This window comes from Chiloscyllium plagiosum, unplaced genomic scaffold, assembly GCF_037043375.1.
Source record: "Chiloscyllium plagiosum isolate Xiang-an unplaced genomic scaffold, Cpla_swu_hap1 HiC_scaffold_20, whole genome shotgun sequence".
NCBI classification, from domain to species: Eukaryota; Metazoa; Chordata; class Chondrichthyes; order Orectolobiformes; family Hemiscylliidae; genus Chiloscyllium; species Chiloscyllium plagiosum.
Window position 1 is genome coordinate 70,992,351 of NW_028270158.1, and position 72,089 is coordinate 71,064,439.

Genomic DNA, 72,089 nt, shown 5'->3' on the forward strand with positions numbered 1-72,089 from the left:
GTTATTTCAAATACTGTGAAGGAAGCAATGTCTGCTAATCTTCGTTGAGACAGACTGTGGTGAAGTCAATTATGCAGCTTTAGCAGGGTTAAAGGCCATTTTACGCAGCTTTAAGCATAATTGTCAATTTGCAGTCCAGAAGCCATTTTGTTATATTATTTGCGTTAAGACGCCATTTTATTTCCACCTAATTTAGTAGCAATATGTATTAAGTGATTCTTCCTGACAACAACTAGCTACCTCAGCATGTATTCAGATTTCAGATCCTCATGTGGAGTGTATTAAATGAAGAGTAATAGTGAGCGGGCTAATTAGAAAGTAATAGGAAGAAAGTTGCATACAGAGTGAAGGTTCGTGATTTACATAGAGCGGGCGCAATGGAAAGTAATTGTGAGGCGCCTCAATGGAAATTATAGGAATACGGTTAAACAGAGAGTAATAGGGAGAGGGTTAAATACAAAGGAAGAGAGATGGGTAACACAAGGAAATAGAGAAGATCAAATAGAGCTAGCGATGGTCTTGAGTAAAAAATAATAGTGGAGGTTAAATACAGACGAATAGGGAGATGAGCAAATACAAGGTAGTGAATAGAGGGGATGGAATGCTGACAAGGGCTTAAATACAGAGAGAGAGAAATTGAAAGAAAATGAGTAATCGGGAGAGAATAAACACTACAGAAGAGAGTAAATGGTACACGGGATAATAGAGATGAGTACATACTGTGGAATAGAGAATGCATGAAATGCAGAATAATAGAGATAAATTCCAGTTTTAATCAGTGTTGGGACGAGAATAATTGCCTTCCGATAAGCTATTGCTGAATGATATCATCTCTCCAAATTTTCAAAAGTCAACATTGAGCCTTGTTCTTACTCTGGATCAGTGGTGCTGGAAGAGCACAGCAATTCAGGCAGCATCCGAGGACAGGCAAAATCTAAAAAATAAAAAGAAATATTTGGCCCAGCACCTCCATATCCTCGGCAGAGTGGGAGGGGGAGTTGAAATGTTGAGCCACTGGGCGATTTGGTTGATTGGTGCGGGTGTCTCGGAGATGTTCCCTAAAGCGCTCTGCTAGGAGGCGCCCAGTCTCCCCAATGTAGAGGAGACCGCATCGGGAGCAACGGATCCAATATATGATATTAATGGATGTGCAGGTAAAACTTTGATGGATGTGGAAAGCTCCTTTGGGGCCTTGGATGGAGGTGAGGGAGGAGGTGTGGGCGCAGGTTTTACAATTCCTTCGGTGGCAGAGGAAAGTGCCAGGATGGGAGGGTGGATTGTAGGGGGGCGTGGACCTGACCAGGTAGTCACGGAGGGAACGGTCTTTGCGGAAGGCGGAGAGGGGTGGGAGGGAAATATATCCCTGGTGGTGGGGTCTGTTTGGAGGTGGCGGAAATGTCGGCGGATGATTTGGTTTATGCGAAGGTTGGTAGGGTGGAAGGTGAGCACCAGGGGCGTTCTGTCCTTGTTGCAGTTGGAGGGGTTGGGTCTGAGGGTGGAGGTGCGGGATGTGGATGAGATGCGTTGGAGGGCATCTTTAACCACGTGGGAAGGGAAATTGCGGTCTCTAAAGAAGGAAGCCATCTGGTGTGTTCTATGGTGGAACCGCTCCTCCTGGGAGCAGATATGGCGGAGGCGGAGGAATTGGGAATACGGGATGGCATTTTTGCAAGAGGTAGGGTGGGAAGAGGTGTAATCCAGGTAGCTGTGGGAGTCGGTGGGTTTGTAGAAGATGTCAGTGTCAAGTCAGTCGTCACTGATGGAGATGGAGAGGTCCAGGAAGGGGAGGGAGGTGTCAGAGATGGTCCAGGTAAATTTAAGGTCAGGGTGGAATGTGTTGGTGAAGTTGATGAATTGCTCAACCTCCTCGCGGGAGCACGAGGTGGCGCCAATGCAGTCATCAATGTAGCGGAGGAAGAGGTGGGGCGTGGTGCCGGTGTAATTACGGAAGATCAACTGCTCTACGTAGTTCTTACTCTGTCCATTGACACCATTAGTTGCCTCCCCGTTGCATTACCTCCCAGGGTCATACATCATCATAAAGATCAAATTAAAAAATGTTGGGTTTCGACAGTAACTATATCACTTAACACGTAAGGATCTCCTGAAAGTCAAAAAGAAATGCTCTGTTAAGAACTATGTCCTTACATCTGTGAGGCACGGGAGGGAAGTGTTTGATCCTGAAGTCTAGGATTCTGAAGCACATCATCTTAAGAGATCCAGAATGTGATTCTGCTGTTTTTTCTCTTTCACTCAGAGATTGCTTACTTCTCGCGTCCACCTTCATTTCCCTTCTAACTAAGTTTGATCCCAGATTCCGAAACGTCTAACAGGTCTGATTAAATACTCCCCAAGAACAGGAACATGTCTCCACAGTTGAGTAGCAATCCCCATTCAATTAAAGCAAAGCAAAAGCAATGTATTCTGACCGCCGCAACCTGCAAAACATTTCTAATAATTGAGATCTCCAAAGCACTTCCTCCTGGAGCCAGTGTTGCCAGCCACAAGTTCTTCGGCCTAATGGGGACTCGGAGTCGCCCATTGGTCCGCATTTCAATTTGTTGCCCGATTTGCTTATATCTAATTTCAGAAACCCATTGCTTTTTTCTCACGGTAATGATTGCCACGAGTTCGGGAAGCTGGACGTTATTGGATATGAAATCCCTGATTGACCCAGATTAACAGACCCAATCAGGGATACCTGACTAATTCTAAAGGGTGAATGTCAGGGATATTGAGATGCTGAATATCTGACTCAGTGAAAGGCTACTGTCAAAGGCTATGCATTTGTAAATAACTGATTATTTATGACAGGATGCACGACTCGGAAAGGTTATTTCGCCAACAAACATTTTTGGTGCCAATGGGAGCCAGGACGTCGGGCTCGTCTCTTTTCACACTTTTCCACTCGCACCCTTTCCCACCCACAATCCACCCTTCTCCCTAAAATGTGCTGACGTTGTTCTGAAACGTCCTTGAGCCTGGGTACTGTTGAGGCAATTTCCTATTCTGGACTCTGTCATGTGAGGGCTGATGCTTCTGAAAGAGTCAGTCAGCAATTTTAGGTTTGTTCACCGTTGTCACGTGATGTTAACGCAGCAGTCGCTTGAATTTATAGAAAGGAAGCAACAACAAAAGAGTGGGCACAGGGAGTTCATGTCGATTTCAGTACAGCATCCATTGACCAGAATAATAGCTGGTGAGTCAGGTTTCAATGATGAGGGTCTGAAATGACATCAACACTGGTGTGTATTCCTGGAATTCAGAACGATCTGAGGGAAGTAAAGTTTTCAGGAGAATAATGGAAAGCGCGAGCATTGTGTGGACAGAAAGACATCTTGTTGCCTCGTTATTTAGGGCAAGGAAAAACATCGAGAAATTTATTGAGACCTGAAGTCTTTCCAAGGCTGAAGCTAAGGTGGATGCCTCACATTTCTCCATTATATGTTGCTCAGGCTACGTCTTCCTCAATCACACTGAACCTGCCCTTCCTCTTTTCAGCATTCCCATGTCTTCTTTCTCTTTTACTGGGTCACCTAATGTTATGTGTTATCCACAAACGTAATACTCGAACATAAAAATGAAATGTTGATCCCACTTCCTGTTTTTCCAACTTTACCAGTCCTCACACGAAGGCATATTTCCCCATCACTACAGGACTTAGTGATGATAATGACCAGCGTTCAAACATTTTAGGGAGTTGACAATTCGGCATCTTTCTGTGTTCAAGTCCCACCTGATCTCACCTCCACATCTCCCTTTAAACTATTCCATCATGTCATGAGTCAGTTATGCTAGGTTTCTTGACTGCACATGTGCAGTTCACTGCACGGAACAGTGAATGAATCATCCATGTCTGCTGCTGCACAGCTCCTGTATGCCTCAGAGTCAGCTCTGCAATATGTACAGTGCACTCTCATTCTGCTAAGTGGATCCGTATTGATTGGAGGTTATGTAACCGTTGAGGATCAAACTCAATTAGGGAGAAAATGAAGCTGGCTACTGGAAACAGAAAATCTGTGAGTCAAAGAGAAAAGCAACAGAAACGATTGGTACCTCCATAAAGATATTGTGCTTTAGAATCCTAGTCTTTAGGACCAAACACTTCTCTCACATGCCCCACAAATTCAGGGGCAGAGTTCGTTCAGGAGCTCGACGTTTTCATTTTTAGGAGATCCTTGATAATGGATGCATTCAGTGACACATTTAAAGTCGAAAGCTCACCCTTATTATTTATCATTTGTAACGATATGTGGGATATTTGGACAGAAATACCGCACTGAAACGATTAACTTATCGTATCTCTCAGCATTGAGTTTATACAAGAGCACAGATATAAGCATGTAGCGATTTAATAAGCTTTCTCCAAAACCTAAGGACACAATGAAATAGCATCATGTATCATTTAACAAACCTCGATTATCCCACATTCTATTAACCGAATATTGGATTATCCGTCAAGATTGCAAGGTCCAAATACTTCGTTAAACAGTGTTATCCAGCTTTCGATTATCTAAGAAAACAACGAACACAATGCAATAGCAAGATTTACCAATATATTTGTATTGGGGAAGTGCTCAAATTGTTTATTAAGATGGAGAATGAAGAAATTAAGTCTGAAACTCTGGTCCTGAATCTCAATAATGAATTAATGTACAATTGTGCAATAATAGGTTGATGGACCTTAGTAAAGAGATTCTCAGTGAATAGACAATGGCTAAAGAGGATGAAATGTATGAATACATTGCAACAATTATTCAGGTGCTTCCAGGTAAACAATAGAAAAGGAAAGGTGAGAGTAGGCAGCCCTGCCTGACTCCGGATTTGGTCGGGAAGCTTTCTGATTCCCAACCCTTCATTGAAGCTGCAGTAATGGCGTTTGTGTGGAGTAGTCAGATTGGTTAGCGTATTCCCCCGCCAAAGCCCATTTTGGAGTGAGCATTCCAAGTTAGCTAAGCGATATTATGTCAAAAGCCTCCTCCTAGTCCAGGCTGGTGAGACAGGCTTCTATCTCCCCTATCCTGCACATACATGATCGCATCTATGAGGCGTGTGAGGCTCTCAGGATTATCCTGCCTGGTACAGATATGATTAGTCAGTGTAATTCACTGATCTCCAAGCAGAGATTTGATCTGGTTGGCAATGACTTCGACAGGGTTTTTACAACTACGTTCAACGATGAAAGCGATCATCAGTCGTCTCACTCCCCTTTCTGATTGTAGATGAGGGGGATGATACCTTTCCTTGTGGAATCACGCAGACTACCTGTTAGAAGCAGACTTTCATACACCACCAACAGGTCCTGGCCAATCAAGTTCCACAGAGTGAACCCAACTCAGCCAATAAGCCATCACTTCGGGGAAATTTACTCTTATTTAAGGACTCGAGGGGTTTTGTCATCTTTTTCAGAGATAACGGTTGGTCCAGCCTCTCCCATGTGCAGTCGCCTGTGAAATCCGTGAGAGAGGATATTAATGACTGAGGGACCGCAATGTCGTGTACTTCATCCCATGCAGTCTGGTATAAATGGATTTGCAGATGCTCAGGCTCTCAGATTATGTAACGTTACCGATCCATTTTCTTTCTTCTGGCTGCTGAGCACACTGATCTCCCAGTGAATCTCCGAGAAGAAGAAACATGAGAACATTTCTCCCTTCTCCACAGTGCGGCGCTGAGCTGAGGGATTATCTTTGCAGCTTCTGGAGTAAAGAATGAAGTTTACTGGTTCTTCACCTCCGAAGATAATCCGTGACATCCACCCCAACTGTCTGCAAAAGGAGTAGGTCCTACTCAATTTTGTGGAGTATTCTCCGTATTTCTTTCACCTTTACAATACCCATGAATATAAAGATCCCCTTGATGTTCCCCTTGACAGATTCCACGTCTGATGGTAACTCAAAGGTGGTGGTAGGGGGAGGGGGGCTTCATGTTTGTTCAACTTGTACAATCCCTTTTTAGCTCCTCTATGTTTTCTGGAATTAACAGTTTCACCTTCAGGTGCCATGTTCCCTTGCAGGCCAGCAGGTGGCATTGGTGAGAGAAGAACACCGACTGGAATTCGGTGGATTGACTGAAACGAAATCCAATCTTTCTAGTCTCACTTTACAGGTGAAACACTCGGATCTTTGTCAATCGCCTTTGCCTCTTCGTCGTGATTGTTTTTTCTCTGATGGCGGTGGTGTTAAGTTATACAGAATTTAGGCGCACTTCTGATCACCAGACTGGCCATAGCTTCTTACTTTTCTATCACGTCGTTACCTTTATCTACTGATCCTTATGGCGGTGACGGTGAAGGAAGGTGGCATCAGTAGTGTCTGCAGCAGCAGCGTTGTGAACCTGGAAAAGCAATCACTGTGTTGGTAGTGGCACTGGTGTGGTAGGCCTACGTACACAATCCCATTATCTTGATTCATCACATTGAACCTGTATTAATAAAACAGTGGAACTGAGATATAAAACCAGGAAGCTTGCAGCATTCACAATGAAATTGACATCAAGCCAGACAGATATACAATCCCTCATCTTTAATATTCATTGAACGGCTTGTTGATGAGACTTTGTCGTAATGTTTGGTGTGGACCAAGGGCTGACTTTCAGTAGAACTATTTTTGAGGCAGGTAAATTAAAATTGGAAACTTAAAATATCAAACACTGTCTTACGTAACACACTTCCTGAGATACAAACTTAATTTAAGTTATGCTAATTACATTGTTATTTAATAAAACTGCTAAGCTACTGCAATCGAAAATCACCTGGATAAAGAGCTGAAAGAATGTCAGATATCACACGAAATCTTGTGGTTTAAATTAAGTTAGGCGATGACCTGGTGTCATCTGACGTCTGACCTTGTCCACTCAAGTCCAAACCAGCACCTCCACATCATTGCTTAAAGAAGCCAGTCAAATCAGAGAGATATCAAGCACATTCCAGAGAATACAGGAAAACAAAGTTGGAACCTTGGGAGTAGGAAGAACAGCTCCATCTCCAGTTCGATGAGCTGTAATCCAAGCCTACAACCTGGTTTGTGTCCATAGACATTTCAGAACTGGAATGTTACTCGGGAAATGAGAGGGAAAGACTGGTTTTGTGAAGTTGTATATTTATCCATCTCACATTTCAAAGATAATAAGCTGCATCTCACTATTAGTGTCAAGTTGAGGCCTACTAAGCAAGCACGTCGATCAGACCATATGGAAAAGAAGTTTACAGGGGATATTGTCAATGTCCACAGGGCAACAGTCAACACACTGGTTAATTATTTTACTTCAATACTTTCCAGGAGAAAAAAAATCAACAAGTAAAGTTTCACTCATGTCCTTTAGGGAAGGACACTGTCACCCTTACCTGTTATAAGCTATATGTGGTTGAATCTCAACTGCCCTCTGGAATGGGCTTTAATTACTAACCTAGTTAGTGAAGCTCTCATTCCATATAAAGTCACAGAGGTCTTGGTGCTGTTGTAGAAAATCTCTCTTAGATCTCACTTGAAGTACTATGAGCAAAATCAGGCACCACACTTTAGGAATGATATATTGGCCTTGGAGGGAGCACAGTGTGGATTTGCAAAAGTGATGGCTGGATGTTAAGGATTTATTTATGAGTTGGGACTGTACAAATAATGCCTTGTATATTTAGAAATTAGGAGACAGAGTAAATAAAGGTTTGTGCTTTGGGGTTCTCGAACAAAGGGGCATCGTCTGAGAATTCTGCTCAGTGTCCTCAGGAGAGATGTTCAGAAGCACTCCCACACGGAAAAGCTAGTGGAATTTTGTAACTCTCTTGCACAAATAGCATAGATTCTGGATCAATTTTAAATCTGAGGTAGATTTTTTCTTAAGCATAGGTATTAAGGGATAAGTCACAACCACGAGAGTATGATGTTAACTTACAGACCAGCCTTTGACTACCGGCTCAAGAGGTTGAATGGCCTGTTGTTATGTCGCTATGATTATTAATCTCCTCCCAGAGCCTATCCAAGGCGTTGACATCCTTTCTAACGTGTTGTGTTCTGAAGAGGGCAGAGCTCAGTTTTAATGCATTCAAAGTTATTCGCTTTTCAAGATTTAAAGTCCAGATCTCTTGCCCCCAACTACAGCTATAGCAGGGATTTATAAAGGTTTAGCAAAATCTCCCTTATCACTGTATTCTAGTTGGACATTTTATGGCTTTTACATGCCTCCCAACTGCCCAGTCACTTTCCAAAAATTCGAAGTATTTAACGTTTTGATTTTAACTCCAGAATTGGGCCACTTTGTGTATATTGTCGCTGTTTACTAACCATATTAAAGCTTTCTCATGCCAACATTGTCTGCCATTTGCCAGCCCCTTTCACTGGTTAACTGTATACAATGCACCCATAAATATCCCATTGAAAAGGAATAGCTGCAATATTCAGAATACTGCAAGCAGCCCTTATTGAAAATACTGTTCAACAGGTGAACAAATAGCGAGAGACTTGAACAGTTCACTGGCAGATTTGGTTTTTAATTCAATGGACAAAGCATTGCTTAGTTTTCAATACTTGAGTGGCCTGTTGGCATAGACGTACCAACGTGTGTTCCGCCCCAAATTAACCAGAGACCAGGTGTCCCAGCCGAATAATTCCCTCACTGCTAACACGTTCTCCTCGTGTCTGTGTGGGTCTCCCCCGGTTGTTCCGGTTTACTCCCACTGTCCAAAAACGTGCAACTTAGGTGAATTGGACATACTAAATTGCCTGAAGTCTTAGGTGAAGAATAAATGTTGGGGAATGGGTCTGGGTGGGTTGCGCATCGGCGGGTCGGTGTGGACTAGTTGGGCCGACGGGCCTTATTTCCACCCTGTCAGTAATCTAAATCATGCCCCTTTCTGCATCAGTGATACTGAAGTGGAGATGGCTTAAAGTGCCATGCCCATTGGAGTAAATATCATCAACAATCCATGCGGGTCCAGCCACGTCAATGTTACAGTCAAGGAAGCACTACACATAAATTGCTAACGAAATTCGGCATATCCACAATACCTCTGACCATTTTTTACAGATGCACTATATAATGCATTCTGTTTGGATGCATCATAGATTTGTGAGTCAACTGTGCACAAGACCGAAATTCCAGGGAGTTGTGAACACAGCCCAGACCATCACCCAAACCAACCTTCCATCCATTGACTCTGCCTATATTTCCCATTGCTTCACGAAAGCAGTGAGCAAAATCAAAGCGTCCTTCCTGATTATCCTCCACCCTCCACCCTGTTCCATCGGAAAAAGACACAAAAGTTTGAAAACTCGTACCAACAAATTCAAGAACAGCTTCTTCCTCGCTGTTATCAGAATTATGAATAGACCTCTCACTCAGTAATTTTAGTCTTTTTCTGCACCTCTCTGTAGCTGTAACACTATATTCTGCATTATGTTCTACTACCATGATATATGGACATAAGGTATGATTTGTCTGGTTAGCATGCAAAACAATACTTTCTACTGCATCTCGGCACATGTGCAATAGATTCGCCGAGACATTAAGACATACAGCACGGAAACAGACCCTTCAGTCCAACTCGTACATGCCGAGCAAATATCCCAAACCAATCTTGTCCGACCTGACAGCACCCAGACCATATCCCTCCAAACCAACCTTCCATCCATTGACTCTGCCTATATTTTCCATTGCTTCACGAAAGCAGTGAACAAAATCAAAGCGTCCTCCCTGATTATCCTCCACCCTCCACCCTCTTGCATAGGAAAACGACACAAAAATCTGAAAACCCGTACCAATAAATTCAAGAACAGCTTCTTCCTCGCTGTTATCAGAATTATGATTAGACCTCTCACTCAGTAATTTTGGTCTTTCTCTGCACCTCTCTGTAGCTGTAACACTATATTCTGCATTATGTTCTCCTAACCTGATGCATGGACATAAGGTATGATTGGTCTGGTTAGCATGCAAAAAAATACTTTCCACTGCATATCGGCACATGTGGCAATAGATTCGTCAAGACATTGAGACATATAGCACGGAAACAGACCCTTCAGTCCAACTCGTACATGCTGAGCAGATATCCCAAACCAATCGTGTCCGATCTGACAGCACCCAGCCCATATCCCTCCAAACCCTTCCTGTTCAAATACCGGTCCAGATACCCTTTGAATGTTGCAATTGCAACAATCTCCACCACTTCCTCTGGCAGCTCATTCCACACACGCACCACCCTCTGCATGGAAAAAATGCCCCTTAGGTCTCTTTTATATCTTTCCCCCCTCAACATAAACCTATGCCCTCCAGGTATGAACTCCCCACCCAAGAGAAAATACCTTGTCTATTTACTCTATCCATGCGCCTCATGATTTTATAAATCCATATAAGATCACCCCTCAAGCTCCGGTGCTCCAGGGAAAACACACCTAGCCTGTTCAATCTCTCCCTATAGCTCAAATCCGCCAACTCTGGCAACATCCTTGTAAAACGTTTCCAACCCTTTCAAGTATCATAACATCCTTTTGATAGGAAGGAGAACAGAATTACACGCAATATTTCAAAAGTGGACTAACCAATGTCCTGTGCAGCCACAACATGATTTCTCAATTTCAACACTCTGTCCAATAAAGGAAAGCATACCAAACGTCTTCTTCACTATCATATCTTCCTGTGACTCTATTTTCCAGGATTAAATCAAATCAAAATCATGCTCTCTACTGTTTTCTGTTATGAGACCAAATGTAACTTGGAAATTCTCCAATTTTTTTTTGGATTGAGAAACTGCATCAGTTTGTAACGTTGAATTGTTGTCAGATCTTGTCTAAGCTTAAGTTTGCAACACATTGCCTCAGCTAAGCTCTTCAAACATTTAACCAAAGGTTCACACTTAGAAAAGACAACCTTTAGCACAGTGATGCATTGCTGAGGCACCCACTGTTTTACTTAGAGATAGATGCTCATTGAATAGCCACAGACGAGTGAAGCAAGCCTCTAAAACAATAAATGTATGAAGATGGGAGTAATACCATTTAAATTGTGTTTTGAAAACAGTTCCACGGTGAAACAGCTTTCAGTTTCCATCAGATAACTTGTACAATTAGAATTTTGCAGCTTTCGGAGTTTTACAAGGCATTTGCAGCAGTAAATACGTGATCTCACAACTTCGGATGCGCATTGCGCTGTTTGCATTTTGTTTTTTATTAATGAACAATGCAGCAACCTCTGTTGCCAGGGGAATACTGCGAAGGATATTAATTATGGATTGTGGCAAACCACTGACTTAAAGTTTAATCCAGGGAAACATTACAGAGCGAAGTGAAGCATAAATTCGTACAGAAAATGCATTATCCAACTGAAACTGTCCTGAAAATATACAACACTATCCTGGCTGTGATTGGCGTTCCTGGTAAGTGTTTTGCTGATGGAAAAGTGAAAACGTGTCTCTGAGCTACTTTCTGTGTTTTCTTTTGCCTGTGAGTGCTCATGTAACATGCTGGCAAAATAATCAGAATTGAGAGCAATGACATAATTTTGCACAGTCCAATATCCTGTTTTCAACAATACTCTTTTAAGACGGTGCTCAAGCTCACAATGTATAAAAAAAGCACACAGCACCAGGTTATAGTGGAACATGGTTTATTTGGAACCACCAGCTTTAGAAACGCTGCTTCTTCATCATGTAATGCTTCGAACGCTACTGCCTCCAAAAAGCCTGTTGGACTATAACCTGGTGTTGTGTGACAATTAGCTTCATCCACCCCAGTCTAACACTGGCACCTCCAAATCAAACTCACAATAAAATTATGTTCGTACTTCAGATGCTCCCTTTTGTAATTACGTCGCTGGTCGAAGTTATCCTCATATACCAATGAAATGGAGCTCAGTGTCACAGTCCGAGAAAAAGAAGAATATTAGGTAGACTGAAGCTTAAAGTGTCAATTAAACCGGTTGGTTCACTTTCAGAAATGGATCAGCTGCCTCCATTGACCATGCCTAGCTGGGATTATTGTCGCTTTCACATTGTGCTGACTGTAGGTCACTAAGTAGAATGAATCTGATAGTTCTATTGTGAAACTTTCCATTCAATGGAGTGGTCATCATGTTTTATACATCCAAACAATTTCGAAGTGAATTTAGAAAACGAAACTGATTGGAAATAATTGGTTGATGCTTGATCACCGCTGAACAAGTGAAACATATTATAACTAAGTTGTCAACTGCTTAAAAACAACATACTTACTAATTTCTGAGACAGTAACAGCCACAGTATTCATATTCAATGAATCATGATGCCTTCCTCTGAGCACACGAAATGCATCTTAAATATATTTTTCTTGATTGTTCACCTCTAAAAGTTCATTCATAAGATTCTTAGAATTATAATGTCTGTGTATTATTCCTGACATAACATTAATATGAAGCGTTAAAATATTTTTGTTAGTTATGAAATTATTCACTATTATTAAACCATTTAATTCCTCTTTTCAAATCTCATTTTCTTTTCAGTTTTGAACCATTATCCATCAGTTCATTCTGTTTACACCCTTTCACACCCTGAATGAATTACCTCCCCCTGAGCTAGGAACTGTCACCGAGAAGTTAATTAACACATTTCTCCATGTTGGTCTTCCGTTAACTGTTGCAAGGCCCAGTCAAACCCAGCTGAATAAAATAATCAGTGCGTGGGTTCTTACCTGAGAGGATCCATCAGTCCCTATCCCTCTCAGCTTTCATCAACCATTTCCTGTTAGATACAGAGCCGCATTTGAAATTGTTTCATTTTGGCTCATTGACACGTTCCTGCTGGAATTCCTCTGTTAAACAACGGCTCGGCTCTAGAAATGAATAACACCACATTTCCTGGTGCTAATCTGTGCGTGGAGACGCTGTGGTAAGGGATGTTTGCATGGCTGCTGGGTGTAAACACTGAGGCATCCCCACTAAAACCGTGTTGGTGTAGAACCTCTCATAGCTCTGGTGTTGCTGCGCTTGTGCATTTGTCTTTGTTCCAGTCTTATTCAGTTACTTTGTTAGACCCGGTACTACAATGACTATATTTGCATTATTCCCCCGATTAGCTCCATATGGATTCACTGCAAAGAATTTGTTTGAAGTTTCCATCACTTCCCTTTATTAAAAGGATCATGTTTAATACTTGCCTCATATCTTTAATTTCTCCCATTCCATTTCATGCGATAATTTCCCACCAATATCATATTTAAACTCACTAAATCGTTGCCAACACAATCCCCATTCGTTTGACCTGTTTACACCACTGTTCATGCCAGTGAATCATAAATATCGTCAGCCCTTTCCTTTCACCCATCCCCTATTTGCAGCCTTTCACCAGGTCAGATTTTTACGCAACATATGGAAACCACATGGCCCCCTTGAGATATGATTTCTGACACTGTGGCGAGTTCTAAACGTTGCCACTGGCTAGTTTTTCACCTTGATGGTTTGCACCATGATGGTCTGATCAAAAAGGGTTTTTGGCATTTAGAGGGATGATCAGTGATGAATTGGCAGCTCAGTCAACAATTCTGGTTGCTTTTGTATGCATTGTGGAATTTAATAGAAAGAGCTTAGCAAAATAATTTCAGAAAACTCGACACTTATTGCAACATTTCCTTTTGAACACACCTGCTGGGAGGTTTGAGTCTGTGTGCCTGCCCAATTCCACTAAATGTGCAAATGAGAGAATTGTACTTGAACAGAGGTTGGTATCAAATGTTCTGAAAACGCTCGACTTCTGATTTAATAAAACACACCCAATTTGTAACTAAAGTATATAATTTATTGTTTAAGTGTGATGTTGTGCAATATGATGTTGAATTTAATTGTGATTCATTTTTGAACTTCCATCTTTTAGGTAATTTGGTGGCGATTATTATATTATCCCATGGAAAGTGCGGACTCTCTAACTGCACCACTCGCTACCTGGCGTCCATGGCAACAGCAGATCTGTTGTTTATTTTCACTGATGTAATTGTGTGGAAGGTTGCTTCTTATTATGCCCCATTGTGTTTCCTGTACCTCATCCCTGTGTGTAGAGTCACTAATGTGTTGCGCCATTCCGCTACAGATTGTTCCGTCTGGCTCACTGTCACTTTCACCTTTGATCGATATGTGACCATATGCTGCCAGAAATTGAAAGCAAAATATTGCACTGAGAAAACAGCGTGTGTGATTCTAGCAACTACATGCTCACTGCTGTGTTTTAAAAGTATTCCATTCTACTTTCCGCTTGAACCTGCAAAGAAAATTGACGACACTGAATGGTTTTGTTTTGTAACACCAAGCTATTACACTGAGGCCGGATGGGCAGGATTTGATTGGTTTGACACGATTCTCACCCCTATGCTACCATTTTTTCTGGTTCTGTTGTTCAATGTCTTGACAATCAAACACATTTTACTGTCTAGGCAAGTTCTTAAGGGATTGAAGGATCAAAGCAAGAAGGAGAACCACAGTGATGCAGAAATGGAGAGCAGAAGGAAATCTGTGATATTGTTATTTACCATATCTGCAAGTTTCATTCTTCTGTGGTTGTTATATGTATTGCATTTCTTGTATTATCGCATTACGGGCAGGAGTGGTAGAGATTATAACAATTCCGAATACATATTTAGTGAAGTTGGAGATACTCTTCAACATTTAAGCTGCTGCACAAATACATTTATTTATGGGGCAACTCAGTCCAAGTTCAGAAACCAGCTCAAGATCATTGTGAAATATCCATTTACATCCATTATCCAATTAGTCAATGCACCAAATTGATAAAATCAGCATAGTGATAGATAAATTCCTCTCTCCTTCCATCAGTTCAAAGAAGGAAACACAGCTTTGCTGCAAAAGTATTAAAGTACTGGCTCATCAGATAGACCAGAGCATGTTATTTTCTGAGTTTTAATTTGATCTGACATCACTCATATATACCTCTCCATTCAGTATATACTCTTCTCTCCTTCATTTCCTTGAAAATGTTGTTTCCTTCAAAATCTGTGCAACTGTTTCTGCAGGTGCAAGTTTGTGTCCTTTGAAACTAAGTTATACCCTTTCCTTTAAAATGACATTCTTCCGAAATTAACAAAGATATCTTACATCACGTTTGAACAAGGACAGAATAAAATTTTAAACAATTGTTAACTTATATAACCACTCTACACTTGTTGTAACTTGTTCCATATCAATACAATTGAAAACAATACAACACAACAAGAGACCTTTCAGCTGACAAAACCTGCCTGGATCCTGATCCTTATTTAGACCCGTTACTTACTGCACGCGCGCAGTTTCTATCCCCCTGCTCACCTCATATTCATGTGTCAAGACATGCTTTAAATGTTGTTAATGTGCCTACTTCCACCATCAACACTGGAGGTACGTACCAGGCACCCATCATCCTCTGTGTGAAAAACATCCCTGCACTTCTCCCCTCAACCTTCCCCCTTTCACTTTGAACCTGTTCCGTCTTGTAGTTGACCGTTCCACCCTGGGAAGAGCCTTTGACGATCTATACTAATTATGCATCTCTTAATAATTGTTGATTCTAGAATTGGGGGGATATAGGCTCGAAGTAAGGACCAGACCTTTGAGGAAAGATGTGAGGAAACACTCCTACACTCAAAGGGCGTTGACATAACTCCACAGAGATCAATAACCCGTCACCAAGTCACTCTTTACTCACACGTGGTGTCATGAAACTATGGTTGTCAGAAGTGCAATTTGTTTCTTTTATGAGAAAAGATTGAGACAGGGGCAAAGAGCAGTCTGTTTCAAAGCCCATAAATAAAACAGCTTGTTAGGTCTTGGAGTTTTTTTTATATAATGTTGGAACAATAGAAACAGCCTGAATGGGTGGGGTAAGCTCCCACAGAACCAGGATTTTTACTTCTTAGCTTTTCAGAGGCAGTTACTGCAATCTTGAAGCTGTGTTTAGAAGCTAGCATTTGGCTTTCCTTGCTATTCTCTAGCTCTTTGAAAGTGTTGTCTTGGTATTTTCCCACCTGAATTAATGAACTATCTGTAAGCCGGTTTATTTTACAAAATTCGCCTTTGCCAAGTGCAAGTTTATGGGTTGTTATTATATTACTGTTTAGTAGTCAAATAATCTATTATTCTGTTAAGTTTTCTAGTGGTGTTAAGCTATTCAAATTCCTTCTTCCTGTTGTTGTACTTTAACTATAGTGTATGAGTAAAGTGTATTTTCCTTCAAATCTATTGGTTTGGCCAATCGACTTTCATCTGGAACGCAATGCCTGACACTTGCCTTTACAAATAAGAAACATGTAGTTTCTCAGATTACTTCTTAACATTGTTGAGGGGGTTTAATCTGGTCCGTAACAATTGAAACTCCTCCACACTGAACCATCTCCCTCAGAGTCAGCTCTCAAAGTTAAGAGGATCCCTTCACATCAGAGGGCAGTGCTGCGTGATTAAACATGAAGGGGAGGACAGGGATTAAATCAAAATTGATTTGAACAGGGAAATAATACCCTCCACTCCTTGATGTGCCCATCTCCCCCTGAACATCTCAAGGGCGTTGGTGGACACCACGTACTCCTCCAGAGACACCCGGGCTCTGACATAGCCGCAGAAGAAAGGCAGGATACTAATACATTTTCTTAACAGAATCCCTGAAACTATTGTTTTTGTTTCAACCCCCACACTATCATCTAGCTGCGGTAGTGCTTTTTTTTCCCCCAGCACCCATGTTGTGTGTGAGACGCAGTGAAAGACAAAAGCTGCATGAAGTTTTATTCAAGTTTCCACCACCAAGAAGAAAGGAAACATCCGAGTGGCCTGTGACAAGCAGTGCCCTTCGCATCAAAGGGCAGTGCAGCGTGATCAAACAGTGAAGGAAATGACAGGGATTAAATCAAAATAGATTTGGACGGGAAATATATCCTCCTCGCCTTGCGATGCCCATCTCCCCCTGAACAGCTCAAGGGTGTTGGTGGATACCACGTGCTCCTTCTGCAGAGTAACCCGGGATCTGATACAGCCGCGGAAGAAAGGCAGGACACTAATACTTCTATCTGTCAGCTGGGGCTGCCTGATTGCACCAAATTCACAGCCCCAATCAGGGAAGTCATTTTCTATGACGTCATTACAATCACTACAAATAGTAAATGTATGAAGCTCTCTTCCACAAAATCCAGTTGATGCTAAAGAAATTGTTAAATTTACGTATATGATATTTACATTTTTGTTAAGCCATGTCATTTGGGTTAAGCCACAGAACAGTCATGATCCGAGTGAATGGCAGAACAGGCTCGAGAGGATGAATGGTCGACCCCTGTTATTATGTTTCTGTCATCGAAGGAAAACAGGGTCACTACCGAGTCTCTCTCACAGCTAAAATGCTGCACTCCATCGAATATTATTTTCATCAACCTTTGTGTGGCTGGTTAATAAGGTTAGAGTAAAAGGGATTCAGAAAGAGTGAGCCAAATTACACCAAAATACGAAGTGCCGTAGACAGTGAAGAAGATTATCTCACGAGTACAATAGGACCTTGAACAGGGTGCCATCCACCAAAGTTTGTAGATGGAGTTTAACGTAGATAAATGTGAGGGATTGCATTTTAGTATGGCAAACTAGGGAAGAATTAATGGTAGGGCCTCGGGACCGTTCCCAAAAAATTCTGGGGTGCAAATGCATCGAAACTTGAAAACGGAGGCACAACAATACAGGGTGATGAAGAAAACATTTGGCATGCTTGCGTTGATTGGTCATCACATTATGTATAGGATTGGGATGTCAGATTATTGCTACACAGGACATTGGAGAGGCCACGTTTAGAATTCTGCAAACAATACTGATCGCCCTTCTTGAGGAATGATGTTGTTAAACTTGAGAGGGTGTAGAAACGATTTATATGGATTTTGTCGGGATTAGAGTGTTTAAGCTTCATGGAGAGGCAGAGTAGGAGGTGACGTTTTCCCTAGAACATTAGAGATTTAGGGGTGACCTTTTAAAGGTTTAGAAAATAATGGGGGACATATGTTGGATGAATAGCAAAAACCTTTTTCCTCGGATGGGCGTGTCCAGTAATAGTGGACAGGAGGTGAGAAAGGTAAGACTTACACAAACCTGAGAGGTAACTCCACACAGAGCGGGCGCATGTATGGAGAGAGCTGCCAGATAGAATGGTGGAGGCAGGCACAAATGTAGCATCAAAAATACACCTATGTCTCTGTGTGGTAAGTGCTTTTTCATGAACAGAAAACGGATTCATTGCAAGGCCCTAAATTCCACATCAGTACTCATTACCGAACCAATCCAATCCAATGGATGAGTAAGTCAAGCAGATGCGTGGGTAATTGCTGAACAACTCCTACCAGTACTGCTCTGGACAAGAATTCATGTTCGAAGTGCACTTTGTACAATACGATAGATATGCACTTACAAGGAATTATCGTGTTTAATAACACTTTTGCTTTTAATGTATTGAATGGAGGAAAAGTCTGCCTTTCTCCAGGTAATGTGCATGAGTAGTTTCGACACTCTTTTATACAGCAGCAGCATTGGATGATAAAAATATTGTTTCATTTTGACAAACACCCTTCATATTTCTCATCCACTATATTCAACTCTGTTGCTCTCACAGCAGTGTTTATCTTAATTTTCCTAGATGTCATTGACATTTTAGTTGATCAGTATTTTCGTGAAAGGTTTTTTCTGGACTAACTTCTGTACACCACATTAACTCCCTTGGACACGAAAATGTCATGAAAAAGGTGCCCACCTTGTTCCAACAGGAGCTATTGATTTTTTCTTCCACTCTTAGCACTATCCTTTCTGGGCCATGGAATTCATCCTGAGCCATTGCCAACTGTACCCTCTTTATACTGGCAACTTGCTTTTCTTTCACTCTCCCACTTTCAATTGTTTGTGGGTTTGCGGAATGACAGAAATAAAGCATTAATTTCATGGATCAGCTCAATCATAAGCTACTCCTGCAGTTGTAATACTCTAGCCTTCAACAAGTTTCTCAATCTTACAATGATAACTGATTGCTACCTTACTGTGAAAAATATCTTTTTTTTTTCCCAAAAACGTGTTTTTGTATTATTCACAATGTTACGTTCATTGGTAAGCTGGTAGATAATAGGTTTTTTGTATTGTTCTCATTATTGGTCTTCACATACCTTTGTTAATAGGTAAGGAAGTATTCTCACAGGAACAGAAGGCAGTTAATTAGATATATAACCAAGGCTGACAGTCATATTCAGGGAAATGAATCTCGTTGTCTGGGGCTGAGAGTAAAATACACATGAATGACTCTAGGCTACTTTGGCAATTTGGAGGTGTCCAGACACCACTGTGCTTTCCGGTATCAGCCTGTAGAGGACAGGCACACAATCAAATATACAGTGAGTCACTCTAATAAGAGATATTTAGCCCATGACTTCTGAATACTTCAAAACAACATGATGAACCAGTAAAATAGAATATGTTTGCTTCATCACTATCTTCATCCTTTCAAATTCCAATATTTCCTTCATATTTTTTCCCTTTTCTTGGATCTTTGGAGTTGTTTTTCGAACTGCTTCATCTCTTCTTCATGCTCAAACTATTTTACGTAACTTCTTCATGGGCAATGCCAATGACCCATATATTGGAGTGATCCCTGATATTCCACACATTCCAAATGCTTTGATAAAATTTCAATTCCCTTTGTTTTCTTGGCTCTGACGGGCATTTGCATCTGTAAATTATTTCTCAGTTCAGCCTTGCATAAGCCTTGTAAATTAGTCAGTGTTATCTCCTCCCTCTGCTGCACAATTCAATCTACTTCCATTGCCATTTGATGTTTTTGTACAGCCTTTAATACAGGTCTTTGCTCTGCTTGCTAATGAATTACTCTCACACACATCCAATCCACATTGTCTACATTTAGAAATTCATCACAGATCTTCCAAACCTTTGTCACGGGTTGAACAGAAAAGAGGACACTCATAATCAAGTACATCTGCACATATGAGCTGTTGCCACCTAGGTTGATAGTGCTGTGGGGACTATGGCCTTTCAACGACATTGCTGATCACAATTGACTCTCTTATTGGTAATCAACTTTCTCCACTTGAAAAAAAAACAGTACACACTATCTATGAGCCATTAAATGTGCATAAATATGTTGCAGACATTAGATTCCCTACGTTGTGGAAACAGGACATTCAGCCCAACAAGACCACACCAACCCTCTGAACAGGACCCCACCCCTCTGACTAATGCTCCTAACAACCTTGGAGAACTTAGCATGGCCAATTCACTTGACCTACACATCTTTGGAACGTCGGAGGAAACCCACGCATTCACGGGAGAATGTTCAAACTCCACACAGACAGTCGCCCGAGGCTGGAATCGATCCTGGGACCCTAGCACTGTGAGGCAACAGTGCGAGCCACCGTGCGGCCCCATTCATGCATGCATCTTGGTATATGCAAGTGACTATAATGGATCAACTGCTTCACTTGACAAACCCAGGCCTCAGGAAGTTATTCTGGCTGTGAGCAAATGACAAATACATTAATAAGGCAGAGTGTATATTTCATACATGTTTTCAGCAACTTCCTTTGAGCAAGCAGAAAATCATTAATTTATCATGTACTCAGTAACCTAGAATTAACTCAATCTGATCCTCTTCCTGGATGAGCCCAGACACTGAATCCTGGCCTCCATTCGACACTGACATCTATCCAAGCTCTGCAGCCCTTGCTGGCATCCTGAACCCAAACACTGTCCACGAGGGTTACTGTGCACTGATACTAATCAAGACCCCTGTTTATTTGATCTCCAAACCTAGGAATATTGTTTACAACTTAGTGGGCGGCACGGTGGCACAGTGGTTAGCACTGCTGCCTCACAGCGCCTGATACCCGGGTTCAATTCCCGCCTCAGGCGACTGACTGTGTGGAGTTTGCACATTCTCCCCGTGTCTGCGTGGGTTTCCTCCGGGTGCTCCGGTTTCCTCCCACAGTCCAAAGATGTGCAGGTCAGGTGAATTGGCCATGGTAAATTGCCCGTAGTGTTAGGTAAGGGGTAAATGTAGGGGTATGGGTGGGTTGCGCTTCGGCGGGTCGGTGTGGACATGTTGGGCCGAAGGGCCTGTTTCCACACTGTAATGTAATCTAATCTAATGTAATCTAATGTAATCTAATCTAAAAAAAACTGTCAGTGTTTCAATGCAGCTCAGCCTGAGTCCCACTCTGGTTCTCTCCTGACTGTGTTTGTCCCCATTGCGCAACACTGAGGCCCAGATATCCTGGAGAAACCACACCCGGAGGCTGCGGTTCTTAGATCTCGTGACCCTGTGGCCGGCCTCTGACCTCACAATGGGAGATTACCCCCCTACCCCGACTGAGAATGCGCTGTAAACTGGTAAACGGTCAACCATGTTTCAACCTGGTGCATGGCTGCTTACAGAGTCATCGAGATATACAGCACGGAATCAGAGCCTTCGGTCCAACTCATCCACACTGATTAGATATCCTAAACTAATCTAGTCCCCTTTGCCAACACCAGGCCCAAAACTCTCTCAACCCTTACTGTTCCTATTTCCTCTCAGATGTCTTTTAAATGTTGTAATTGTACCACCCTCCATCACTTCCTCTGGCAGCTCATTTCATACACGCACCACCCTCTGCATGAAAGAAGTTGGCCATGATATCCCTTGTAAATCTTTCCCCTCTCACCCGAAAGCTATGCCCTCTGGTTCTGATCGCTCCCATGCCAGCGAAAAGACCTTGTCCATTTATCGAATCCGTGCCCTCATGATTTTATAAACCTCTATAACGTTACTCCTTAGCCTCTGATGCTCCAGGGGACATCAGACCCAGCCTATTCAGTCTCTCCCTAAAGCACAAATCCTCCAAACCTGGAAACATCCTTGTCAATCTTTTCTGCACCCTTTCAAGTTTTACAACATCCTTCTGATAGGAAAGAGACTAGACTTGAATTGACCAAATACAATGACAGCAGTAATCTTTAGAGATTGAAAGATTAATCTGATGAAACAGTCAGTCCAGCTCGAGATTCCTTCAGTGACTTTAGATATTGCTTTCCATTTGGACTGAACTGGTTTTCACACAGCTTGAAATAGATTGAAGAGTGAAGACGAATCAAGCAGATTAAACACAGCGATAACTCAAATGGAAGTAATCCTTCAAAAATTATTGACAAATATTATCCAGAGAAGTGAAGACAAACACTCACCCGATCAGCTCCAAATCTCTGCGGGGCTGTATGGGGCAGGTGACAGTGGGGTTAATTCGTCTGTGACGGAATTTAATCCCAAATCAAGAACTTTCAATGACTGATTTGTAGTGACAGCAATGGAAAGCTCCTGAGCACAAGAATCTGTGAGACGGAGGTCATACAAGCTGGGCAGAATGGGAAGACAAATGAAAAGAATCAAAGTAATCCTACACTGTTCATTAAAAAAAAATACGAACACTGGTTATGGTAATAATGTGCAGTGTTTGATAGTAAAACAGTCTCCATTGAAAGTATCTATTGAAGTGTGTATTTAAATCAATTCTTGAACGGAATAAGCCATGTACAGTGTGACATCAATTCATAGAAACACAATCTCAGGGTCTGGTACTTATTGCAGTTCCTGTAGTTGACAGCCTGAACTCCTCAGTATTGCACAAAGTATCTCCAAAATTGTACTTATACATGTTCAGTTCCAATAAAGACTGGTTAGTACTGATAGCAGAGCTGACAACATGGACACAAGGTTTTATCACACTATATCTGTACAGCCTTAGAAAGAGAAAGGAACGCCAGGAATCAGAGTAAAACCTCGGTCCTGATCATTACTTATCCAAATAATAACTTAATTATAAACGCAATCTCACATAGTGTGGAACTCGCAACAGCTTTTGTATTTTGCAATGAGGATTCAACGGAGCATTTGACAGAAGTTTCACTCCGAACTGTTTTAGCTTATTATTGTCAACATTTAATTCTGCCAATGACTGTGTTGTGTTGAGGCGAGACCATCAGCACAATATTCTGAGAGAGTGTGGCCATGAAGCCTGAGGATTAGAATCAGCAGACGTACCCAGTTTTCATACTTAGTTGTGCTCATAATGAAGTGATGAGCATGTAGCGATTAGAAACACAGTTTAAATGTTTGGTACTTACTCTAGTTTCTTTATTTTACAGTTTGAGTTCCCCAGAGTTGCTAATAGCTGTTTCTCTCCTGGATCTCCCAAAGCATTATTAATCAGATTTACAATAATTTGAGATAGACAGCGTGCAAGAGAGCCAGGGAGAGAGAAAAAGAGTGCATGAGAAAGCCAGAGGGGGTGGGGTGCAGAGATACAGGCCGAGGGGGGGAGAGAGAGAGAGAGAGGGAGAGAGAGAGAGAGACAGATAGAGAGAGAGATAGAGAGAGAGAGGTGGCGCACATCAGAGAGTCAGAAAGCGTGTGTGTGTAAGAGAAAAAAAGAGAACAAAATATCAGGGTTTTACTATTAACATTACAATAATGATTATGTAAATATTTAGAGACTCAGATCTCACATATTGACAGCCGTACCCAGAGCAGAGAGGAAAAGGGTGGTGTGGAAAAGCACAGCAGGTCACGCAACATCTAAGTAACAGGAGAATCAACAATTCGGGCATAAGCCTTTCATCAGGGGAGTCGGGAGCAGTCAGAGAGATAAATTGGAGCCGCAGTTGCTGCGGAAGACAAGACGAAGGCCACATGCACTTTCACGTCCACCCCCGCAGATACCATCGAACACACCACTTCCACCCACCCACTGCTCTGAGCATCACCATGTAGCAGGAGCAGGAGCAGCCCATTTGCTCACTTAGATTGCTTCACCATTTAATATGCTTGGAGATGATCAGTTTTTATTTTGAACTCTACATTTCCATCTACCCTCAGTAACTTAGATTCTTATTACCCAAAGTAAACTATCTAACTGTGACTTTACAATATTCAATAACCCCAGCTCCAACACGTTTTTGGACAGTGTTCAAATTTCTCTCAACTCTCAAAACGAAGTTCTCCTCATCTTTATCCTAAAAAGCTAACCCCTAATTTTAAAGCAGTGACCCCTCATTCTAAAATCACCCACAAGAACCACCATCCATTCCTTATCCAACCCAGCAAGGCCCTGAAGGTCTTTAGGCACTTTGATCAAATTATCCACAAACCCATCTAAACTTCATTGGAAACAAACCCAGCCAGGCCTCGTATCTTCCTAAGATAAGCTACTCGTTCAAAGTATTAATCTGTTATGCAAAGCTACCTCGAATGCATTGACATCCATCTTTAAATGAGACTGGTGTGAGAATGAATTGAGCCTGTAAGTTTTCAATACAGGTTATGACAGTAAAATTCAAGAGCAGGGTTTAGTTAACCAACCTTGCACCAAATGAACTAATGCAGCCTCGGGTTTTGTGTGAGCAATAATTCATAAACAATAGTTTGTGTTATCAAATCATTGCAGAGAGGCTTTGGGGCCAGATGATGTTTGGACAGATGGAGATGAAGAACACTTGTAAGAAATGTTGTAAAACAGTAATGGTGTAACTGATCCTTGACTGAGTGAAAGAGTCATGCATGTCATTCATCTATGACCTGGAATTGAAATATATTTTTCCTTCTGTTTGTGTGAAGCATGAATAGATGCTTCTGGTATGAAACCACTGAATATTTCTATATTCTCCAGAGATTTACTCTGGTTGAACTAGTGATGCTCTCCCTGCATTGTTTAAATAAAACAACTGCAATCTTGTACTCAGTCTCCAGTGGTCATTTACATTACAACAACAGAAAACAAAACCATACACAGTATCCAGGATGTGATGTCACGTGGCCTGTACACCTGAAGCAGAGCAATTTTACTTTTATGTTCAAATCCAATTGTAATAAAGAATAGTTTCCCTTCAAATTAACGAAAATGCTGCAGCTGTAACTCAAAAACTAAAATCGCTCAACACCTCAGAATTCCTCAGCCATTCCGTCTTTAAAGGAACATAATGTTTAACCAATATAACAGACTTTATCGAAGGATTATCATCTGCTTTCGATAAGGGGAGGCTGTGAACTTACTGTATCTGTGTTTGATCCCCCTGTACTTCCCTGCTTCCATCCATTCTTGGATACAGGAATTGCCTTTCTTCAAAGGTCCTCTGTTGGCCTAAAACTTTCTATCAATATTTGAGGACTAAAAGGATGACTAGGGTACGAATATGCCCAGCTAAAGACAAAAGTGGGAAGTTGTGTGTTGAGCCTGTGGAGATCGGAGAGGGGTTAAATGAAAAAATATCATCTGTTTTCACTGATGAAAAGGAGAAAACAGAAAAACGGTCTATTGGAATTGAAAGGATTGAGGTTAGTAAGGAGTGGTGTTAACAATTTCCGAAGGTGTGAAAGTAGATAAGCCCCTGTGTTGATTGAGATTTATCCGAGAATTCTCTGGGAAGCGAGGGAGGAGATGGTCGAACCTTTGGCCTTGATCTTTGAGTTGTCATTTTCTAAATGTTTTGTAACTGAAGACCTTGTTCAAGCAGAACAGCAGAGATGACCCAGGTAATTATAGAACATTGATCCTTACGTCTATTGTTGGAAAAGTTTTGGAAAGGATTACAACAGATAGGACGTATAATCATCAAGCAGGCAGCAATTTGATTGGAGGAGAAAGTGAGGTCTGCAGATGCTGGAGATCAGAGCTGAAAATGTGTTGCTGGAACAGCGCAGCAGGTCAGGCAGCATCCAGGGAACAGGAGAATCGACATTTCAGGCATAAGCCCTTCTTCAGCCCTTCCTGAAGAAGGGCTTATGCTCGAAATGTCGATTCTCCTGTTCCCTGGATGCTGCCTGACCTGCTGCGCTGTTCCAGCAACACATTTTCAGCAATTTGATTGGAGACAATCGACATAGTTTCGTCAATGGCAGGTCTTGTCTTACAAACTTCATCGAGTCATTTGAGAAATTGACTGAGCATGTGGCAGGGGTAGGACAGCTGACGTGGTACAAACAAAACCTGCAGATGCTGGAAACCAGAGTCTAGATTAGAGTGGTGCTGGAAAAGTATAACAGGTCAGGCAGCATCCGAGGAGCAGGAAAATCGACATTTCGGGGAAAAAACCGCCATCAGTTGACATGGTGTACATGGACTTCAGTAAAACCTTTAATAAGGACCCGCATGTTGGGCTTTCGGAGAAAATGCAGAAGCATGAGACTGAGGGTGATATAGCATTTTGGATTAGAAATTGGTATTCTCTTAGAAGTCAGTGAGTGCTGGTGGATGGGAAATATTCAGCCTGGAGTCCGGATGCCAGTGGTGTACCTCAAAGCTCTGTTTGGGTACCTATTTGTCATAAAATGAACACAGGCATAGATGGATGGGTTAGTATGTTTGCAGATGACACTAAAGTCGGTGGAGTGGTGGGACGTGCGGAAAAAATGTTGCAGGTTGCAGGGGGATCTGGATAAACTGCAGAATTGGGTTGAGAGGTGGCAAATGGAGTTCGGTGCAGAGAAATGCGAGATGCCTCATTTTGGTAAGAATAAGAGGAAGGCAGAATATTGGGTGGATGGAAAGATTTTTGGTAGTGTGGATGTGCACAGGGATCTTGTTGCCCATGCAATAGATCACTGAAAGTTGCCACCCAGCTTGATAGTGCTGTTAAGAAGGCATATGGTGTGTTAGCTTTTATTGGTAGAGTGATTGAGTTCCTGAGCCATGACATGCTCCAACTGTACAAAATACTCGTGCGGCCTCACTTGGAATATTGTGTACAGTTCTGATTGCCCTATTACAGGAAGGATGTGGAAACATTGCAAAAGATGCAGACGGGCGTTCGCAGGATGTTGGCTGGTCTGGAGCGAACGTCTTATGAGGAAAGGCTGAAGGACTTGGGTCATTTGTCATGGAGATAAGGCGAAGAGGGGATTTAATAGAGACATACAATATGACCAAAGGATTAAATTGGGTGAGCAATGAGAGTATTAATTCCTAGAATGATGACGCCGGCTTGTATGAGGGGGCAGAGTTGCAAATCGAGGGGTGATAGATTTAAGAGCGATGTCAGAGGCAGGTTCTTTACTCAAAGAGTGCTAAGGGCTTCGAATGCCTGCCTGCCAGTGCAGTGAACACAGCCAAATTAGGGGCATTTAAACAGTGCTTGGATAAGCATATGAATAATGAAGGAATAATGTAGGGAATGGGCTTAGATTTGTTCATCGTTTGGTGCAATATTGAGGACCATAAGGCCTGTTCTGTGCTTTATTGCTCTATGTTCTATGAATCTTGCTAATTTTGTAAATTCATGCCAATACACCTCCAACGTCATTAGCAATTTCCTTCAAGACCCTGCGATGAAGTCCATCCGAAGCTGGAGACTAGTCAGTCCCCCATGTCATCAGTTTCCTGAGTAAGGTCTCCTTAGAGAATGTAATCTCACTACGTTCCTCACTCTCACCTCCTGATTTTGTTTTATCTTCGACAGTGAGAGAGAAGAAAAATACTTGTTCATCTCATTAGCCATTTCCTTATTTTCTACCATTAACTCGATATTCTCAGTCTGTTGAGGACCGATATTTACTTTATGTCCAGATTTTATATTCATAAAACTGTGGAAACTCTTGCTTTTCTGTTTTTAGATTTCAAGCTTGCTTCTTCTCACATGCTAGCTCCCTCTTTCTGATTAACCTTTGAATCATTCTGTTCCGTTCTTTATTTTCAGATCAATCATCTGACGTATCTTCATCTTTACAACTGCATCAAATTGAATGGTATCTCTCACTTCCTTAGTTAACCACAGATAGGGAGTCCTCCCTCTAAACTTTATTCCTTTAGTTGGAATAGATTAATTCTGAAGGATGCTCTTAAATGTCACCACTATCGCCATTAATCTATGTCAGAGCTGCTCATGTTATTCACTTCAGCTCGCTTAACTTTCATATCCACACCTTATTTAAAATTAAAATATTTGTCGTCAGCCCAATCTTCTCTGTTTCAAACCTGATGTAAAATTGAATCATATTTTTATTGCTGCTATCTCGGAGTGTCTTTAATCGGAGATTGTTTCACAAATCATGTCACATCACACAATTCCCACAAGATGATAAACGTATAACCTGCTTCCTGATTGTTCAAGTACATGCAGCTCGAAGAAACTCTCTCAAAAGTAAGCGATAACTTCTCATCCAGGCCACTACTGCCAAGTTGATTTGCACTGTCTATATATAGATTCAAGTCAGTAATGATTTTTGACATTGCACTGTCACAAGCGTCCAATATTTCTTCTTGTCTAACTTGTCCTACACTGTGTTCATCATTAAGGGGCCTGCAGACCACTCCTATTAGATATTGCTTTCCTCTGAGAATCGTCATGCCATAATGATTCATTTCAACGTGTGTTATGGATTTTTTTACTTTGTTTTGAAAGACATGAAGCTTTCACTTTTCTCTTTCTTTCATTTGTGACGTTAAGCTTGATGGTTGCTGTATTCCTAGCTTTCCTTTACTTCTCCGACCATTCTTGCAATTCTCTGATTCTCATTTCTCATGTTTTCGTTTTCCTTTAAAGTTTCTTTTTTTTGACAAATCACATCTTTCCATTTTTCATCCCTTGCGCCATCTACTGAGTTCAAAAGCATCTCTCATTCCTTGTTACCATCAAGGTGACTGAGCAGTCAGCACAGCCATCTCACAGCTTCACGGACCTGGGTTCAAATCCAGCTTTGTGCGACTGTCAATGGATGTTTGCACATTGTCCCCAAGACTGCATGTGTGTCCTTCAGATGCTCCAGTTTCCGTTCAAAGACTTTCAGGCCAGGTGAATTGGCCGTCCTCATTTGTTCAGTGAGGTGCGTTCGTCAGGGGAACTATAGAGCAATAGAGTAAGGGAATTGGTCTCGGTGCTATACTCTTTGAAGGTTCAGTGTGGACTTGTCGGGCCAAATGGCCTGTTTCGACACTGTTGGGAATCTATGATTCCCAAGATGGGCAGTTTGCAAAAGGACTTTTCTGGTACAGGCTACCCGAAGTGTATCACTCTCACTCTCACTCTCTTCGTGCCATACGAACCAAAATACACTTCTCTTACACCAATTGCTTTACAATGTATTTTCCAACTTTATGCATCCTATGTCAACTTGCAAGTGGTTCAGATAGCATTCTACAGATTATAAACTTTGACAGTCAGTTTTTATTTGCTGCCTTGATCCTCGTACTATCTATGCTTAACTTTTTACTTAATTCTACCAATGACATTGATACCTATGTTGACCAATTCATCGGGACTTTCTCCCTTCCATTAAATATTAGAAACAATCGCACACAGTCTGATACTCGCCCGAGTTGCTGCATTATATAGTCCTGTTTGCTCAGAATCTCAGCCAAAAATTTCACTCTTAATCTTCCACTTTGGTGCTTCACAGCCTAAACAGAACGAAAGAGTGAGAAACAAAGTGAATCAAATACTGTTTGTTTTTATTTTCTTTTTCTGTCTTGAATGTACACAGAGACACTGAAAAATATGAGAAAATAATCAGATTTTCCCAAAATTGGCAGCTAGATTTGTTATGTTCAAAACCCAAGTGAATGTCGCTAAATTCAATGATAGTCCTTACTGGACAGCAGGTCAGTGACTCATTAGTGAGAGCTACAGTCTTCATAAAGTGGGGTAGTAAGCATAGCTTCAAGGTAAATTGCATCACTATAAGGCAACATGGTGGCGAAGGCTCTGTGATTGGAGAAGGCAATCACTCAGATATTGATCATGGTCAACAGGTATGATGAACTGGTTGTCTGATGTCAAGGTGGAAAACTATGGGAAGGATAGTTACAAATGCAGACAATGCTACCAGGTGTCAAACAGAGTAGAGCAGAATAGAATGTAGCAATAAAGAGGATTCACTATAGCTACACATGAAAGTCTGGTCGAGTATGTTCATTATTCGCTGTTAGGTTAAGGAAGATTTCATGGTAACTGGGGAGGAAATGGCAATTGCAGAAGACCATGGAAACTCAGCGGCACTGACTTCAGAAGAAGCAACACGTGGCAAAAGTGGCGTGGAATAAATGATATCTTATCAAAGGATGCTGCCATCAGTACTGGGACAGGACGGAGCTATACTGAGGGGACAGACTCCAGCTGAATCAGTATAAGGCATCTGTTCTCCTGGAAAGAGCAAACAGGGAGGCAGAAAACAATTCAAAATTAATGAATGAAGGCGTACAGGAAACTAAATCAGTCTAAATGAAACGGTAAAGGACAGAATACAAAACAATTCTGTCACAAAGCTGATCATTTCCTTTCTAAAAGCTGTCCCTTTACTCAAGGATACTACGTTTTTCTTTTTTTTTCAGAGGAGTAATAAACGCCTTCCGGTTCCGATTACACTGGTTTTGTTCAGACATCAAATATAAACAGATGAGACTTCAAGCTAAAATGGTCATGTTTTAGAAGTGACTGGTACAATGAAAGGGGACTGGTCTGCTCATCAGCTGTGTACTTCAGTGCGAAACGAGTTAGGATTTCAGCCTTGTGGAAACAGGTTCTGTCTCTCTCTGCCCTTCTAACTTCAACCTGAAAACATCCGTTCCATTTTTTAAAACAGTTTTAAGGGGGGTTGCTTATTGGGACTGTTGTGCATATTCAAAACACTCTAATTAAATCCAGGTTGGATTCACTGAGCTCTGTCGGATTTCTTTAATCTGTTCTTTGTGTTTCATCGCGTAATTTTTAAAATAAATTTCTGTCTGTTTTAAAACCTAACACTCAACCTAGCGAACGTACTCTAGCTAATTATCGCTGTACACTTACCAAACCAGGTTGCAAACTTATCGTCTGTGTTGCCTTCACCAGACTGTTTTGAGTAGTCTGGCCAAGTCCATAACAGATCTGGGGCTCTGCGGGAATTTAAACAGCGAGTGGTATGTGCCTTTATTTCGGGAATTGTTTTGGTTTGTTAGACAAAGCTCGGGATTCTAATGGCTCTTTCAGTCGCCAAAAGTTTTAGTCGCGGTGACTTTAGAAGTTTTATGAAAAGTGAATTAGACCAAGCTGCAGGAATTAGCAGCCAAACGGGAATTGGAATTGCCTGCTTCTGAGGAAAGGAGAGATAATTACAGCGGTAGCTCAGCATGTAGATTTGCAGGAGAAATCGTCAGAATCTGTAAAAATGGCAAGAATTCGGTTGCAAATGAAGCGGGTTGAATTAGAGGTGAGAGCTAAGGAAAGGGCTTCAGAAATGAAACAGTTTGAGTGACTATTACAAACAGAGGAGAGGGAAAAATCGACAGGAGCCGAAGAGAGGGAGAGGAGAGAGAGCAGCAGGAGAGAAAGAAAAAGAGATATTGAACTTCAACAACTAACCCTTAAAGAGGAATGTCAGCTTAGAAGATCGGAGATAAAGGCTAAAGGTAAGCTGAGTGAGGAAGACAGTGAAGATGAGCAAGCCCATGGTAGTCAGAAGCCTAGTGAGAAACTGTTTAAGTATGTTCAAGCATTGCCTAATTTTGATGAGAAGCATGTGGAAACATTTTGTTCATCTCATTTGAAAAAATGGTTAAACAAATTCAGTGGCCAGTGGCAACATGTGTTTCGTTGATCCAAATGAAAGTTGTATGTAGGGCTAATGATGTATTCGCATTCCGATCAGTGGAGCTTTCTGGGGAGTATGAGGAGGTGAAAAAAGCCATTTTAAGCGCATATGAGCTTGTACCAGACGCCGATCGACAACGTTTCAGGAAGCTAAGGAGGGACCTTGGTCCAACCTTTACTGAACTTAAAATGATCAAACAGAGTAATTTCAGATAGATGGATAAGAGCTTCAAAAATCGAGCAACCTGATGATGGCCTAAGAAAGGAAATTATTTTGGAGGAATTCAAACATTCACTGCCTGAAGCAATGTGAACTCAGGTGGAAGAGTAGACAGTTAAAACAGCAAGGTTAGCAGCTGAAGTGGCTGACTATCATGAGCTAATCCATAAAACTCGGTTTCACTTCCAGAATCAATTTTAGTCCATGAGGAATGAAATTGCGACAAAGAGAAACCCTCACGTGGAAATGGAAAGATAGATCTCAGTGAAGACTATAAGGATAACTTTTCACAGGCTAAATATAAACCCTTGACACGTTGGTGTGGGGGGGCGTGGAGGGTGCAAAGAAGACAAAGAAGCTCTGGCGTTTTCATTATAATGAGGTGGACCAAAAAAAAATCACAGTTTGGCGGGATAGGAGAAAGTCGGATGTAGAAATACCAGACAATCCTGGGAGTTTTGTTGAACTAGTAACAAAAATCACAAGTGAATGTATACAACGAGAGCAGGATGCACAAGATAGTCAGAGGTTTATTAAGGAGGAAGTGCTAGATCTGATTAAAACTATACATGCAACGGTAAAGATTATTCACATAGGCCAAGAGGAGCAGGTAAAGAGTTTACAAAATTAAGCGACACAGGATCCTCTCAGGCTTTGATGCTGAAGCATGAGGACGTATGTACTCTTGAGGGACTATTGCTGGAAAAGGTTCTGGTAACAGGGAATAATTGGTGAGGGAAAAAGACGCTATATTATGTAAAGTGAGGTTAGAAAATCCAGAGAAGAGTGGAGAATTTGTTTTAAGAGTACTGGACAAACTCTCTGCTCCAGTAATACAATTTGTCCTTGAAAAGATGCAGCTGATTCACAGGCAGGCATGCTACCTACTCTAGTGTAAACGTCAGTGGAAACTCGGGCAACATAAGAATGGAAGGGTGCATATTCAGGAACTTTCCCTGATTATGTGGTCACAAGATCACAGAATCACAAGTTGAAGCAGGAGAGATCAACAGTCACAGATAAGGAAGCTGACAAAGCTATATCCAAGACATCTTTTGATCAGATAAGTTGGAGAGATCAGGAGCAACTGGATAAAGATGCAAGTATAGTTAGCTCTGCTAAACTTATCAAATTAGAGCAAAAAGAATGAACATCAATTCGCCACAAAAAGACATAACCCACTCTCACTAATATCCTTACATACAGAATAGGAAGGACACCACTTCGACCGGGACAATGCATCTGTCCTAGGACAAGTTAAACAGAGGCACATACAATAACTCCTGGAAGCATGGAATTCCAACTATAACTACATCAACAAATACGTTGATTTAGATACCATTTACCAACCCCAGAGAAAAAGAACAAGAAATGACATCATCATAAGAAATGGTGTCACCACAGGATATCACATCATCAACTGCAGGAAACTAAACATATAAAAGGAAAGCGGGCTACGCCACCAGTGCTTCATTCGGAGGCTCACTGAAGATGTTACCGAGTATGGTGACGAAATGTCTGAAAACGAACCTTCCAGTTCAGCGAGCAAACTTACACCTAAAACCACAACCTGCGTACAAATCTTCTCAAAACACGGTGGAAAGAAGAGAACTTAAAACAGTTGTATCAAAAGACATTTACAGAGATAGAGAGTGAATCCATTCCAGTGTGTTATGATTTAGCAAATGTTGTCTTAATGAGAAATTAGAGACCATCTCATATTCAAGCTGATGAGAAATGGGCAGATATTCATGAAATTGTTTTGTCAGTACAGTATAGAAAGGACGTGATGCGAGTTGGGGCATGAACTACAATGTTGAGGTCATTTTTGGGTGACGAAAACACAGGATAAAATACAGCGACATTCTTACTCATCTGGACTACACAAATATGCAATTGAATTTTGCTGCATGTGTCATCCATGTCAGCTAATTGGAAAATCACAGGCAATAATAAAACCTGGACTTTTAATACTAATTCACAAATTTGAGGAACCTTTATCAAGTGTCATGTATGATTGCGTAGGTCCCCGATCTCAATAAAAAAAATTGGAAATAAGTTTTTTTTACACTAACGAACCTGTGATACAGATTTCCAGAGGCAATCCATTATGCAACATCACAGCTAAAAAGGCTGCTGAAGAATTACTTAAAGTTTTCATGAGACACGGACTACCAATAGAGATCCAGTCAAATCAAGGATCAAACTTCACATCTAATCTATTCAAGGAGGTTATGGATAATTTGGGAATAAAGCAATTCAAATTTACTGCTTACCATCAGGAATCACAGGGAGCGCTAGAGAGATGGCGTCAAACATGTTGGGAGCTAATGGTCAGGATTATCCAGATGATTGGGATAAGAGAGTTCCATTTACATTTCTTGCGATCAAAGATGCACTGAATTACTGGACAAAATTCAATCCGTTTGGGCATGAAGTAAAAGGCCGATAAAATTGGTAAAGGAAAAATTAGTAAATACGAATTCAGAAATCATCCCTTTGTACTATGTGTCAAATTTTAGAGAAAGTTTCAATAGAGCTGTAGAGTCGGCTAGGCAGCTTTTAAAAGTAAGTGAAAGTGAGTACTGCAGATGCTGGAGATGTGAGTCAACTATGTGGTGCTGGAAAAGCACAACAGGTCAGGCAGCATCCGAGGAGCAGGAAAATTGACGTTTTTCCTGCTCCTTGGATGCAGCGTTTAGACGTATCACAGCATTGAATGAAACAGGATGCGGATAAGAAGTCATAAATTTGCAATTTTGCAATTGAGGATAAGGCATTGGTGTTACTTCCAGTAGCAAGTGAGCTTTTAAATGCAAGGTTAAGTGGACCACAACAAACCGAAAGGAAATTGAGTGAGGCGAACTCCAGACAGGAAGAAATCTCATAGAGTGTGCCATGTGAATGCGCTCAAAAGGTATTTTGATAGGGAAGGAAGTAAGAGGAGAAGGTGTTAATAATTTTAGCACAGAAGGAGGAACCAAGTTCAGAGCATTCTGAACAGGACATTCCGCAATTCAAATTGGACAATGAGGAAGTTTCAAAAATTGATATAAATTATTGAATACCTTCCACAAGAAAATCCAAATGACCTGAAAGAGTTATTTCTCTTACATGGGGAGATATATGCCGAAATAAACTGATAAGTACTAACCTAATGGTGCATGAGATAGGGATGGGAGATGCTGTTCCGAGGAAGCAACATCCTTATAGGCATATCCCTCTCAAGTTGGCACGGGTTCTGAAGGAGGTAGAGTGCATTCTCCACGATGACATAATTGAAGGGAGTTCAAGTAACTGGAGCTCACCCATTGTCATGGCGACAAAGTCCGATGATAGCCAGAGGTTATGTTTGACTATCGCAAATTCAAAGCAGTTACACGGACTGATGCAAATTAAATTCCACGGTTGGAGGACTGTGTCGAAAAAGTGGGGCAAGTAACTTACATTTCTAATTTGGACATGGTCAGAACTTACTTGCAAATATCTTTCTCAGAGGGAGACAAGATAATTTCGGCTTTAATGGACTATATCAGGTCAAAGTCATGCCATTTGGTATGAAAAACGCTCCAGACCCATTTCAGTGACAGACTGATAAGGTCATTGCTGGATTATCCAACTGTGTGGTGTATATTGATGACCTTTCGTGGTCTTTGCGAATGAGACATAGATCCCTACATTCATGGTTTTCTTCAGAGGGGTAATAAACCACTCCCGGTTCTGATGAGATTAGTTTGACACCGAATTTAAAGGATATTGAAAGGTATTTTTGTTTATGTGTCTTCAGGAAAGATGAGTCTTCAGGAAAAAAATGGTCATATTTTAGAAGTTTCCTCTCTAGCTGAGTAACCCGTCCAGAACTATTTAGGTGTTCAGCTGTGTGGAAACAGACTCTCTCTCTCTCTCTCTCTCCTCTTCTAACTTCAACATGTGAGTATCTATTACATTTTAAAACATTTTTTAAATAATGGGGTTTGCTTAGTGGGACTGTTGTGTATATTCAGAACTACCTAATTACGTCTAGCTTAGACAGACTGAGTTGTGTAAAGGTTCTTTGTGTTTCATTGTGAACTTTGTGAAGACATTTCTGTCCGCTTTAAAACCTAGCAGTCAACCGAGCTTTCTTAATCCGGGTAATTCTCACTGCACATTTACCAAAACAAATTATATCATTTTCGACTCGGTTGGCTGCTCAAGAATGCTTTGCGTGGTCTGGCCTCGACCATAGCATTACAGACAGAGATGAAAACAGAGAAATAGGATTCAGGAATATGAGAGCAATGCGGCAGATAAAATATAATTAGAGGATTCACAACGAAAATCTGTGAAAGTATCTCAAGGGGAATAAACACAAAACCACCAAAGAGAAATTACTGAGGCACGGCCGCTGGAGAATTTTGACAGATAACTCAACTTACAAAATTGATGCAATTGGGAAAGCAAGTGAAAGATGAAGGTGCAAACCTTGACCTCGTTTTGGGAAATAAGGCAGGGCAGGTGACTGAGGTGTCATGGAGGAGCACTTTGGGGCCAGCGAACATAATTGTATTAGATCTAAAATAGTTATGGGAAAGGATAGACCAGATCTAAAAGTTGAAGTTCTAAATTGGAGAAAGGCAAATTTTGACGGTCGTAGGCAAGACCTTTCGAAAGTTGGTTGGGCGCAGATGTTCTTAGGTAAAGGGACGTCTGGAAAATGAGAAGCCTTCAGAAGTGAGATAACGAGAATCCAGAGAAAGTATATTCCTGTTAGAGTGAAAGGAAAGGATGGTAGGTATAGGGAATGCTAGATGACTAAAGAAATTTAGGGTTTGCTTAAGAAAAAAGAATGAAGCATATGTAAGGTATAGACTGGAGAGATCGAGTGAATCCTTCGAAGAGGAGAAATGCAGTAGGAGTATACTTAATAGGGGAATCAGGAGGGCAAAACTCGAACATGAGATAGTTTTGGCAAATAGAATTAACGAAAATCCAAAGGGGTTTTACAAAAACATTAAGGACAAAAGGGTAACTCGTGAGAGTACAGGGCCCCTCAAAGATCAGAATGGCGGCCTTTGTGTGGAGCCACAGAAAATAGGGGAGATAATAAACGAGTATTTTGCATCAGTATTAACTGTGGAAAAGGATATGGAAAATGTAGATTGTAAGTAAATAGATGGAGGCACCTTGCAAAATGTCCAAATGAGAGAGGAGGAAGTGCTGCATGTCTTGGAACGCATAAAGGTGGATAAATCCCTAGGACCTGATCAGGTGTACCCTAGAACTCTGTCGGAAGCTAGAGAGGTGATTGCTGGGCCTCTTGCTGTGATATTTATATCATCGATTGTCACAGTTGGGATGCCGAAAGACTGGAGGTTTTCTAACATTATGCTGCTGTTTATGTAGGGTAATAAGGACAAACCAAGGAACCAAAGATCAGTGAGCCTGACGTCGATGTTGAGCAAGTTGTTGGAGGGAATCCTGTGGGACAGAATGTCCATGTATTTGGAAAGGCAAGGACTGATTAGGGATAGTAAACATGGGAATGGGAAATCATGTCTCATAAACTTGATTGAGCTTTTTGAGGAAGTAATAAAGAGGACTGATGAGGGCAACGCGGTAAATGTGATCGACATGGACTTCAGTAAGGTGGTCGACAAGGTTCCCCATGGGAGATTGATAAGCAAGGTTAGATCTCACAGAATACAGGAAGAACTAGCAACTTGGATACAGAATTGGATCAAAGGTTGAAGACAGAGGTTGGTGGTGGAGGGTTGTTTTTCAGACTTGAGGTCTGTGACCAGTGGTATGGAGAAGGATCGGCGCTGGTTCCTCTACTTTTTGTCATTTACATAAATGATTTTGATTACAAAATTATGAGGGCCATGGATTGGGTAAATAGACAAAGTCTTTTCCCTGGGGTCGGAGAATCCAGAAATAAAGGGCATAGGTTTAGGCTGAGAGCAGGTAGATATAAAAGAGACCTAAGACGCAACATTTTCACACAGACTGCGGTACGTGTATGGAATCAGCTGCCAGACGAAGTGGTGGAGGCTGTTACAATTTCAATATGAAAGAGGCATTTGGATTAGAATATGAATAAGAAGAGTATGGAGTGATATGGACCGGGTGCTGGCAGGTGGAACTTAATTGGTTTGGGATATCTGGTTGGTATGGAAGGGTTGTTCCGAAGGCTCCATTTCCATGCTGTACATCTCTATGACTCTAAACAAAGTAGTGTTTTTGCAGAAGCTATAAATATTAAATCAAACATAATATCAGCACAAATCATCCAGACATAAATAGCATCATAAAAGTGGAGACAATGTTTAGCAAATGATTGATCGCACATTACTGCAGATAATCTATATACCACTTCTTGGTGCAGGGAAGGTGGATGGAGAAATGTACACATAGACTCCTGGAAGAGTCTTCTGACAAACTGGTGAAAAAGTAAATGGATGATAGATTAAGTTCCTGAAATATAGCCATGACTCTTTTTGTTTCAGTTATATAAGCATTTGTTGCTGGCCCGTAATGAGAATAAGACACAATGAAGCATACGTTCTTGGAAACATAATAACAAAATTTGCCTTAACATTGTAGAAGATACAATTCAGAGTGACATGAGTAGTGTTGCATTCTGCTGTGTAGTCTTATTGACTTCACCAGTTTTGAAGACTTGCATTGGTTGATCAGGAGAAATCATTAAAATCCCATCATATTGACAATAATCCATTAAGGATTCTTCAGTCTTAGTGAAATCTGTCAACAATCTTCATTCTTGGTAAATTGTGTTGAAAATGATTCTCTCTGATCCAACTGAATTATTAGCCTCCCTTCATTATGGGAAAAAAGGCACAATCCATGGTTTGTCAACAATTTGGCCAAAGGTTAGAGACAGATAGTTACCTCAGCAGTTAGCATTTGTGAAGGACGGCTCCCAATCGCTGCAGTCCTTCGTACTGAATGTAGCAGTTCTCAAGATCATGTTAATTTACTGAATCACAGAATTCAATGTCAAAACAGAGGCCAACACAATCTGTTGTGGTCAATTGCAAGTCACTTAATGAAAATGTTTCCACACATTTCACTGAGTTCCATGCAAGTCATTTATTCTGAGACTGAAACAGGTATTGCAATGTATTCAGGAGGGTTTTTTTAACCAGTCTTAGTATTTCCAATATTCTCTTTAACAATATCCTTCACATAATCAATGACATGGCACACTGACTGATGACGAAATTGGCACAGAAACTCTTTCAGAGCTGATTGTGGGGAGGACAGACCAACAATTAAATGTTTGAATATTTGAAATCGTCTATCTTCCTTACTGTGGGCCTTACTGAGCAATTTCTGAATGCCCGCGGGGTCAGGAGTCAGGAATTGTACAAAAACCTTTACATATTCTTTGATGATGGAGTGTGGGAATATGTAACACACCATCTGTGCACAATGATGTCTCTCCAAAAGTTCCATCAAAATCCAGATAGGAACTGGGAAGTTTGCAGATTGTACAGAATGAAACCTCCATTTCGAAACACAGTCTTCTTCTCGGAGTCGACAGAGAATGCTAGCTCACCAAGCTTGAGAAACACGTCTTTGGGTGGGGTTGGGGGGGTTCAATCTGACACCTATGGTTTTTCAGAATGTTGTAAATATAGTAGGAATACATTAGGTAATGGTCTTGGGTACATGCTGCTTTTTTTTCTCTCTTTGTGTGAAGAAGGGGCCCAGTGACAAACCGAGGATCCGGCAGCACGAAGGGCTGTAGCACATGGTGTACAGGATCTCGTTCTCCTCTACATATTTGTGAACAGCTGCTGCCAGCGTCTGATCTTTAAAAAAAACCTCGTAAAGTATACCTTCCGTTCATTAGCAACAAATCCCAGGATTTCAGCCCAGATGCTGATCTCAGCCGATTCAAATAAATGCAATACGGTGGCCACGAGCACTGAAGATCCTGGTAGCAGCTTGTGCTGGATTAAACTATACACAATGTCAGACATTTCACAACAGCTTTCGGGAACAGTGCACATAAACTGAGGTTCCGCATTTCTCCGACTGTCAGAAAAATCAATACTGTCTTTGAATTCATCCAAACCATCAAATATAAACAGCAATCCCTCTGGCTTCTTCCAGAGCTCTCCTAGAACACTCCCAAAGTAAAGAGACTGATTCAGTATCAGCTTACTCAGGTTTATCCTACAGTTAATTATTTTCAAATCCTGTAATTTAAAACTGAATTCAAATTGGAACTCTGTGGCCCAGTCATAAACCATCTTTTATACCATTGTTGATTTTCCAATTCTGGAGACTCTGCTCAGTGCTGGTAAAGTTCCAGTTTTAGATTTTTGGGGAGAAAAGCTGCTGAGGAACAACTGATCAGGTCGGATTTTTTTCCAGTACTCTCCGGAGATGTTTCTGTCTCCAATTTTCATGTTCTCGGCCTCTTGCTAGCAGTTCATGTTCTACAGGTTTACTACTTCGAACAGTGGAAACAACCGTTAGCTCAGTGTGTCTACCAACCAACTGGAAAATCTTCACCTGCTCCTATATTGGCATTGTGTTCACTCACGATGTTTCAGTTTGGACACGGAGTGTCTCCTTGTATTTCTGTTGAACATCTTCAATTCGAACAGACAGAAATTAGTTCTCCATGTTAGTTTGATTAACATTGAAGGAAACAAAAAAAAATTAATCTCTTTTTACAAAAGACAGCAAAACGTTGCATTTAGTGCACAGACACTAAATTTGTGCAGAAGATAAACGTCCATGCATGAAAACTTCACTTTGTAAGTGAAGGAAGGTCGAGAAAGAATTGAAGGTCTTTAGTTTTAGTCATCGAGATTTCTATGAAGGTCATACATTCCCTGCCAGGTTTATAATGAGTCTTATAACAGACATTATCTTACAAATTCTCACAGGTAACTCACCTAATGTCTCCCAAAGTTTACCTACAAACTGAAAGCCCAGGTGTGTTAATGGAATTCTCTCTGTTTGGATTAGAGCAAATGTTGTATTGGGACCACTTGTATCACCTTCAATATTCAATCCATCCACCGTGGGCACACAATGGCAGCTATGTACACCTTCTCGAAGAAGCACTGCCACAATTCATCTGATTCTTTAGGCTGTACGTTCAGTTTGTTCAGACAAGGGCAGCAGATGAATGGGATGACCACCACAGATTAATTCGCTGTCATTAGGCCAAACCTTACAGTAATGTTCTCATTTCCATATAATAAGCATGACAGGGGTAGAAAAGACAATCTACCACATTCTAAAACACGTGGAATGTTGTGTTCAGCAAGCGACACTGAATAGGCCAGGACTTTCATCCCACTGCAGAAGTGTTAAGGGTGAGGTTCACATCATAAAAGTATTTTATTTTATTAATATCATTGATGGTTTACAAAGTATATGAAGAGTGTAGGTATCCATCTAGAAATGAAGAGGATCAGCAATAAACCCTGAAGGTCATTCAGGTGAAACATCTTCACTCCAGAGAGGTGTAGAATATGTGACTCATTATCAAAGGAATGGTCCAGATGAACACATGGATGAAAATTGGTTTAACTCACAGAAGGGATACAGTAATACAGGTGAGAGAAGGTACACGGGGAACATTTGAGGTGAATGGGTTGTGTCCGTTGAATAGACTCAATGTTTTTCAATGAACTTCTTCAAAAGTCTCAGTCAATGAGCAGCATGAAAATATGTCAGTCTCAAAATGTAGTTGTAATCATGTCCTCGATGCAAAGAACTAATCTTTTAAATGTATCAGGATCCTGCCAAATATGTTCAGGCTTTCACGGTGTATCAGGACCCTGCGAAGAGTTTACAGGGCTTCACAGTGTGTCAGGATCCCGCTACGTGTTTAGAGTATTTCACGGTGTATCAGGAACCGCCAAACAGTGCACAGAGTTTAACATTACGCCGGGACGCTAATAGTTATGTATCGTGTTTCGCAGAGTATCAGGACCCTGCCAGCTCTGTACAGGGTCTCACAGTGTATCGGGACTCTGCCAGGTGTGTACAGGGTTACAAATTGTAACATGACCCTGCTAGGTTGGTACTGGCTTTGACAATATATCAGGACCCTGCCAGGTGTGCAAATGGTTTCACAGTATAACAGGATCCTGCCGGGAATGTACAGGGTTTCAGTCTATCAGGAACTTGCCTGACATGTAAAGGCTTTAAGAGTGTATCGGGAACCTGCCAGGTGTATACAGGGTTTCAGAGCTTATCGGGAATCTGTCAGATCGGTGCATGGTTTCACAGAGTGTCGGGATCTTGTTAGGTGTTTACAGGGTTTCATGGTGTATCAACTTCCTGCAAAGATTAGATTAGATTAGATTACTTACAGTGTGGAAACAGGCCCTTCGGCCCAACAAGTCCACACCGCCCCGCCGAAGCGCAACCCACCCATACCCCTACATTTACCCCTTACCTAACACTATGGACAATTTAGCATGGCCAATTCACCTAACCAGCACATCTTTGGACTGTGGGAGGAAACCGGAGCACCCGGAGGAAACCCACGCAGACACGGGGAGAACATGCAAACTCCACACAGTCAGTCGCCTGAGGCGGGAATTGAACCCGGGTCTCTGGCGCTGTGAGGCAGCAGTGCTAACCACTGTGCCACCGTGCCGCCCCTAAGAGTTTGCTCGGTTTCCCAATGTATCAGGAACCTGCCAGGGTGAGTACAGGGCTCACACTGTAACTGGAACTTGCCAGGTGTGTACAGGTTTTCACAGTGTATCAGGAACCTGTCAGCTATTTAGAGGATTTCATAGTGCATCAGCATCCTGCCAGGTCTGAATAGGTATTCACAATTTACCTGGGTACTGTCAGGTGTGTACAGGGTTTCACAATGTAAAATATTCTGCCAGGTGTTCACAGGGTTTCGCTGTGTATTGTGACGCTCCCAGGTGTGTATAGGGTTTTCTAGTATAACAGGACCCCTCCAGGTGCATTCCATTTTTCACTGTGTAACAGAAACCTGACAGAGTGTACAGGGTTTCACAGTATTTTGGGACACTGCCAAGTGTGCACAGTATTTCGCAGTGTATTAGGACTCTGACAGCTGTGTACAGGATTTCACAATGTATACTTTTCCTGACAGGTGAGTACAGAGTTTCAGTTTATCATAATCCTGCCAAGTGTACTTTGGTTCACAATGTATCAGGATCCTGCCAAGTGTGTACTGGGTTGCACAGTGTATCAGGATCATGCCAGTCTTGTACAGGATTTCCCAGTGTTCATGACCCTGCCAGGTATGTTCAGGGATGCAAAACGTAGCAAGTTACTGCAAGGAGTGTAGAGTGTATCACAGTGTATCAGGAACCTGGCAGATGTAAACAGGGTTTCACAGTGTATCAGGATACTGCCAGCAGTGTACAGGGATTCCGAGAGCATCAGGACCCTGCCAGGTGTGTACAGGTGTCACGCTATAACCGACCCTGCCAGGTGTGTACAGGTTTTCACAGTGTAGCATGATACTGCCAGGTGTTTAGAGGGTTTCACAATGTATCAGAATCCTGCCAGGTCTGAACAGGGATTCACAGTGTATCAGGAACCTGGAAGATGTGTACAAGATTTCACAAAGAACCTGAATAGTACTGGGAGCATACAGGGTTTCACAGCGGATCAAGATCCTGCCAGGACTGCACAGGGTTTCAAATGTATCAGGAACCTGCCAGGTGTGATCAGGGTTGCAGTTATCAGGCTCCTGCAATGTGTGTACACGGTTTCACACTGTATAAGGAAACTGCCAGGTGTGTACAGCGTTGTACAAGGTAAAAGGTTTTTACTGGACGTGCACATGGTTTCACATTGTATCAGGACCGTGCCAGAGTATATAGGGTTTCCCAGTGTAACACGACTGTGCCACCTGTGTACAGGGTTTCATGGCGAATCAGGATCCTGCAAGGAGTTTACACGATCCTGCCCTGTGTATTCAGTGATTCACAGAGCGTAAGGATCTGTTAGTTGTGTACAGATTTTTACGGTGCATCAGGATCCTGACAGGTTTCTGCAAGGTTTGACAGTGCCCCATAACCCTGCCAGGTGTCTACAAGTTTTGACACTGTATCAGGAACTTGCCAGGTGGGTAGAGCGTTTCACAGCATATCAGTATCCAGCCAGTGGGGTACAGGGCTTCACTCTGTATCAGGATTCTGCCAGGGGTGTACTGGATTTCGCAGTTATCAGGATACTGCCAGGAGTGCACAGGATTTCGCAGTGTATCAGAATCCTTCCAGCTGTAAACAATGATACGCAGCGAATGGGGATACTGCCAGGTATGTACAGGGATTCACATTGTGTCAGGATGCTGCCAGGTGTAAACAGTCATTTACGGTGTATCGCGACCTTGCCAGATGTGTGCAGGTTTTCACATGTAACAGAAGCCTGCCAGGTGGGTACAGAGTTTCACAGTGAATCAGCACCCTGCCAGGTATGTAAAGGATTTCAGAATCAAGGCACTACAAGATCTGTACAATGTTTTGCACATGTATCAGGTTCCTGCCAGTTGTGTACGGGGATTCACAGTATATCAGAACGGCGCCAAGTATGCACAGGTTTTCACAGTGTATAAGGACTCGGCCAGGTGTATACAGGGGTTCATAGTGTGTCAGGACCCTGACAGCTGTGTATAGAGTTTTACAATAAATCAGGATCCTGACTGGTCTAAACAGGTATTCACAGTGTATCAGGACACAGCCAGGAGTGCACAAGGTGTCACACAGTAACATGACTCTGTCAGGCGGGTACAGGATTTTCATAATATACCAGGACCCTGCCAGGCTTGTACAGGGATTCAAAGAGTCTCAGGACGGTGTCAGGTATATACAGGAGTTCACAGTGTATCAGGACCCTGCCAGCTGTAACCAGACTTTCACAATGAATCAGACCTTGCCAGGTGTGTACAACGTGTCACACTGTAATACGACCCTGCCACGTGGGGGCAGGGTTGCACAGTGGAACAAGGTCCTGCCAGGTCTGTACATGGTTTCACAGTGTATCAAGATCCTGTCAGCTGTGCACAGAATTTCACAGTGTATCAGGATCCTGCAAGGTGTGTACAGGTTTTCCATGTGTCTTAGGAGCTTGCCAGGTGTTTATAGAGTTTGACAATGTAATAGGATCTTGCCAGGTGTGTACGGGGTTTCACAACATATCAGGATCCTGCGAAGATTGCACAGCATTTAACAATGTATCAAGATCCTGCCATGTGGGTAAAGGGATTCACAGTGTGTCAGGACTCGGCCAAGTGTGTACAGCGTTTCACAGTGTAACAGGATCCTGCCATTTTTCTACAAGGTTCGACATGCATTATGAAACTGCCAGGTGTCCACAAGTTTTGACAATGTATCAGGACCCTGCTAGGCGTGTAGAGCATTTCAAAGTATATCAGCATCCTGCGAGGAATGTACAGGGTTTCACAGTGTATCAGGATCCTGACAGGTGTAGACAAGGTTAGACAGCGTATGGGGACCGTTCCAGGTATCTACAGGAATTCAGTGTATCCGGACGCTGCGAGGTGTAAACAGGGATTCATAGTATATCAGCAGCCTGCCAGATGGGTACAGTGCTCACAGTGTATTAGCACACTACCAGAGATGTATAGGGTGCCACATTTTTAAAGCGACACTGCCACTTTCGTACAGGTTCTCACAGTATATCAGGGACCTGCCAGTTTTGTGCAGGGTTTCAGAGTCTATCAGGACGTTGCCTCACATTTACTGGGTTAACAGTGCATCGAGACCTTGCCAGGTTTAACCAGGGTTACACAGTGTATCAGGACACTTCCGGGTGTGTACAGCGTTTCACAGCGAGTTAGGACCCTGTCCCGTGTATTAATGGCTTCACAGTGCATCATGATACTACCAGAAGTGTACCTAGTTTCACAGCGTACTCTAACGCTGCCAGGTGTACCCAAGTTTTCACAGGATATCAGGATCTTGCCAGTTGTGTACAGAGTTTCGCAGCATATCAGGATCCTGCGAAGACTGCACAGCATTTCACAGTGTATCAAAATCCTGCCAAATGTGTACCGAGATTCATAGTGTGTCAGGACCCGGTCATGTGTGTATAGCGTTTCACAGTGTATCAGGATCCTGCCAGTTTTCGACAAGGTTCAACAGCATATCATGACCCTGTCAGGTATTCACAAGGTTTGACACTGCATCAGAACCCTGCTAGGTGTGTAGAGCGTTTCACAGCATATCAGCATTCTGCCAGGAGTGTACAGGATTTCGTCGTGTATCAGGATCCTGACAGGTGTAGACAAGCTAACACAGCGTATGGGGACCGTACCAGGTGTCTACAGGGATTCACAGTGTATCAGGACGTTTCCAGGTGTAAACAGGGATTCATAGTAAATCACCAGCCTGTCTGGTGAATACAGAACTCACAGTGTATCAGCACACTGCCAGGGGTATATCGGGTGTCACATGGTATCAGGATCCTAACAGGTATAAACAACGTTATACAGCGAATGGGGACCACACCAGCTGTATACAGGGGTTCACAGCGTATCAGCAGCCTGCCAGGTGGGTACAGAGCTTCACAGTGTATCAGCACCCTGCCAGGAGTGCATAGGGTGCCAAGTTTATACAGGGTATCACAGTATATCAGGACATTGCCAGGTTTGTACAGGGTTTCAGAGTCTATCACGACCTTGCCTGACATGTACTGTTTTAACAGTGCATCGAGATCCTGCCAGGTGTAAACAGGGTTTCACAGTGTATCAGGATGCTTCCAGGTGTGTATAGGGTTTCACAGCGAGTCAGGACCCTGCCCCATGTTTTCGTGGTTTCACAGTGGATCATGATACTGCCAGACGTGTAGAAGGTTTCACAGTGTATCGTAATGCTGCCAGGTGTACCCAAGGGTTCACAGTTTAGCAGAGCACTCTCAGTTGTGCACAGATGTTCACAGTGTATCAGGATCCTGCAAGTTGGGTACAGGCGTCCACAGTGTATCAGGGCCGTGCCAGATGTGTACAAGGTTTTACAGTGTATCAGGACCAGGCCAGGTGCGTACAAGGGCTTCAGAGTGTATCAGGACCATGCAAGCAGTGTGCAGAATTTCACAGTGAATCAGGAGCCTGCCAGGTGTGTACAGAGTTTCACAGTGTATCCGGATCCTACAAGGAGTGTATCGGGTTGACTGCGTATCAGGATCCTGCTAGATGTGTACAGGCGTTATCAGTTGAACCGGATCCTTCCAGGTGTGCACAAGGTTTGACAGTGTCCAAGGATCTTGTCAGTCGTACACAGAGGTTCACAGTGTATCAGCACCATGCCAGGTTTGGACAGGATTTTCAAGTGTTCAGGATCCTGTCAGGTGTGTACAGGGTTCAATAGTGTATTAGGATCTTGTCAAACATGTGTCAGAACCCTGCCAGGTGTTTATAGGGTTTCACAGTGTATCAGGATCCTACCAAGTGTGTACATTTTTCACAGTGTAAAAGGACGCTGTCAGGTGTCCACAAGGTTTGAGAATGTGTCAGGACTCTTCCAGGTATGTAGTGTGTTTCACAGTATATTGGCATCCTGCCAGGAGGGTACAGCATTTCACAGTCAATCAGCACCCTGTCTGAAATGACTTAACCGTGTATCGGGATTTGGCCAGGTGTGTACAGGGTTTCACAGTGCATCAGGATCCTGCGAGCAGTGTACGGAGCTGAACAATATAAAAGAATCCTGCCAGGTGTGCAGACGGGTTCACATTTTTACAGAATCCCCACAGGTGCATTCCGGGTTTCACAGTGTATCAGGACACTACCAGATCGATACAGGGTTTCATAGTGTATCAGGATTCTGCCAGGTGGAGATAGTGTTTCACAGTGCATGAGGACCCTGCCAGGTGTGTACAGGGTTTCACAGTGTATCAGGATCCTGTCATGTGCGTACACGATTTCACAGTGTAACAGGGTCCTGCATGGTGAGTACAGAATTTCACAACGTATGAGCAACCTGCCAGGCGTGTCCAGAGATTCACAGCATTGAACAATCCAGCAGGGAGTATCCAGCATTTCACAGTGTGTCAGGCTCCTGCCAGGTGTGTAGAGGTTTTCACAGTTAACCAGGATCCTGCAAGGAGAGTACAGGGTTGACTGTGTATCAGGATCCTGCTGGATGTGTGCATGGTTCTTTGATTGAACGAGATCCTTCAAGGTGTGCAAAAGGTTTGACAGTGTATCAGGTCCCTGCCACTTGTATACAGGGTTTCACAGTATACCAGGATGCGGCCATGCGTGTACAGAGTATTGGGATCGTTCCAGATCTGTCCAGCATTTCAGCATCCTGTGTATCAGGATCCTGCCAGGTGTGCAGAGGGCTTCACAGTTTATCAGAAACGTGAAGGAGTGTACAAGGTTTACTGTGCAACAGGAGACTTCTAGATGTGTACAGGGGTTTTCAGTCTAACTGGATCCTACTAAGTGTGCACAAGTTATGGCAGTGTATCAGGACCCTGCCAGATGTGTACAGGGTTTCACACATTATCAGGATCCTGCCAGGTGCGGACTGGGTTTCACAGTGTAACAGAATCCTGGCAGGTGTGAACAGGGTTTCACAGAGTATCAGGATCCTGCCATGTGTGTACGGAGATTCACAGTGTATTGAAACACTGCCAGGTATAAACACGGTTTCACAGCGTATCGGGGCCCTACTAAGTGTATATACGGTTTCACTGTGTATGAGGATCCTGCAAGATCAGTCCATATTTTCACAACATATGATGGTACTGCAAGAAGTATCCAGCATTTCACAGTGGATTCGCGTACTGCCAGATGTGTAGAGGATTTCACAGTCTTTCAGGATCGTGCAAGGTTTATACAAAGATGACTGTGTATCAGGCTCCTGCTAGATGTATACAGGGTTTTTCAGTCTAACGGGATTGTGACAGGTGTGCACAAGGTTTGACAGTGTATCAGGACCCTGCCAAGTTTGTACAGGGTTTTACAACGTATCAGGATCCTGCCAGGTGTGTACAGGGTTTCACAGCATATCATAACCATGAGGTGTGTACAGGGTTTCACCGTGTATCAGGACCCTGTGAGGTGTGTACAGGGTATCCAGCGCGTCCGGATCCTTCCAGGTCTGTACAGGGTTTCACAGCGGATCAGGATTAAGCCAGGTGTGTACAGGGTTTCACAGTTTATCGGGACCCTGCCTGTCGTGTACAGGAATAAATAGTCTATCTGAAACCTGACAGGTGTGTTCAGGTTTTCACATTATTTTAGGACTCTGCCAAGTGGTTACATATGTTTACAGTGTACTGAACCGCTTCTAGGAGTATGCAGGGTTTCACAGAGTAACAGTGAACTACCAAGTGTCTGCAGGGTTTCACAGTGTATCAGGACACTGCCAGGTGTGTACCGGGATTCACAATGCATCAGGACTCTGCCATTGGGTACAGGGTTTCACAGTGTATCAGCAGCCTGCTAGCTGTTTAGAGGGCTTCACAGTGTATCAGAACCATTCCAGGTGTGTACAGGCGTTCACAGTGTATCAGGATCCTTCCAAGTATGTACAGGGCTTCACAGTTTATCAGCACAATGCCTTGTGTGTACAAGGTGTCACGCTGTATCATGACTCTTCCACGTGGGTACTCTGTTTCATCACAATATATCAGGATCCTGACAGGTTTGTACAGTGCTTCACGATATATCAGGACGGTGCCAGCGGTGTACATTGTTTCACAATGTATCAATGTGTGTACAATGTATCAATGTTTCACAATGTATCCTATCCGTCTGTACAGGATATCATGCTGTAAGGCGACCCTGCCAGCTGTGTACTAGGTTTCAGAATATATCACGACTCTGGCAAGTGCAGGTTTTCATAGTCCATCAGGAACCCGCATGACATGTACAGGATTTAACAGTGCATCGGGAGATTGCCACATGTATACAGAGTTTCACAGTCTATCGGGATCCCGCCAGGTGCATAAAGGGTTTCAGAGCGTATCAGGACCCTGCCAGGTGTGTACAGAGTTTTACATTGTATTGGTACCCAGCCAAGTGTTTACAGGGTTTTACAGTGTACCGGACACTGCCAGATGTGTGCCAGGTTTCGCAGTATATCGGGACCCTGCAAAATTTGTACAGTGTTTTTCAGGGAATCAGGATCCTCCCAGATGTAAATAGGATCTCACAGTGTATCAGGGAACCAACAGGTTGGACATTGTTTCCAAGTGCATCAGGATCGTGCCAGGTATGTACAGGTTTCAGAGCGTACCAGGATCCTGCCTGGTGTGTACAGAGTTTAGTGTATCAGGTTCCTGTCAAGTGTGTACTAGAATTCACGGTGTAACAGGATCTTGCCAGGTGTGTGCAGGGTTTCACAGTGTATCTGGACCCTGCAAGGTGTGTACAGAGTTTCACAGTGTATCAAGATCCTATCAGACGTGTATAGCTAATCAGGATTCTGCAACTGGTCAACAGGATTTGATAGTGTATCAAGATTCTGCCAGGTGTGCACAGAGTTTTACAGCGTATCCTGAACGTTAGGTGAGTACAGGTTTCAACATATGTCTGGACCCTGCCCGGTGTGTACAGGGTTTCTCAGCTTATCAGGATTCTTCCAGGTGTGTACAGGGTTTCACAGCCATTTCGGATTCTGCCAGGTTTGTACAGGGTTTCAGTGTGTCAGACCCTGCCAGGTGTTCACCAGGTTTGACAGTCTATCGGGGCCCTGCGTGGGTTTCCTCCGGGTGCTCCGGTTTCCTCCCATAGTCCAAAGATGTGGAGGTTAGGTGAATTGGCCATGCTAAATTGCCCGTAGTGTTAGGTAAGGGGTAAATGTAGGGGTATGGGTGGATTGCGCTTCGGCGGGTCGGTGTGGACTTGTTGGGCCGAAGGGCCTGTTTCCACATTGTAATGTAATCTAATGTAATTGTACAGGGTTTCACAGTGTATCAGGACACTTCCAGATGTGTGCAGGGTTTCACAATGTATCAGGATCTTGCCAGATGTGCACAGGGATTCATAGTGTGACAGAATCCTGCCAGGTGTGCACAGGATTTAACAGTGTATCAGAATCCTGTCAGGTGTGTTCAGAGATTAACAGTGAATCAGACTTCCGCCAGGAGTGTGCAGGGTTTCACAGTGCAACAGGTCGTTGGCAGGTGCTTTCAGCATTCCACAGAGTTTCAACACCATGACAGGTGGATACATAGTTTCACTGTGTGTCAGGACGGTTTCAGGGGTGTACATCGTATCACACTGTAGCATGACCCAGGCAGGTGTAAACAGGGTTTCACAGTGTGTCAGATCCTGCTAGGTGTGCACAGGATTTCACCGTGTAACAGTATGTTGCCCTGTGTGTGTGCAGAGTGTTAGAGTTTACCTAACATGTGCTGGTTTACCAGTGTATTGGGACTCTGCAAGGTATAAATATGGTTTCACAGCGTATCAGGACGCTTCCAGGTGTACACATCTTTGACAGTGTATCGGAACGTTATCAGGTGTGCATAGAGTTTCACAGTTTGAGAGAACCCTGCCAGGTGTGTGCAGGGTTACACCGAGCATCAGGATCCTTCAAGGAATTTACAGGGTTTCACAGTGTACCGGGATGCTGTCAGGTTCACAAAGGGTTTCACAGTGTGTCAGGACACTGCCAGGTGTCTACAGGGTTTCAAAGAGTATCAGGATACTGCCAAGTGTGCACAGGGTTCCACAGCGCAAAATAATTCTGCCAGGTGTGTACACGTTTTCACAGTGTTGAAGAACTCTGTCAGGTGTGTGCAGGGGTTCACAGTGCAGCAGGACCGTGCCAGGTGTGTACAGGGTATCACAGTGTATTGGGACCCTGCGAGATGTTTACAGGGTTTCACAGTTGAACAGGATCCTGCCAGATGTGAACAGGTTTTCACAGTGTATCAGGACGTTGCCAGGTGTGCACAGGTTTTCACATTGTTGCCAGGATCCTGACAGGTGTGTCCAGGGTTACACAGTGTATCAGAATCTTGCTAGGTGTGTATAGGTTTTCACAGTAAATTGGTAGGCCGTTATGTATAAAGAGGGATTAACAGTATATCAGCATCCTGCACAGGGTGCACAGCTTTTCCCAGTATATCAGGATCCTGCATTGAGTGTACAGGGTTTCACAGACACCAGGACACTGTCAGGCGTGTACAGGGTGGCACAGTGTATCAGGTAACTTCCAGGTTTACACAGGGCTTCACAGTAAATCAGCACCCTACCAGGTGTTTACAGAGATTTGCAATTTATCCGGAACCTGCCAGGGATGTACAGAGTTTCACAGTATGCTGGAATGCTGCCAGGTGTGTACAGTATTTCACAGTATGTCAGCGTCCTGCAAGGACAGGGCAGGGACTTTCTCAGTGTATCAGGACACTGCCAGGCAAGTATAGGGTTTCAGAGTTTATCAGGGTTCTGCTAACTGGTTACACGGTTTCACATCGCGACCCTGCCAGGTGTGTGCACGGTTTCACAGTTTAACAGGATGCTGACAGGTGTATACAGTGGTTTACAGTGTACTGGGTACCTGCCAGTTGTTTACAGGGAAACACTGTTGAGCAGGATCATACCAGTGTGCACAGGGACTCACAGTAAATCGTGATCCTGCCAGGTGAAAACAGGTTTTTACAGCATATCGGAAACCTGCCAGCTGTGTATAGGGATTCAATATAACACAACCGTGCCAGGTGTGAACAGGGATTCACAGTGTATGAGGATCCTGCCAGCTGTGTACCAGGTTTCACAATGTATCAGGACTCTGCCAGGTTTGTGCACGGGTTCACGGAGTATCAGGTCACTACCATGTGTGTACAGGGTGTCATACTGTAACAAAACCCTGCCTGGTGTTTACTGGGTTTCACGATGTATCAGTATTCTGTCAGGAATGTACAATATTCCACAGTGCATCTGGACCCTGCCCGGACTGTGTAGGGTTTCACAGCGTATCAGGATCCTGCCAGGAGTAAATACGATTTCACAGTGTATGGGGACTCTGCCCCGTGTGTACAGGGTTTCACAGTGTGACAGTGCCCTGCCGGGTGTGTACAGGAATTCACGCTGTATCGTGACACTGCCAGGTGTGCATAGAGTTTCAGAGTGTAACAGGATCCTGCCAGGTATGTATGTTTCACAGTGTTTCAGGACACTGCTTCACATATACGGTGTTTAACACGTTATCACGACACTGTCAGGAGTATGTATCGGTGTTCACAGTGTATTGGTACACTGCCAGGTGTATACACAGTGTTTCACAGTGTAACGCGAGCCTCCCTGGTGTGTTCAGGTATTCAGAGTGGAACGCGACCCTGACAGCTGTGTGCAGGGTTTCACAGTGTATCACGACCTTGCCAGGTGTGTACAGGGTTGCACAGTATATTGGGACCCTGTCAGGTCCGTGCAGTGGTTCACAGTGTACCAAAACGCTTCCAGGTATGTACAGTGTTTCACGGTGTATCAGGACGCTGCCAGCTGTGTACAGGATTTCACAGTGTACCGGAACCCGGCCAGGTATATCCAGGGCTTACTGGTGTATCAGGATTCTGCCACGTCTGTACAGAGTTTTACAGTGCATGGTGTCCCTGCCAAGTGTGTACACGGTTTTACAGTGTATCAGGATCCTTCCAGGCGTGTAAAGGGTTTCACAATGCGTCAGCACCTTGTCTGATATGTATGGTGTTTAACAGTGTATCGGAGCTTTGCTGGATGTGTACAGGCATTCAAAGTGCATCGGAACCCTACCAAGTGCATGCATAGTTTCACAGCGTATCATGACCCTGCCATGTATGTAAAGGGTTTCACAGTGTCACGCGACCCTACCAGGTATGTATAGGGTTTCGCAGAGTAACAGGATGTTGCCAGGTGTTTACGGGGTTTAACAGTGGGTCAGGATCCTATCTGACACGTCCTGGGTATAGCAGTGTATCAGGACCTCGCCAGGTGTCCACAGAGTTTTCCCGTGTAACACGACCCTTGCAGGTGTATACAGATTTTCACAGTGTATCGAGACTCTGCCGGGTGTGCCCAGGGTTTCACAGTAGTTCGGAATCCTGCCAGGTTTGTACAACATTTCAAGTGTAACAGGATCCTGCCAGGTTTGCACAGGGTTTCACACTGTATCATGATCCTGTCAGATGTTTATCAGGTTTCACAGTGTGTCGGGACCATACCTGACGCGTACAGGGTTTCACAGTTTAACAGGATTCTGCCAGGTTCGTCCAGAATTTCACTGTGTCTGTGTACCCGATGCAGTTTCCATGCATACGGGAAAAAACCCCTCTGTGGACTCTATAAGTTGAATCTACATAAAACAGGTGAAATTAAAACCAATTGGAATTATGTTTCCCAGCGCTGAACTTCAGATTCACAAGTTTGAAACCAAAGAAAAAGTACTTAAAGTCAAACACACTGATGTGCAGAAATATAGAACATAGAACAGTACAGCACAGAACAGGCCCTTCAGCCCACGATGTTGTGCCAACCATTGATCCTCATGTAAGGTAAACCTAATGTACGAACCCTCAGATTTCTGTGATCATATGCATGTCCAGCAGTCTCTTAAATTTCCCCAATGACCTCGCTTCCACAACTGCTGCTGGCAACGTATTCCATACTCCCACAACTCTCTGCGTAAAGAACCTGCCTCAGACATCCCCTTTATACATACTGCCAAACAGCCTAAAATTATGAGCCCTCGTGTTAACAATTTTTGCCGTGGGAAAAAGTCTCTGGCTATCAACTCTATCTATGCCTCTCATTATATTGTACACCTCAGTTAGGTTCCCCCCTCTTCCTTTTTTCCAATGAAAAAAGTCAGAGCTCAGACAACCTCTCTTCGTAAGATAAGCCCTCCATTCCAGGCAGCATCCTGGTGAACCTCCTCTGAACCCTGTCCAAAGCATCCACATCTTACCTATAATAGGGCGACCAGAACTGACATAATATTCCAAGTGCGGTCTAACCAAAGTTTTATAGTGCTGCAACAAGATCTCACGGCTCTTAAACTCAATCCCCCTGTTACTGAAAGCCAAAACACCATATGCTTTCTAAAGAACCCTGTCCACTCGGATGGTAATTTTAATGGATCTATGTACCTGCACACCAAGATCCCGCTGTTCCTGCACAAGAATCCTGTCTTTAATCCTGTACTCAAATTTCAAGTTCGACCTTCCAAAATGCATGTCTTTGCATTTATCCAGGTTGAACTCCATCTGCCACCTCTCAGCCTGTCTCTGTCAATGTCACGCTGCAGCCTAAAGCAGTCCTCTATACTGTCAACGAATCCTCCAACCTTTGTGTCGTCTGCCAACTTGCTAACCCATCCTTCAATCTCCTCATCTAAGTCATTAATAAAAAATACAAAGACTAGAGGCCCAAGAACAGAGCCCTGCGGAACACCATTCACCACTGACTTCCAGGCAGAATACTTTCCTTCCACTACCACTCTCTGTCTTCTGTCAACCAGCCAACTCTGTGACCAGACAACTAAGTTTACCTGTGTCCCATTGCCCATGACCTTCTGAACGAGCTTACCATGTTGAACCTTATCAAATGCCTTGCTGACGTCCACATACACCACATCCACCGCTCGACGCTCATCAACTTGTCTAGCAACATCCTCAAAGAACTCAGTAAGATTCGTGAGGCATGACCTGCCCCTCACAAAGCCGTTCTGTCTGCATATACTCAAGCCATGCTCTTCCAGATGGACATAAATCCTATCCCTCAGAATCCTTTCTAACACCTTGCAGACGACAGACGTGAGATTGACTGGTCTGTAATTGCCGGGGATTTCCCTATTTCCTTTCTTGAAGAGAGAAATTACATTTGCCTCCCTCCGATGGAGAGCGAGGATGCAAATTGAAAAATGAAATAAAATAATTTAAAATATCCATGTTGCTAATTACTATTCAGTTGACTGGGTATTTCGAATAAAATAATGAAGTAGATCAGGATCTGTTCAGATTATTTAGATTACATTAGTTTAGATCTGTGTGACACTGGCAAACTATGAAGTGCTCCAATCTGAAAAGAAATGGTGTGAGACTCTACTGTACCAGGTTCCTGCATTTCTTTAAGTGTTTTATCCAACTCTGGGAGCCCATAGCGCATTTTCACAAAGGATACCCACATCATCCTTTGGGTCTGAAGGGTCTTTCTCCTGTACCAGATTTAGCAGCAGTTTGGAACTGTCTGCCCGGTTTAACTTCTCCACGAGCTCAGTGATTTCCTGGAAAGAATAATCATAAATAGATTGAGTAGTGCCGTGAAAGATAAATTTCGTTAACGAGAAGGAAAGGATCTCCTCAGGAATGGGATTTTGAGCCTGTAAAGCAGTCACTGCACCAAATCATGAGCCATGGTGAATATGGGTGAGTATACTGGAGATCTCCTCTGGAAAGAGGCGATCCTAAATGCGCCACTTTGCCCTTAAACATTGCTTTTCCATTTACTGCACCCGAGTTGCTTTCACGACAATTACTGGGCCATGTATTGATCCAGTGTGATCAAGAGTAAAGCAGTGAGTAACAGAAGTGGCACATCCAGCCACTCCAATCTAATCTGTTCACCAGTGAAAATTATGGTTCAAGACAATGACATTTTTCTTGAAAACATTTCATTTGTTAGCCTCATACCTTCCGTGAAGGAACACGGTCGTTGTTTCAGAGGACAATTATTTCAGCTCCAGCCAATCACTGTAACAATGTCTCAGCATTGTATCCTGGGACCAACTGTGTTCAATCACATGCAGCAAGCACTGGACAACAGCCCTGTATGACAGTCTGGATTGGGTTGACAACTGAGAAGTAATGTTCGTGGCACAGAATTGTCAACTGATCAGTTTCTGTAATAAGAGCCTGATTAACTGCTTTATTTCCCTATTCAATGGCGTGAACATCTCTGTCTCAGCAATTATCACATCAAACCTTTTTCAAACTCACTCACCACTGATCAGGTGACGGTACAGAGCTATGAGAACGAACATAAACTCAGAGGGAACACGGATTTAAAGTGATCCTGGAGAGTTATGGAAATAGTCTGAATAGAGATCATGAATGGACTCAAACTGCAGGAAGGATGTTGAAATGATAGACATGTGAGCACCAGGAGCACTGCAGATAAACAGCAAAAGAATGCAGTCAGGTGAAATAGGATACATGCAATAGAACTTTGGACGACTGAATTTTTATGTGTTCAAAGTAAAGTCTGTCACAGTTGTATTTTAATTATTATTGTTTAGTGTGCAAAAGGCCTGGATGGGTGTTTATCAGCTCACGGACTGAGATAAGAGACCATGGGATAATGTTATTCAGTGAGAAGCTAGCAATATTTGTGATGTAGATGACAAAGAATTAAAAGCTCAGTCCAAGGACAAAGAAGACAGAAATATTAAGGTTAGACTGTTGGTGGAGTGGAGAATTAATTAAGGTGATGAAGGGATAAAAGTTATTCTAAGCTGATGACATTACAGAGACCAAAATTAACAAGTCAGAGAATCACACAGTGTCTCGTGTGAAAGTAAGCCGAAAGTTATTCTAAGCTGATGACATTAGAGACCAAAATTAACAAGTAATCGAATCCACACCAAACCACTGAAGAGCATTCAACCCAGATCCACACACCCGCACCCCCCACTCAATAGGTTGTGTTTCCAGTAAATTGCCAGAGATTTGGCAGAAAAGATATCACTATCTGCAGGTAATATGCTGTGAAAACCTTTACACCCAGTTGGTGGTGGTGATCTGGAAGTCGCTGCCCAGTATGGTGGAGAAGAGCCTCAATTTGTTTAAAAGGATCTTGGATCAGCATTGAAGGTTCAATAATCGTAACTGCTGCATTGGGGTTTGAAGTGACTGTGAGTGTCATATCCCAGAGTAGACACAATCCAGTCAATGGTCTCATTCTGTCGTGTAACCATTGTATGATGACATGGTACCCTCTACCCATCCTTCCCAATGTCACATACTGACTGAACTCACTGAGCAGGGGTAGGGCTCCATGCTCCCACAGGTCACACACAGTTTTAGTTCGCTATGGGAATAGGAGGAGGGTTTCACACTATCTGGTCTAATTGAGGGGATTCATACACTGTGTGATCTCACGAGATGGAGGGCTTACACACTGTCTGATCTCAATGGGTAGGCGGGGGGAATAATACACTGTCTCATCTCACTGGGGGGTCTCGCAATGAGGAACCACATTGCGGGAGGTCACACACTATCTGGTCTCGCTCGGGAGGTTACAAATTGTCTAATCCCACTGGGTGAATTCAATCACTGTCTGATCTCACTAGACGGGAGATGTCACTCACTGTCTAAGATAATTGAGAGAAGGCATTGGAGAAAAAACAAACCACTCTGCCTTCCCGCCTCTTGCCCATAGAAACCATGTCTGTTCTGAGCCAAACATCGCCTACTCATCATGTCACTGTCAGATCAACTTGACTGCACACAGCTCAGGAACAAACACTGAAACGAAACTTTACCTAAGCAGTTTACCAAACGAAGGAATACACTACTTAGATGATCTGCGAACTGGTTTTCCTACCTCACAATAGTTTCGCCGCACCTGAAGCCCCAAGGGCATTCCCTGTCTCCCCGGGTGCTCAATCTCCACAAAGCCTATGCAGACAAGGTGGTACCAAGTTACCTGACAAGAATCAATTTTACCGTCGGGATCCATTGAAGCCAGGATGCTACCATGAGCACCTGCTCCTGCAAAATAGCAAACCTCTTTTATAATAGTTAACTGATGGATACTGCTGGACAAACAATTGTTTTCTATTAACTGTATTCGAAAATGCATTGCCTTGTAATGAACATTTCACTGCTGTAACCTTATACTATCTGTTTGTATCTGAAGTTCAGGGAGGAAAATGCTTGTCTTAACTGTGCAAAGTGTCCGTTTTGTACCAATCTGGTCAATTTCTCCTCCTCATGATAGTATGTGAAATAAACCAGTGTTCGTCAATTTCACAAGATCTCTGTATTGCCTCTATTTGTAATTGGACAATTCTCCAACAGGTTGGTTTAGCCTGCAGGTTCTTAACTTATACAGTGTCCCCGACCTGATTTTTTTTAATGGCACGGGTAAGCTCTACACCTCACTCAGTGGTCCAGGCCTCAGGGAAAGTTTGGACGACTGCTTGAAGGTAGATACAGAAGGGAGACCTAATTCTAATTATCCGAAATTGTCCAATATTTCGGCCACAAGTGCATTCCTCACCGGTATCAGTTGTGTCGTCCTGACAGAGGACAGACGGTCAGGTGAGATGGCAGATCAGATGATTCGTAAAACTTGCCTCCCTACGTTTCGCTAAATTCGGCTATTTTGCGTGATCCTGACCAGAGGTAGCTTGCTGCTGTAAAAAGAAAACCCGTGCCCAGCAAGACAAAAGATTGGAAAGACTGCGGCTTTATTTTCCTGATTGTAAGGTCCTGAGATCGTCCTGACGAGGGCGCTCTTGCATGTTCTGTTCATTTGTCTAGTGTCCTAAACTGTCTGTCGGTCCTATCTGTGTGTTTTTGTTGTACCTGTTCGTCTTGTTTGTTTCTGTGTTTTTCAGTGCTGCAGCCTGCTTTGCTTTCCCAAGTCAACCACTTGAAGGGAAATGGTTGCGCAGAACTCCAGACTGTGTGAGAATGGAGCACCCACGGGAACACCTCTGGCTCGTCCCCTTGGTGATAGAAGTTCACGAACACTGATTTTCTCGTGGAGAATACCGAGATGCCATTAGCAAGTACGTATGCTTCAAGGCCAAGGTAGGAGGTCCTCTCATTACACCTGACTCACTGGCGGACATAGTATTAAAAGAGACAGGGGATCGCAGATATGTGAACCACTTTAGTGGGAACCTATACACACTGTTCATACGGGAGTTCCTTTAAAATAGACACATTTATTATTGCACCTCGAGTATTGCGGGTGGGCATGGGGCCCCTCCTGGGGAAATGCCTACATGTTGCAGCGCCTGAAGAAGGGAAATTGCGAAGGGACACCAGCCCCCTTAAATAAAAGAACGCCATCAGGTCCTAGATTTTGCTGTTTCCCTAGACTCCCTGCCCCTTGCCCCTCCGGCATACATACCTTAGTGCCCAAACATTCCCCTCCAGAACTCAGTATCAGACCCACTCATAAACAACTGCATTGGTTACCTCTGAATACCAGAAAGAGCCTTAAACGGACATGGCGACTACAGAGCAGACTGATCTAAGAGTGCCACCCAATCCCACTCAGACTAACAGGCTGATGCGGACAGGAACTGCTCCCTGAAAGTAGAAAACCTCGGTCACCAGCACCCTTGCATTATGACCGGTACCAATCCCCTCACGTTGAGGTTCGAGCCATGTTATAGGATGCCCCAGACCTGCTAAAGCACCTGATCACATATCACATTTGGCTATTTCAGATTTGTTCTATTTACAATTACCTACCACAGGACGTCCAAACCCCCTCGTTCACTTTAAGGCTGTGTGGGACTCCACAGCGGACATACCCTTGCTAGAGAAGGAGAAATTGGCCGTTCAGACCTAAGTCAATTGCATCCAGCTTCAACATGGTCAAATGAGCAAGACACACAATTTGACTGGTCAGACAACAGAGTGGGAGACACACTCACCACTTTAAACAAATTAAACAGAAATGAATTTTCTGAGTTGCAGAAACAGAAGGAAGTGTACCCCCGCCACACACAATCTCATAACCAAAGCGGCAGGTACATGCAGGTGCAGCAGAGCCCTTACAAGACTAAGTATCAGTGCAGGTTCTGCGATAAGAGGGACCACTGGGCAGCCATCAGTCATCAACAGCCGAACGCGTTCACCCTCCTAGCCACAATATAAATGGGTCCCTCCACAGTGGCAGCTGCAGCAGGCCACCTCCACTATGGCTGATCCATTCCCTTGGGACCCGAAATCTAGGGTTGCCGCAGGAGGAAGGTGCTGCAGGCTGCCTCTATATTCCTTTCCCACGCTCCGGCTGAGAATCCAATGATAGACGGGAGGTGGGGGTCGTCCTATTTAAGTCTTGGTGGACTCCCGGGCCACATATTCATCTGCACCTCCCTCTGCGGAACTATCCCCTCATTCACAAACTATTCACAACGTGTGTGTCTCTGTAGTACCCATAGTACAGCCAGTATCAAACCAATTTATGTTTAGCATTGGTACTGCCACTGCTCTTGGCACAGCGATAATCTCTGCCTCCTGCCCAGTAGTCCTCCTGAGCTGGCAAACTCTGTAAATTAAACGGTAGCATTCATTGCTCTCCCCAGCTTCTCAGGTTCAAGATCCCTGACACACATTACACTATGCTGAAGACAGCCATTTTCTGCAGCCCGGGGTCCTCACACTCCAACAAGTCGCATCTACATCTGGTCGTGTTCATACACATCTTTGCGTGCTCTCCTTGACCCCCTCTTCTCCCTATTGCCCACTGCCTTTCCATCCCTCACAGTATCCTTCCTGCGCTGTGATATTGGCAGGATGATTCCTCTGTCAGTTTCACTGCGTTGCCTCAGGCCCACAGGCTTATTACCCGACACTGCATTTGCGGTCCCCCATGTTTCTCACCACCCAATGATTTTGACTTGACTGTGTATTATGGGATCAGAAGGGGGAGCAGCAGTGTGCAGAACAGTCTGCATTGTTCTGCCACGGCCCGACCTCGACTCCACATACTTCCCTCATCGTCAAGAGCCTATCGCTCCCCAAGGACTTGGGAGCTATGACAGCGCGACTGCAAAAACGACCACTGCAATTTGCGCCCCTTGACCCTGCAACTGCCGTCGAGGTTAAGATTGCAAAAACAGGGAAGAATGAGTTCTGTGTGCGCTGCACTCTCATACCAGTACAGGCCACCTACACCAAAAAAAGTCCGGCCACTGCCCTCTCTTACGTAGACCCCCTCCAGCCTCGCTCTGGGCTCAGCATTCAAATCATGCAGTCCTCGCGCTATCTGCCACACCACATACTGCCACTCAAACAGGGAGCTGCACTGCCGTCAAAACGACAGTTCCCCCTGCCCCAGCGGGAACAGAGGGAATCAAACCGGTTATTGACTCCCTCTTGTAACAGGGCATCATACTGCCTACGACCAGCTCCTGCAATACCCCTCTCCAGACCATTCAGAACACTGGAACGCCAGGGAAATGGTGCTTCATTCAGGACCTACGGGCAATCAATGTCAATGTTGTTCCCTGCTCCCCAGCAGCCCCTGACACTAACACAATTTTCATCAGCATCTCTGCCTCAGCAACTTGCTTTTCTGTAACCGAACTCCGTTCAGCCCTTTTCTCCATCAAGTTGTCCCCTGAGAGCCAGTACCTTTACTTAGGGTGGCCGCCAGTATACATGAGCACGGCTACTCCAGGGGTATATGGACAGCCCCACTGTATATGCTTCTGCAGTACATCGGACACTCAGAACCCGCCACCATTCCAAAATATCTAGCTTCAGTGTACTGACGACTTGTTAGTGGCCTCCACCTCTGCTGATGCTTGCATACAAGACACTGTTGCCTTATTCCACTGCTTGGCACAGGGTGGAAACAAAGTCTCCATAGACAAAATACGGGAGAAAATACACTACCTGGGATGTGAACTCTCGCGTGGCCTCAGAGCACTGTCAAAGAAGCGGGTACCAGCTAATACTAAACCCGCCTGCCACACGGGCTCAGCTGCTAGCTTTTCTGGGCATGATTAATTATTGCAGGCACTGGATTCCTGACCAACGTGCTATTTACGTCCGACGGGAGGCATCCTTACCAAAGCAGCTTGCAAAGGTGAGCTGGACACTTGAAATGGAATAGGCGTTCACAGAACTCAAACATTTTGAAATGTCCACTTCTGGTCTGGGGATTCCGGACTATCCACAGCCGTTTCAACTCTATGTGACTGATAAAGAGGGATATGCATCCCATATTTTCACACAGGTCCCTGGGGATCTCCGGCGCCCTATACCCTTCTACACTGTACAATTGCAGCTGTTTTAAGGGGAATGCAGGCCTTTTAAAGTGATGTGGTAACGGCAGAGAAATCCACCCCCATTGCCCTGGATTATCTATGCACAGTTCAGGTTCCCCATTCGATTTCCTTGCTGCTTAACTCGGCAGCAACTCAACGTTTTACAATCGGAGAACAGGCTAAGAGGTCTCTTCCAGGCCAACCTCTCCCTTCAGCGTTGCCTCACCTTAAACCCCGCCACTCTTCTTCCTGTCACCCGGGAAGCCTCTGCGGAACACCATGATTGCTTAGATTTAGTGCAGCAGATTGTCAACCCGTGCCCTGACTTCTTTGAGACATCAATAGGCAACCCTGAAGTGATCATGTTCACAGATGGGTCTTCATTCAGACACTCAGACCGACCGACACTGACGGAGTACACCATTTGCACCCACTTTGAGCTCCTCAAGGCTGTCATCTGCAGAAGCTGCAGAACTATTCGCCCTCATCAGAGCCTTTATTATCAGTGAAGATAATTCAGGTAACATTTAAATAGACTCCAGATATGCTTTCGGAGTCGTTTACAAATTCGGCACTATATGGAAGTAAAAGGCATTCATTATCTCGGCAGAGAAGCCATTTTAACATGCTCAACCAATCGTCAATTTAATAAAAGACATCCTCCTACCCTCCACTGGTGCTATCAATGGTAGCTGGAACGAGACAGGTCCTCTGAAGTGACCACTCTCAACCTACCACCGCAAAAGGGAAATTAGGGGGTAATTGTCGGCCGCTGGAATTCAGCAGGGTGCCAATTAAACAAATGTAAGGGATGGTTCTACCTAACCCCCACCCAACCAACACCACCACCATACAATCCATCCCACAAACCCGCGGCCTTACTCCTCACAGACACTACCGGACAGGGTGCACTCATGGGATTCCACAATAGCCGTCCAACCAGGTGGAATGCTGGCAGGAGCCTATGTGCTAACTCCTTGCTCCTCACTCCCTCAGCAAGCTGATGCAGGGTACGAGGCAGTAACCTGAATATTCAAGTTCACAACAGGACCACCCAAAATACCGATTTCACCACCGCCTGAACACGACACAGACCGACTGTCTACAGACCTACAATGGCATATACGTTATTTGTGTCCACAAAGCCCACCCCGCCTACGGTTAACCTGGATTGTGAGCTGCTATGTTGGGTACGTTGTCCCTTTTGTCTTCCATTCCGAGTCTTCTCGTCTTACAAAACCACTATCTCGAAGGAAGTGAACCCTCACAACCCATGCAACAATCCGATTCGAATTAGAAACCTGGCAGTTTCCAACCACCTTTGAAGAGATGGCCAATGCCACTGCCAAAGAGCTCTTACAGCTGAATGTGGAGATTGTTTGTTTGTTCACTTGCCCCTGACTCAGAATATTTAGACGTAGACTCGGACTCCGATTACTACCCCACTGATTATGAACCTCCTCCCCCCCTCCCTCCAGGTTCAGAATATGTTCCTCCATTTGGTGCAACCCGTAACTTAACGCTTCCCTGGCAAAAATAGAAAAGGCTAATTTCTGGGAGATAAACAAACTACTATGCCTGCCCACCTTTTGCTCACAGATCCATATCTGTTCTTAGCCAAACACAGCCTACCTATAATGACACTGACAGATCAACTTGACTACGCTCCTAGTTCAGCTCAGGAACTAACAGTGAAACGAGAAACCTAAGCAGTTTCCCAACTGAAATAATACACTACCTAGATGAACTGCTGACTGGTTTTCCTACTTCACAGTAACGGCATTTCCTCTCTGTCCCAGTACTCGATTCTCACAAAACCCATGCAGTCTAGGTGGCACCAAGATACCTGACAAGAATGAACACTACCTCAGGGACATATTGAAGCTAGGATGCTAACCATTTGCACCGGTTCCTACAGATTATCTAAACCTCCTGTTACAATTGTTAACTGATGGATATTGCTGGACAAGTTTTTCGTTAAATTTAATCGAAACTACATTACATTGTAATTAACATTTCTCTGCTGTAACCCTTTAAGAACTGTCTGTATCTAAAGTTCACGGAGGAGCATGCTTGACTTAACTGTGCAAAAGTGTCAATTGGGTTGATTTCTTCTCTCCATGATATCCTGAGTAATTAACCAGTGCGCGTCAATTTCGCAAGATCAGTGTGTGGCATCTATTTTTAATTGGACAATTCTCTGACAAAGGGACTACACACTGACTGATCTCAATGAGTAGTTGAGAGCTCACACGCTGCCTGATCACACCGCGGGGACCACGCTGACCTTAATGGGGTGCTTACCATTGTTTGGTCTCTGAGTTGGGGACCACACACTGTCTGATGTCATTGGGGGGGGGGGGGGTGTTCGCACACTGGTCTCACTGGGGTGGGTCACACACTTTCTTACCTCACTGTGTGGGGTCACACACTGTCTGATCTCACTGTAGCGTGGGGATTCACACACTGTCGATCTCACTATCGGGTGAGTGGTCACACACTGCCTTACCTCACTGATGGAGCACACACTGATCTCACTGGCAGGGAGATCACACACTGTCTGAACTCACTGAAGGAAGCCACTTCGTCTGATCACGCTGGGGGAGTCAGACACTGCCTAATCTCTCTGGGATGGTCCCACATTGTCTGATTTAACTGAGGTTTGTGGGGTCACACGGTCTGATCTCAATGGGAGGGGTCATGCACTGTCTGAATACACTGGGGGGTCACACACTGTCTGATCTCACTCGGGGTCACACACTGATCAAACGGGGGAGTAACACACTGTCTGATCTCATTGGGTGGTTCATTCACTGTCTGATCTCACTGGGGGGTCACACAGTGTCTGATCTCACTGCGGGGCACCTTTTGACTGATCACACTGGGGGATCACCCACTGTCTGATCTCACAGGGGGTCGCACACTGTTTGATCTCACAGGGGGTCGCACACTGCTCTCACTGTGGTGAGTCACAGACTGTGTTACCTCACTGCGTATGGTCATACGCTGTTTGTTGTCACTGAGGGTTGGGGGGTCAAACACTTTCTGATCTCACTGAGGGTTGGGGTGTCACACACTATCTGTTCTCACTGGGGGCTGAGGAGTTACACATTGCCTTACCTCACTGGGGGCACACATTGTGTTATCTCACTGAGATGGGGAGGTCACACACTGCCTGAACTCACTGAAAGGTCACACTTTGTCTGATCACACATGGGGGTTACACACTGTCTGATCACACTGGGGGTACGTCATACAATGTCTGATCTCACTGGGGGTTGTGGGGTCACACACTGCCTGATTTCACTTGGGTTATTGAATCAAACACTGTGTGATCACACTGGGAGGAATCACGCACTGTCTGATCTCACTGGGGTTGTTCACACACCGTCTAATCTCACTGGGGGTCACACACATTCTGATCTCACTGGAGGGTCAGACAGTGTCTGATCTCAATCGGGTTCACATTTTGTCTGATCACACTGGGAGGTCAAACACTGTCTGATCACACTGGGGGAGTCACACATGGTCTGCTCTTACAGGGAGTCACACTGTCTTACTTCACTGGGTGGGGTCATACATTTCTAATCTCACTGACGGATGAGGGCCACACACTGCCTCATCTCACTGAAGGGGTCTCAATCAGGCTGATCTCACTGGGGCGAGGTCACACATTGTCTAATTTCACCAAGGGGTCAATTTTTTTCTGATCACACTGGGAGGGGTACACACCGTCTGATCACACTTGAGGAGTCACACAGTGCCTTATCTCACATGTGGTCGCACACTGATCTCATGGGGATAGTTCGCACACTGTCTTACCTCACTGGGTTGGGTCAAACACTCTCCGATCACTCTGGTAGTGGGAGTTACACACACTGTCTGATCTCACTGATGCGTGGGGGTCACACATGTCTGATCTCATTGAGGGGTGAGGGGTCACACACTGCCTGATCTCACTGGGGTGGTCACACACTGTCTGATCTCACTCAGGCGAAGTCACACACTGTCTAATCTCACCACGGGGTCATACTTTGTCTGATCACACTGTCTGATCTCACTGAAGGGTGGGGTGTCACACATTGTCTGATATCATTGGGGAGGGCCACACACTACCTGATCTCACTGGCGGATGGGAGTCACACACTGTTTGATTTCACTGGGGGATCAAATATTGTCTAATCATACTGTGGGGAAGAGGGTTATAAACTGTTGGATGTTTACAATTTGACTCCAAAGTCGCATTCGGACCTACTTTAGCAGTGCGTGCATTAAGTATAGGACATTCATTCAATATATCACTACAGTGTTAATCCAATACACCATTCACACTGACCCTCTATTTGTGAAAATTAAATAAATTTCTCACCAGCACCAATGAATAAAACACAGATATGCTCCTTCACTGGTGACTGTACATGCTCGATAGTGTGTTACACCCGCGTGCTCTTTGTCTAGGGCTAACTGTGTTCCTTCTCGTGTGCACAAGGCTATTTGGCAGACATGCACACTTCACAGACTCCTGCCATTAGCCAACGAGTGGTGTGGCTTGTGCGATGTCAATTTAATGGCCGAGCCAGCATGATGTTTCGGGTAGCCATTCAGTGTATGTCCTGTCCTGATTCATTACGCCAACCACCAATTAGACCTGTTCAACCAATAGATAATTGGAATGCTTAAGCATCACGTGCACCTGGGCAGTTAAATCTGGGCATGATGTTGCTGCTCTGAGTGTTCCCTCCTTCCTGGAGAGGGTCCAGGGTGGGAATTAGGTTTTAACTTGTGTTGCAACCCATTATTGAAGTGGGTTTGGGAAGATCACAGGAGGGGAGAGGGTTTGTCCAGAGTACAGGGAGGATAATTCAATTTGAAGTTAGAAGTTGGAGTCATAGCAATGTACAACAAAGAATAAGTCCCTTCAACACATTGCGTCAAAAACAACCACTTGCCTATTCTCGTGCCATTTTCCATCTCTTCGCTCATGGCTGCCTTCCCCTTGGCATCACGAGTGAATATCTCAATACTTCATAAACGTTTCAAGGATTTCTGCCTCTACCACCCTTACAGGCAGCCAGTTCCAGATTCACACCACCCTTTGGGTGAAAAATCCTTTTCTCCGTCTGTAAATTTTCTGCCCCTTACCTTCAATCAATGCCTCTTGGTTATTCATTCAATTCTAAGGAGAAAAGGCTTTATTAATATCTACCTTATCCATACCCTTCATAATTTTGTACACCTCAGTCCGGTTCCCCTGAGTTTCACTGATCGAAGGCAAACAATTCCAGCCTCTCTAGTTTCACTTCATAGGAAAAACAGTCAAGCCCTGGTCAATCTCCCTTGTCACCTTCTTTGTGTTATTTTTAATGATGGTGGCAGTGTCAGGGTAGGCAGCGTTTGGGTCCCTCAACCCGATAACATTCAATCACTAAGACAATCACATCATTCTTCATTTCTCTTTTTTCTTAGTCTTCATCCTTTCTTCCATTTGCTTGTGATGGTCGAGGAAGATGGTATCAGTGGCGTCTGCAGTGGCAGCATTATTGGTCGAATATGTGAATCCTGGCAATGGCAGTGAATAGGCCCAAGTACACAAACCATTTATTTTGATTGATAACATTGAATTGGTGTTAATGAGACAGTGGAATGGAAAGACTAAGCCAGGAAGCTTACAGCGTTCATTGTCGAATGGAATGAAGCCAGACCATATCCAAGCCATTCATCCTCACTTCATATTGAAAGAAACGTTGATGAGACACTGCCACAATGTTTCGGGTATAAGAATAGATCTAAGTTTCAGTAGAATTGTTCTTGAGATGGCTAGGTGACTACGGTTGCGTTAATTAAAAACAATAAATTAAAATATCCAGTACTGTCTTATGAAAAACCATTCCTAAAATAGAAATTCCATTTAAAATATGCTAATTACATTGCTACATCAAACTGCTACGAAACCAATGCACTCAGAAATGACAGACATAACAAGCTAAAACAAGGCACTCAAATCAGATGGATCCCACATTCACTTCAGATAACATAGGGACCAAGAAACAGGAACCTTATGTGTGGGAATAACAGTTACAACTTCAGCTGGATGAGCTGTAATCATAAACTTTTTAAATATCATCTTCTCCCAAAGCAGATTTTAAACCAGCATACACATTTCGGAACTGTAAGGTTACACGGGATATTAGAGGGAATGACTGGTTTTGCAAAGTTGCATATTTACCTATCTTGTGTTTCAAAGATGATAAACCACGTCTTGTAGTCAACCGTGTCTCATTAGTGTAAAACAAAGATCACTGAGTAAACAAGCAGTCACCATTGGAAAAGAAAGCTTCAGGAGCATATTGTCAATGGCTGAGGGGAAATGGCCAACATGTTGATTAATTATTTTTACCTCACCACTCACAGGAGAAAACAAAACAAGTAAAGTTTCAATGATGTCCTTTGGGAAGGGAATAACCACTCTCACGTAAACTAACTAATGTGCGACTCCAGACTCACAGAAAGATTGTTGATTATTAACTGCCCTCTGAGAGCAGCAATAAATGCTAACTTCGCCAGCGACCCTCTCGTCACATGCAAGGCCATGTTGCAGCAGTACAAAGCCCTGGTTAGATCACACTTGGAGTACTGTGAGCAGATCCATGCATTACACCAAAGGACGGACGTATTGGACGTGGAGGAAGTAGATTTACACGAATGATTGCTGGAGATTAGGGACTTAGGTCTGAGGAGAGATCGTTACCCTGTCTTCTCTAGAAATGAGAAGATAGGGTAGATAGAGATAAGTTGTTGCCACTGGTTAGGGATTCTGGAACAAAAGGACGTTGTCTGACAATTAGAACTAGCGTATTCAGGAGAGAGGTCAGGAAGCACGTGGACCACAGAAAGGGTGGTGGACGTTTGAAAGTCTCTTCCATAAATGGATGCTGGACCAGTCGTTACCTGTAAATCTGAGATGGATTTTATTTTGTTAAGCAAAGGCATTAACGAATAAATGTCAGAGAAAAGGAAATGTAGTTAGGCTACAGATCAGCCATTGAATGGCAGAAAAGGCTCGAGGGGCTGAAAGGCCAGTTGTTCCTCTGACTATTAATCTCCTCCCAGAGCCTTTCCAAGACATTGCCATCCTTTAAGCTGCATCTGTGTCAACCTTTAATTCTCCGTCTATCTGATTTGACTTTGTCTTTGTTGCTCTCGAAGTAGCGCTCTCACAATGATTCTCTATTCAATCTTTCCTTGTTCCACTGTATTCAATCTTCTTGCTACAAGTCTCCATTTACACCTCTCTCCACTACATTGCAATAAAATGCCATCCTCTTCTCCTGTACTTAACCCTTTCATATTTCCCTTGTATTTAATCCTCTCTCTATTACGTTCTACTTGACAATCTCCTTGTTACGAGGCAAAAAGTGAGTACCTTAGATGCTGGAAACCAGAGCCTAGATTCGAGCGGTGCTGGATAAACACAGAAGGTCAGGCACCATCGGAGGAGAAGGAAAATCGACGTTTCGTGCAAAAGCCAAGTCGGAAATGTATAAGAGTCCATCATCCGTCGTACACCGGTACCACTCCCCAGCTCTTCGTCCGCTACATTGATGACTGAATCGGCGCCACCTCGTGCTCCCGCGACGAGGTTGAGCAGTTCATCCACTTCATCAACACTTTCCATCCCGACATTAAATTCACCTGAACCATCTCTGACACCTCCCTCCCCTTCCTGGACCTCTCCATCTCCATTAATGACGACCGACTTGACATTGACAGTTTTTACAAATGCACCGACTCCGACAGCTACCGGAATTGCACCTCTATTCACCCTACCTCCTTAAAAAAGGCCATTCCGCATTCCACATTTCTCTGCATCCGCCGTATCTGCTCCCAGGAGGACCAGTTCAACCACAGAACACACCAGAAGGCCTCCTACCTTAAAGACCGCAATTTCCCTTACCACGTGGTTGAAGATGCCCTCCAACACATCTCGTAAATGTCCCGCACCTCCGCCACCCCTCCAACTGCGACAGGGACAGAACCTCCTGGACCTCACCTTCCACCCTACCAACCTTCGCATAGACTGCATCATCCACCGACATTACTGTCACCTCCAAATGGACCCCACCACCAGAGATAAAATTCCCTCACCACCCCTTTCCACTTTCCGCAAAGACCATTCCCTCATTGACTATCTGATCAGGTCCACGACCCAAACAACCCACCCTCCCCTCCTGGCCCCTACTCTTGCCACCGCAGGAATTGCAAAACCTGCGCCCACACCTCCTCCCTTACATCCATCCAGGGCGCCAAAGGAGTCATCCAAATCCATCAAAGTTTCACCTGCACATCCACCAATGTCATTTTGTTGTATAAATTGCTTACGATACGATCTCCTCTACATTGCCGAGACTGGACGCTTCTCGCAGAATGATTTAGGGATCATCTCCGGGACTCCTGCATCAATTAACTCCACCAGTCCGTGGCCCAACATTTCAACTCCCCCTCCCACTCTGCCAAGGACATGCAGGTCCTGGGACTCCTCAACCGCCACTCTTTCTCCACCCAACGCCGGGAGGAAGAACATCTCATCTTCAGCCTCGAAATACTTCAACCCCAGGGCATCAATATGGATTTCAACAGTTTGTTCATTTCCCCTCCCCCAGCTCACCCCAGTTCCAAACTCCCAGCTCCGCACGATCGTCATGACTTGTCCTGCCTGCCAATCTTCCTTCCCACCTTTCTGCTCCACCCTACTCTCTGACCTATCACAATTATCGCACATCCTTCCACCCATTGTACTCTTTGCTACATTCCCCCACGCTCCTCTCTCAACTATCACCTTCATCCCTACCCCATCCACCTATTATACTTTTTGCTACCTACACTCACACTCCTCTCTGTCCTATCACCTTCATCCACCTATTGTACACTTTGCTACCTTCTCCCCAGCCCCAGCACCTCTCATTTATTTCTCCAACCTGAAGGGTCCATGCCTCAACTCCTGATGAAAGGTCTTTGCTGAAACATCGTTTTTCCTGCTCCTTGGATGCTGCCTGACCTGCTGTGCTTTTCCAGCGCCACTCTAATCTAGACCCTCTTCTTGCTTGTGTCAATTCAATCCTCTCTCCATTATTCTCTCTTGAATTATCTGTCTATTACAATCTTTAACTCCTTCTCTGACTGTATTTAAGGCTCTCTCTTCCCCTGGCTCTTTTCAATTATTGTTTGCCAAATATACAATGAGAGATCAGGTGTCCCTGCCTATTTATTCTGCGTCGTCGCAAACACGTGGCTGATGGTTCTCTGCGCAGCTGCCCCTCCAGGACACACAGGGACTGCAGATCCCTCCCCCCCACAAAGCACACGAGAAGCTCAGCATTTACACCACA

The 72,089-nt window shown here is 43.7% G+C and overlaps 1 pseudogene; it reads right to left on the reverse strand.

Annotated features, from left to right (window-relative positions):
- Nucleotides 1-22,183: 22,183 nt before the first annotated feature.
- Nucleotides 22,184-40,384, reverse strand: LOC148146658 (NACHT, LRR and PYD domains-containing protein 3-like; annotated as a pseudogene).
- Nucleotides 40,385-72,089: the final 31,705 nt, after the last annotated feature.